The following is a 72,089-nucleotide window of genomic DNA, read 5'->3' on the forward strand; positions in this document are numbered from 1 at the left end:
ACGTATCCTGCATCGCCCACCCAACCATTGGCAGGTGGGTCTTCAGCCACTCTGCCCCCACCCTCTGGAACTTCATCCAGCAGTCCCTCTGCCTTGCCCCCCTCCCGTGGCTACATCAAGCCCCATCTTGAAACCCTACTCTTCGACCGTGCCTTTGATCACCCTCCTTCCCCCACTGTCCTCCACCCTCCCCAATCCCGACACCTAGCACGGGTCTGAAATACTGATTGTCCAGTACCTTGAGATGTCCTTCCAATGTGAAAGGGGCTCTACAAATGTAATTTTGTTGTATTTTGTTGTTATTCACATTGTTATTCACATTCATTCTTCCACACAGCCCCTTCAGTCTTGGTGGCCGTTCATAGAAAGGTCAGGAAAACTTAACAATACATCATAGTCACAGTAAGAAAAAAACTTACAAGTAATAAAAATAATTCTTACATTTGACATGTGTATTTTGTTGGCAGACAATATAGTAGTCTGCATGTGGACAAGAAGGCATGGTAAACAATAAACCTTTTGTTATCAGATAAACTACCAGAGCAGTTCCAATGTTGTGTGTGGGAGTGCCTGAAAGTTATATGGTAACTTATTTATTTTAAAAAAAGGAAAGAAATTTGGCTTTTCTTTATCTTTGAATCCAGAACCAACACATCGCCTCATAGAATCTTCCAATTAAATATTTTGTTTTCCAACTTTGGGAGAGGGAAAGATAACTGAGATGAGAGAATATGAAGTTTCTGGCAGTGGACTTATAATGTTGTTTGCAATAAGAACAAGTCTTGCATTAAGCAGAGCATCAATAAATGTCAAACTGACAAGGTATTTCACAGGTACGTGGTATCAAGTGGTATTTGTAGGCAAATACAGTAGGCAACTTGCATTCGGCCTGGTAACACAAACAACCATGAAAGTGAGTGACTCATTTATCAGCAAGATGGTTGGCCAGGACACCAGGGAAACTCCTTTCTTGTTTTGAATTGTGCAACGAGAGCTTTAAAGTTCCACAGGACAGGCAGACGACACCTAGGTTAACATCTCCTCTGTACGATGGCACTTCTGACAATGTAGTGCTCCCCACCACTGTATCTGTCTGTGCTTTTTGAGGACAGGAGCGAGTTTGGCTCCATCTGCTAATACGTTTACATCGCTAACACATACTGATGTATTCGGCACAATGAGTTATCTATGCTGCAAGTGAACTTACATAAAATACTCCACGTTGACCTCTCCCCACATCTTGCAATGCATAGTTGATGTGGACTGAGAGATTTCCAGCGTCATGTGGTTTAATTTGATCCAGAGCTACTGATCTGATAAATCTTAGTCCACGTTGCAAGTTTGCTTGCTTTCCCTTTCCCTGTACATCTACTAAAGAAAAGGACACAGACAGAAGTGCTCCTGAAGCACATTTTAAAATATTTTGCCTTTCAGAGAGAGAAAGAGATCCTTGACTAAGCTTTCATTTCTACAGTGATGTATTTTTCTCTACAGCAATGCAAATTTCCCCTCGCTGCATCGTGGCTGTCCAGATCTACATCGCTTTATTGCTGGGAATCAAGACAACAAGATTACATTTGTGTAGCGCCTTTCAAGGCGCTGGACAGAGTACAGCATTTCAGACCCGAGCTGAGGTTGGGGGAGGGAGGGGAGAGGAAGGGGGGAGGCCGATGGCATGGTCGAAGAGGAGGGTCTTGAGGAGGGACTTGAAGGAGGCTAAGGAGGGGGCGAGGCGGAGTGACTGGAGGATGGAATTCCAGAGGTTGGGGCAGAGTGGCTGAAGGCTCTCCCACCAATGGTGGGGCAGGTGGGTCGGGACGTGGAGCAGGCCAGAGCCGGCTGAGCGGAGGAAATGGGTGGGTTGGTAGGGGTTAGGAGGTCACAGAGGTAGGGTGGGGCGAGGCCATGGAGGGCTTTGTTTGTGAGGACCAGGATCTTGGACTGGATCCTCTGAAGGATAGGGAGCCAATGGAGTCGGGCGAGACTGGGGGAGATGGAATCAAGTCAATTGGTCCTTATTGTCTTAATGAGTATCCAACAATTTACACAGAGGTTAGTGAACAGCTGAAATGGCTTACCAGGCAGGGTGACAAGACCCATTTACTGCCTGAATTACGTTGAATGGGCCAACTACTGTACAATCCACTTAATACTCACAGCATCTTTTCTAAATAGTTGCTGTGCATATTAAGTGGGAAGTAGTTGGCCCACTGTTTGGTCATTGTAATACTTCCCAAGTCTGAATTTCCATTTAGTCTTAGCCTATAAAATCATTATGTCTTAAATCTAAGATTATGGAAAATTCTTAAATGGAAAACTGGTTTCAAATTTAAGGCTGAATTTTCCACAATTCGGTCTAATTTTTTAATTTAAGACAGGTTGTTTTACTGGCTACGATGAGGTGGAAGTTTGGGCCACAGACATCAATATGTGCAAGTGTAGTACTTCATCTATTATAAAATCTATTCCACTGGATTTCAATACACTTGTAGATGAAGGCAGAAGTCCAAGTCCATTGGAATGATGATCATGGAGAGTTCATGAGATCAGGTAAAGAAAGCTCTTTGGCCCATATGATCTCAACCTTTTAGACAACCATCTTCCCTTAGCAGCCTCAGGAAATTTCTTAAATGAGTTCAATATCTTGGCCTCTCTCACCCTGTCTGGTAACATGTTTCAGCTGTTCGCTAACCTCTGTGTAAACTGTTGGATACTCATTAAGCCAATAAGGAACAGTTGACTAGGACCAATGGAAGGGGATCAGGATGTAGAAAAGCAGCAAGCAGGGCGAACTGAGTAGAGATTTTCTTTTGGTTGGATTGTTTGGGATTTGTAAGTTAATGATTTATCTTATTTTCAGGTGGTCTGCCAGTCTGCTCCTGATAGGCTGCAGCCAAGTAATTAAAATTGAAACAAAACCAGTTACAAGTGATTCCTTCATGTAGAGATAGTGGTGAAAACACTCTGCCCTAGAAAGGCAGAATCAATTGGGAAGTTTAAAAGAAAGGTAGAGATACTTGTGATGTAAGGGAATATAATAATAATATATTGGTTCTTCAATCCATGACTGTTAGATGTCTCAAAGATGTGATAAGGTGCTATATCAAAAGCAAGGGTTATTATTAAGTTCTGAGCTGAAATAAGAGTGTTTGTTAATAACATAAACAAATACTTAATTGTTCACCACACACCGAAAACCTGGGCTCTCTTGTCTTGGCCCTGAACTTATCTGAAAGTATTCAGTTCTGGGTTTACTGTGTTGAACCACTGAGTATCTTGTATGCCTCACTTTGGAATTAAGCGATGGAAACAGTGTACTTTATATGATCTGAAAACTTGATATTACAAAAGCTGGCAGTGGGCACCCCCCCAGCTTGATGTTCTGAATGAGTTGGTCTGAGCTTACAAGAAACCTCTTGCTGACAACACCAAAGAGATTTAAGTACTAAATTAATGGGGAGCATTTACGTGTGCACTGATTCATGGGTGCATCACTTAATGGTTCCCCATAAGCAGAGCCCATTTCTGCTGGTGAGATGATTGTGAAATTCTTCGTTCCCAGACAGAGCGTGAGTCACACTTGAGCCCAATAAAGCTGTATAGCCTTGTTAATGTGAACAAGTTGTAACAGAGCACAGTGAATTTGTTTTTCAGCAGACCGCTCTGTCAACAGTCCACTGCAGGAACAGTCATATGAAGATCAGTTGCTGTTCTTGTCCATTCCTTGATTTTAGGTTTCAATACATTGCAAGCTGATGGAATGAGATTTGTTTCTTTCTGTTGTGTTGAATGGTCCTTTTAGAATAGGTTTATTCCTGAAGTATGAACGTGCCTACAACTCTGTAGAAATTGTTAATCTAAATATAACACATAATCCTCGCATTTGATATAGCCAGTTAGTAAGATCACTCCGAGGACTCTGTTCTCCCCTCTCTGAAAGAAATACAGCCAAAATAGTGACCCACCTTTGTTGTTTCTGTGGTCACCATTGCTGTTGTTTTGGTCATCATTGTTGTTGCTGTGGTCACCATTGCTGTTGCTTTGGTCATCATTGTTGTTGCTGTGGTGCCATTGCTTTTGACATGACCACCGTGGAGTCCTGTAGCTCAGTGGTTAGAGCACTCGCTTTGCAAGTGAGAGACCCGAGTTCAATTCCAGGCAGGGCGAAACCTTGGGCAAGTTTCCTTACTCCACACGCCTAATAATAATCCCTCCAAAAAAAAATAATAAATTGGTCATTTTCAATCTACGACGGTTTGTGGGACACTGCTGGTGTGCAATTGGCTGCTGCGTTCGCCCACAAATATGCAGTCAATTCACTTTACAGTATATTCTGTGAAGCGCTTTGGGACGTCTAGAAGACGTGAAAGGTGCTTATATCAAATGCAAGGATTATTATTATTATTGATGGCCGTGAGGCATGGCATATGATTGTGCAGAAGGTACAAGGAACGCATGGGCAGAATTCTCCTCTGCTGTCTTAGAGTGAGTGGATGAGTGAGTGGGAGGTGTTGCAGTGAGTTTGCTCACTGGTCACGGTATTTACAGGTAATGTACTTTCCACTCCAATACCACCACTTTAAACAATGGCATGCGGTCGACAAAAAATATTGTGTCAAACTGCTTCAGAGTAACAGAGGCATCTCAATGTCAACATCTCAAGGGAGAAGACAAAGTAATTTAATGCCATGGCCCAAACAGTATTCCCAAATCTCAGCTCAGTTATGCCATCCGTCATATGCTGTTAACTTTCCTAACTAAAGATAAAACATGAGCTTCTCCAAAGACTCAGTGGATCAATGCACCATGTGGTGTGGTATTGAACCATAAAGGCTAGGAAGGTCCTAAGTTCAATCCTGGTCTGTTTTGAGTTAGCTGCAATGCCTGGGGCACTACAGTTCACTGCAGCATTCCCAGCTATAGAGGGGAAAAATCAGCCAGGCTCTGAGCATCTGCTGTTTGCTGGATACTTCTAACATCTTTGGCAATCTGTAAAAAAAAACTGCTCTGGAAGCATGATTCCACTCCCACCCCCACCAACTCCATGACAGTGGTTGGGCCTGAAGCCACTTGAGATGGTCATTGCACTTTCGACCTGCAGAGCATGACAATTGGATTGCTGGTTCCCAGGATATATTCTGGCGCCGATCAAGAACAAAAGAAATTAAAGTTTTTTTCAAGAATCCCATGAACAGGCTGAAAATACAAATGGCTGCCAAGGTTTGGACCCAACTACTGTCATCAAGTTGGGGTGGGGGTGTCAGTGTCTCAGCTCACGCATAGATCAGATTGGTTACAGATTGGCTTGATCACATTTATCAACCGGTGATAGTTAAAACATTACACATTGCAATTTTTACATCTAATAATAATAATCCTTATATTTTACACAGCGCCTTTCATGTTAGGAGGATATCTCAATGCACTTCACAAGAATAGATGCAAAGCGTCCTGATTGTGTGTTTTGTGGGCAAAAGGGGCAGCTGATTTGTGCACAACAAAGCCCCACAAATAGCCATAAAATGGATGACCAATTTTATATGGGGAATGTTGGCCAGGACACAAGGAGAAACTCCCTACTTTTTTTGAATAGTGCCATGTGATCTTCAACATTCACCTGAATGGGTGGATAGAGCCTTAACGTCTCATCCGAAGGATGGTACGTCCGACAATGCAGCAGAACCCCCAGCACTGCATTGGAGTATCAGCCTAGACCATTGAACTCAAAGTCCCCATATGGGGTTTGAACCCATAACCTTCTGACTGAGGTGAGAGTACTACCAAGGTAGTGATGCTGAGCCCTGTTCCTTTTTATTTAATTGTGACTATTCTCCTTGGGGGCAGTTAAGCAGGGTCTCTTTGGAGCTGAACTGGTTCCAAGGTGGCATGCCTGGCAATGGAATGTCAGAACAGAGCTAGCCCTCTGTGGGAGCCTCAGTAGTCCTATTCCTGAGCCAGACGGATCCACAGCATTCCAGGGCACTGCTGTTGACAGCACAACCAACCTGGCTCATTGGCAGGACCTGGAAGGGCGGACCAGTCACTAGGGGCAGGGAACCCTCCCACTCAGCGCCAATTAACCCTGCCAGCTAAAGCCTTAACAGGTAGGGTGGTCCTAGCTGGACAAGCACTGGTAAGCTTCCTTTCTGGAATGAATTGGATATAGCTAAGCATATTGGAATTCTTTGCTTGGCTCAGGTTATGTGTTTACCTGGGGCTATACAATACAACTTACATTTATATTGTTGGGAGGATATTTCAAACAGCATGACACTGGTTACTGTGTACCCGAGCTGGAGGTAGGAGCCGAAAAGAGAGGTGGGGGGATAGGTGAGTGAAAACTGGTCAAAAAGGTACTTCTTGAGCCGAGCTGACTGCAGTGAGGATTATGCTACACACGTATTACACTGCACACTATTTTGCATTGGATTGACACAGAAAGTTGAACGCAACATCTGTTCAACATAAAAGTTTATGAAGTAAAATAAAATCCACTCTCTATTCGTGAGATGAACTAGTAAAGTTTAGCTCTTTTTTAAGACCTTGGTTTTTTAAAAGCTTAATAAAAATAATAAAACACACTTGTCTATCCTTCTTCCAAGTGAAATAAATGTCTCGGGATCATTTCCCAAAAATATAATTAATTAGAAATCAAAGTGAATGTTGTTATGCAGGCAAATGTTGCAGCTTCCAATCTGCATGAGAAAGATCCCAGAAACGACAACGAGATGTGTAGCCAAAGAAAACTAATAGTGCCATGGGATCTTTAATTTCCATCTGAAAAAGGAGGCAGGACTTAACTTAACATCTCATCTGAAGGATGGCACCTCTAACAATACAGTGCACCCCCAGAACTGCACTGCAATGTCATCTTAGATCGTGTGTTTGAAGTTGTAAATTGAACCTGCAAGCTTGTGGCGAGGGGTACTACCAAATGAATCATGCTGACACCCATTTATATTTTTATAATAAATTTCACATCAGGTGAAGATCTCAAAGCATTTCACACAATTGACAGGGAGCCCGAGCCATGGGTGGGGTATATCTGAAACAGGTGAAAGGTGGCCGAAAGCACAGTCACAGAGACAGCAGTTTCTATACTCAATGGGGCTGAAGTGTATTAGAGAATCTTTCCCTGACTCACTCTCTTTGATTACATTTCAAGCATAGGAGTATTCTGTGGCCAGGAGGTGACACTATTATTAGTAGCTGCCCTCTGTTGACCTGTAAGTATGGCATGTTTTCCATTCGATTGCAACATTTTGTTCAGGCCATTAAACCAGCCACAGTAGAGGGATGCTTATCTGTATGTCCAACATCCACGTACCTTTTATTCACATGGAAGCAGGGTGAGTTTAGATTCACTGTTTGTTATAATATGTATGATAACCTATATCCACAATTCTTTTGTATCTACAAATTGGGGACAAGTTCTACTGATTTACTCTAGTTATATTGCATTTTATAGCGTCCAGAATTTGTCAAATTGTTAATAATAATAATAATATCCTAGCATTTGATATAGCACTTCTGGACATCTCAAAGCGCTTCACAGAATAGACTGTAAAGTGAATTGACCGTATATTTGTGGGCGAAACACGGCAGCCAATTGCGCACAGCAGTGTCCCACAAACAATCGTGGATTGAAAATGACCAATTTATTATTGTTTTTTGTTTTGGAGGGATTATCATTAGGCGTTTAAATTCAGTCTTAACTTTGAAATTGTTTTATTTTAGTTCTTAGGAGAATCTAAGAAAGGCAACTTCAAAATTAAGGCTGTTTTGTGAATTTGCCAAATTCTGGATGTTCTAAGTAAATAGAGTAAATCCCAGGTGGATTTTCTCCCCAAATGGTCCCAAGTAGTGCACATATCACGCTCTTCACAAGATGTACTATAAAGTGTAGTGCCTGTACATTTTGTAGGTGAAGGCGGCATGCAATTTGCTTTCTGTTGAGCAGATTCTTTTGAAATTAATCTGATAGGTAAATAAAGAGGCCACATTCTGTTATGTAATTGTCATATTAGAGAGCATCAGCCAAGCCCTGAAATTACACCTAGTCTTCCGTCTGCTATTTTTGTGTCAAAGTTTAAGATGGGGCCAGAATTGGGCAATGTTTATAATAATGATAATAATTCTTGCATGTTTCACAACCAGAGGATGTCTCAAAGCTTTTCACAGGATACAGTGTAAAGTGGAGTGACCACAATTCTTAAATCCAGTCTACGTTTGCTACTCGGTTTTCTACAATTCTTAAAAAGAATCAGTGATACTGAATGTGCAACTTTTCCACAGTTCTGCTTCACCTTAAATCCATGCCTTCGGTCTCTCTCCTTCTCCCCCCTGCTCTCCACACTCCCTGATCCCGACCCCCAGCTCAGGTCCGAAACACTGATTCTTTAGGGCCTTGGGACATCCTCCCGACGTGAAAGGTGCTATACAAAAACAGTTTTGTTGTTGTTGTTAAATATCAGGAATTTGGGGCTGCTGGTCTGTTTTTCCGGTCCCAGTATGATCCACAGTCAGACTGATCTTCAGAAAATACTTTGACATTTTTCTGTTAATGCAATGGTTGAATTGAGTTATGGCTTCCCAACAAAGAGTAGAAGAAACTTTTACGTCTCCAGCTAAATGAATATATTCTCACCTCAAAGCTAATGTAGCTGACAGATGATGAACAATTGACCGAATATCATTTTAATCGGATATGTCAAAAAACAGTGATCTGATCAGTACTGTTTAACCTCAAGAATTGACAGGTTGGCCTCTGCAATTTTTTTTACCTTGTTTCATTCTATCATTAACAGAAATGGATGGAGAGGGATTTAATCCAGTGCAATGACCATAAAGTATAATGAGTGCTTTTATGTATTTGCTCCCTGTGTATTTTGCATCAGCATCACAGCACCAATACACGTGGGGCTTTATATTTAGTTTTACAATTTTAGAAGCCAAATGCATCTTTCAACTCATCCGCAACTGTGGTTATGGTGAGAGTTAAGAGTGCTGTTTATTACAGTCTAGACTGACTCTCCAGTGCAGTACTGGCACTGTAAAGCATTGTCAGAGCTGCTTTCTTTGAATGAGATGTTAAATTGAAGTCCCATCTGCCTGTTCAGGTGGACGTTAAAGATCCTGTAGCATTATTCAGAAAAAGAAGGGATCTTCTCCTGTTGTCCTGGTAATCCTCCAGATAAATTGGTCATTCACTTCATGACTGTTGGTGGGGCCGTGTTGTGTGCAAATTGACTGTTCTGTTTGCTAACATTACACAGCCACGATGCTTAGCAGCAGTTACCTGAATGTCAGCCTGGAACGTGTACTCAAAGCCTTGACATAGGTAGTGCACAGTTTGAGGTGCTTTATAATGTTAAGAATAATCCTTGCATTTGATATAACTCCTTATCATGTCTCGAGACGTCTCAAAGCAATTCCCAGAAAATACTGTAATATAATAATAAAATAATAATAATAATCCTTGCATTTGATATAACTCCTTATCATGTCTCGAGACGTCTCAAAGCAATTCCCAGAAAATACTGTAATATAATAATAAAATAATAATAATAATCCTTGCATTTGATATAGTGCTTTTCACATCTTCTAGATGTCTCAAAGCCATCTTCACAGAACATACTGTAAAGTGAATTGACTGTATATTGTGTGGGTGAAACATGGCAACCAAATTGCGCACAGCAGTGTTCCAAAAACAGTCATGGATTGAGTGACCGAATTATTATCATTTTTTTAAGGGATTATTACTTTATGTGTAAAGAGTATGGGGAATGAGGTATGAGGTCATCTTACTATTCTTGCAACTTCAAAGACCAATTTGAGGTTAGCCGAGTTTGTCGCTTTTTGCAACTAATAGGATTTCTCCTCATAACTGCCTTTCACCAACTTTCGACTTACTGGCACAGAGTGAATTCTCTCCCTTAGTATCCTATATCTGTCTGTAAAGTGTACTGAACTTACCAGCACAAGGAAAGAGAAAAAGTACTCTGTAGTATCAGATACACACCCGCAGGGTACTCTAGACGTATTGGTACGAGAGAATCTCTCCTTCGGTATCATATACACATCTGCAATCAATTCACATCTGCTCTGTAAAACATAGAGCTTTCCATCTTGAGTGAGGAACAGAGATGGAATAAGGTTAAAAAGCACCACTTTTGTCACTGATTTCTTTCTAACTTGCAATTTTTCTCACATTGTGTGTTTGAAAGTCCAGATTGCATTTGTCTTGAGGGCAAATTGCAGCCTGTCTTATCAAAGCTTCACTATGATAGTAATTTAAAAAATAAACAAATATCAGCAGCCCCTAGGAAGGAGGATTTGTTTTATTTTTACTTTTTACGATCAGATGCATCTGTTTTTCAGCGCTGTGATGTTGCAAGTAGCTTTTAACTGAGGTTATTTATGTTGTCAGGCATCTTAGCACCTCCGAATCCACACCCTCTGATACACAGAGCATGCGAGAAAGCAAGTAAAGCTCTGTATAAGCTAAACCTCAGTGGAATGTTTACGGCAACCAACCCAATGCAAAAGGGTTAAGAATGACCCAGGGTAAGTCTTTTAGCTGTAATTATCTCTGTAATATAAGATGGGTTGAATGCATAACAGTCATTAGTGCTATTCTAGATATTGCTGCTCAACCAAGCCCTGACATGCTCTCCTCCCGGGTCTGTCTCAGGTTTCACCAGGATCATGTTCCCTGGTACGAAATATCTGCAATGTGTCTACTGACAAACAGACCAAAGTGTCCATTATTCAGCACTACACAGGGGTGTTTGCAGGAACTGCTGTGAGGTGGCAAGCAAGAGGCAACAAAACATGAAGGCCCTTTTATCCAAATACTTGTTCTTGGTTACTGGGGGCATGGGTGGGGGTGGGGGAGGGGAAGAAGGCGAGGAAGTTCTTCCTTCATTTCTAACTGGACAGCTTGTTGAGTGAAAAGCGCCTTTTCTGTGTTAAAACCAGTATCTCCTCACTTTGACCCTCTCTGATATACTACGACCTCTGGTACAACACAAATCACTCGTGGTTCCCCCACGAAGACAGAAAGCACACAAAACAGCGGCTTTGTGAGCCGCTCCCTATAGTAAGCTGCTTTGTGTGCGGCTTTTAAAGGCAGTCTTTCAGAGGCCTGGTATAGATCTAAACTCAGAGGAAGGGCTTTGAAGAACTTTTAACAGTGCACCGAAGAATATTATTGTCTTGTTGTGGAGTTTTAGGCAGTCTTAACTACTGGAATAGTCAGAACAGCCCAAAACAAAGGCTAGTGCTGCACTACCGTGTTGATCATTAGAGAAGTAGCCACATAAAAATAAAGAGGCTCTACATCTGCTGTATGTACTGAGCACTTTGCAGTTCAGTTGCAATTCGCCTGCAGAAACAGCCACTATACTTTGCAGCAAACCCTCCTGAAGCACAGTGAGGTGAATCAATGATATGATAAGGTGCTGTATCAAATTTAAGGATTATTATTTAGATACACTACTTGAAATCAACATTTCAATGTCATCAGGGAAGTAACTTTGAGGATCGGGTTAACACCCTGAGACACTATCCTGCATGAGGGTGCTATATACATGCATGTTGTTGTTGTTGTAACGCCAATTTGTAATCTACTCGCCCGCCATCCCAGTAAACCATAAGTCATTGCTTTATGCATAGTAGGCCTTGGTGCAAGAATGTACTGAATAACAGCTTAACTATTGAGTTTTAGATCCTGGATCGGTGCCTTTCAATGCCGCTTTCCAGGCTAACCACTTAATTTAATCAACATCATGTAAAACGGCAGCTGAAATCCACCCACAAGACCGAAAATATTGGATCTTGCTGAGCGGAATTCACAACTGTGGCTCCAAACATTTTCAGCCCGGTATAGCTGCAATCATTCTTCAGAAATTGAGGGGAGTGGGGAAAGGAGGAAGAGGTTACTTTTTGGAAACAGATCAACCTCATTCCTTAAATGAAGATCAGAATTGGTTTCAGATTGCAGTGCTTCAATTTTGGCCCTTATATTTTTTATGAAATCTTGCTCTCAATCAACTGATACAGTTCTTGCTGTTTCGTTCGGGTTTTAAAGGCAGTGGAAGTGTGTGACGTTTTTGACCCCAAGTGACCCTGAGGTCACTGGATGTCACCCCAATTAGTTCTGGGTGGAAAATAATGACCGTCAAATAATCCCCTGCTTTATAGAGGGGACATATTGCTGCATAAAACGTTACAGTGGTAACAAATCGGTAGTTAGTCCATGGGGTGAAACAATTGAGATTGTAGGTGTGTCTGAGGCAATGTGCTGTAGAAGACTGACCGGAAAAAACATATTGAAGTCTACAGCATCCCTTCTGGTCTGTGCAAAATGTTATTTGTACCCATTTTACCAACAAAGGTTGTTTTTCCATTAGTCCCAGTTTTGTATTTCAAAACATTCTCCTCCTGTTTTCACTAGCCTCTTGACAAGCTTGTGGTTTTAGCTGGCTAAACTCCAGAAGTACCCCAACATCCATTCTGGGGTGAACTTCACTTTATTTCTTACCAATCTGCGCCTAATATTTTCTGGAATTAGGTAAGCAGGGTGCATCCTTACAGGAAGTACAGGAAAACTTCCATGTGTAAGTGGCATACATAATCACAGTCTTGTTTAGATCCTCATAAGCATAGTGATGGCTGTCTGTAGGTGGAAGACCAAAGGACCCCCACCCCCAAAAGTGATTTTCTTCCGTCTTCCGATGCTGCTTTCTGATGCTAGCAAACAGATCCTTGGGTGCCAGCCCCCTCTAGTATTTCACCCAAGTGTGTAGAAAGTTAGCCAAGTCTCATCCTATCCTCACTTTCCAGCTGGCCTAACAGCAGCCTATCCCAATTTTTTTCCTCTCCCTAGCTCAAGGCCACTGATGTTAATTACAATACACCCTTGCTGCTATCCTGGCTGAGATCAGCTAACAGCACTGATCAGGTATTGAACCAGACATCCCATTCGACTAACAACCAGGCACCTCCTTACTGCTTGGTAAACAGAGGCGTGCAAAGTAAGAAAAGGAACTTTCGCCCCTCCCGGGAATCGTACCCAGGTCCTCTCGCTTGCGAGGTGAGCGCTAATCACTACGCTACAGGAATATAAGGGTATAGGAGGGGCGGAGGCTTGTGTGAAGTGTAAACACAGGCATGGATTCGTTGAGCCTAAAAAGTAATATTATTTTATTTCTATGTAAATCTGTGCTCCTCCCTACATCCCCCACCAATTTCTTCTCTCGTCCTTTCCTCTGCCTCTTCCTTGACATTAGCAGCTTTCGTTGAACTAGCAAGGCTTGTTGACTAGGCGTTTGTGTTGTAGTGCTTTCTGAATGTGTATTGTTCCATAAACAATGCTTAACTTGTGGCTTTTCACCTGCTCAAAGCAACAGACCGGGTTTGACCAGGTGTCACTGCACCAGTCAACAAAAACCAGGTCAGGCACTTAACCCCCCCACCCGAGGACTGGAGCAACATTGCTTCGGCAAACTCAAAAGATACAACAAAGTTACCGTTTGCTTTCAGGCTGTTTTTTTAAAAAAACATTGCAGCTCTTTTATTCTTTACCCCGCTTCATGAGTTCTCTTTCTTGCCAAATACAGTATTGGAATTAATGTTTAATCGAAAGTTAGAATGAGCAAAGTCTGGAATAAAGGTTCTTTTATATTTAGTGTCTGCAGTAGCGCTTTAATGGTTCGGGTACATCAGAGGAACGATATTACAGCCAGTGCAGGGTGTGTTGGCACATCATGGTCCGAATTTGGTATTTTAATCTTTTTCTAATTTAGCACACTAGGAACTGTGTAACACAATGGGTGGTGTGGCCCTGGCATTATGCCATGGCTTAGTATTGTTTAAAGGAGAGCAATTTGAAAAATAGTCCCTGTAGAGATAAGGGCCCTATTATCATCCTAGATAGGATTAAAAGATAAGATTGCAGAGAAGGAAAGAGGGGAAACTGGACCCCTTCATTAATTATAAGGAGCGACTATTCCTCCCGAGTGCAGAATTTTAAAATGCACATTACTGAGTACATTTCTCCCCCAAAATGTACAGTCAATTCACTTTACAGTATTTTTGTGAAACACTTTGAGAGGTATTGAAGTTGTGACAAGGTGCAATATCAAATGGAAGGATTATTATTGTAAATCATGGTGCATTTAGAATTATCAAGCGCATTGGGGCATCCTCCCAAACTGAAAGGCACTGTATAAGTGTAAATTATATTGCATTTGGGGGCACAAAATTTGGGGGAATGCTAAAATAACAACAACAAATTACATTTATATAGTGCCTTTCACATCGGGAGGACATCCCAAAGAGTTGAAAAGTAGGGCCTTTGATACTGATCTGAGTCAAGACATTACTAAATTCAAAGAAGGTCTATCATTCCTGTATTTCTTAGCATTGCACTACTGGGCTTCCTTCCTGGTTAAAAAAAAGTACTATACGTCAGTCCCCTAGAGGTGAGCTGGGAGCTGAAGCATTTGCTTCAGGATATTTCTCTGAGATTAACTGATAGTTATTTTTTTCATGACAGATCTCAAAGTCTCATTTCTTAACTTCTTTAATAAAGTATCCAAGTCACGCAACAACAACTTGCCATTGTATAACACCATTCACATAGAATTACGTCTCGAAGCACATTGTCTCTATTGTCCCATGCATAGTCAATGTAAGAAAATTCCAGCCAATAATGTTTTAAGTCAATGATATATTTGTAAACTTGATTTTGTGATTAATTCAGAAATATTCCAATACTGTATCTACAGGGTGTTCACAAAGTCCTGCTACCTCCATTTTTTTTTGCACAGGACACTGACCAACAACTGAAACTTGTGGAAGAATGATAATAATTGTACTGAGAAGTACTGATTTGTATTCAGTACAAGTGTTTAACTGTATTCAGACGTCCAGAGGATGTCCATTTTCATGGCAGATAATGATCCATCACAATGTTCGGTGCAACATCTTCCGTACCGTGGATGGAGTGACGAGCAAGTCACTGGTATCAGATATTGTTACATTTGACTCATCTGTAACAGCAAATAAAAATTCATAGTAAGAAAAAACAGGATAACAGGACTTTGTGAACACCCTATAGTACACACATGAAACACTGGTTTAGTAGCCACTGATTCTGTTAAGAAGTTAAACTGTCACCGTTAAAAGCCTGTTGTGTGCCCCTGAATACACAGAAGATGCAAATAGCATAGTTTTTTGTCATTTAATTCAGTCACCCAGATGTGCTGCTACGTTGACCTCAACTAAAGTTTTAATGTGAGCAACTAGTTATCAGATAAGATTGCCTATGGCCATTGTGTCATACAATTCGGGCATTCAGAACCTTAAAAGTAGTAAACTAGTTGTCAAACTATTCAACAGATTAACCTCAAGATGACACCTTTGTGTAAATAGGACTGTTGATACGACTGACAGAAATGAAGGTACATGCATAGGACACAGATAAAGGCTGCAACAAAGCTAAGCCATGGTTCCTGAAACTCTGGGTTGGTGAGGAGGGGGTGGGCAGTTTTGTTTTTATAATGTTCAGAGCCACTTTTTGTTAAATTTGGTCACCTTTAACCAACAGCAGATAGATAATTACTCAGAGGCTAGTTAGTGATCCACATCGTTTTCAGGAATGTAGGGTTTTATTAGTGCGGAAGAATATACGAGTATGGACATGACTAAGTTAACATTTGGCATTGCCCTTTGGTTATTCAATCCAGTTCCATTTCTCTCTTTCTTCATCAGGCATCAGGGAAGTCTTTGACTTGAAGATGGTGTCTGACTCTGGCGGTTTTATCTTTCATAGCCGGATGAATGTAAACTCTAAAAATACAACTTGAGTTATGGAACCACAGTCACACAGCCATAAAATGTTATATCGTGAGATCTGAGTAAGAAAGAGAAGGGAACCAGAAAGGTTGCTATGCGTTGGGAATGGGCTTCCTATCTCCTGTCCTTGGGCTGCAACTTAAAAGTTAATTGGAAGGGGGAAGCATACAGTTCATATTTACTTCCCCAGCCAGCTGACCAGTGAAAGGGGGTGGTGAAAGATTGAGAGGAAATATCACTGTCTACTCCTTTTTTAAAAAAAATTCAAATGATGCATTCTAGCCCAATGTGGTATCCATTCGTCCAAATGCGTTTCGCCCACAAAATATGCAGTCAATCCACTTTACAGCATATTCTGTCAAGCGCTTTGAGACGTCTAGAAGACGTGATAAGGTGCTATATGAAATGCAAGGATTATTATTATTGGACTAGCACACAAGCACACACCATTCCTGTACTGTTGGGATATGGGTTAAAATTCAACCCGGATTGATTGATGAGGATGCAAATGTCCACACAGCCAGCTGTAAATGTATGAAGTGACGGTTGACATCGTTTTCAGCACAGGCAGTCCACAAATTGGCTCTTGACTTGTAATATTACTCATTGGAGGCCATGAGGATGGTGGCATGGAAAGTGGAAAATATCACACTGGTTCATCAGGGACTTTCTCCGAGGTTCAGGCTAAGGCATGTTATTGGAAACAGAGTGGAGAGAACTTTATTCTGCGACTCTCTCGTAATGCAGTTCACTGCTGCCTCTGTGCATTTCCCAGAATGAAACATGCACAGTACTTCATTTCTGAAACCTCACTTCCATTACTTTGGTGATCAATTGACCATCTTTTGGGAATTTCAATTTCGGGTCATTTTCTTGAATATTCTGGTGTAGATTGAAAGTGGCGACATGACTTTGATGATATCACAGGGCCTGCCCTCTTTGCAAACCTCCAGACACTGTTTCAAAAGTTACAATTCTTTGCCATTTATATTAATAATAATAATAATAATCCTTGCATTTGACATAGCGCTTTTCACGTCGGGAGGACGTCCCAAAGCGCTTCACAGAACACACTGTAAAGTGAATTGACTGTATATTTGTGGGCGAACGCGGCAGCCAATTACGCACAGCAGTGTCCCACAAACAGTCGTAGATTGAAAATGACCAATTTATTATTGTTTTTGGTTTCTGGAGGTATTATTATTAGGCTTTGTGTGGAGTAAGGAAACTTGCCCAAGGTTTCGCCCTCTGCCTGGAATTGAACTCAGGTCTCTCACTTACAAAGCGAGTGCTCTAACCACTGAGCTACAGGACTCCTCTGAAATTAACTCTGAAATGTTTGAAAGGATCACCAACCCTTTTTTATTTTTAAAACGATAATAGGCACAATCGAAGCTACTGTAAACACAGAAATGACGAGTGTGTTACTTCTTTGTATTTTTCGATATCATTTTCTAATGTTTTGAAATATGGTAGGTCAGACTTGTTTTTTTTAACCTTCTATTTTCTTTCGTGCTGTTTATACTGGAAACACTGTTGCCAAGTGCTCTTGACCCTGCAATAATGTCATCCCACTGGGCTGCGTTTGAAAAGACTTTGCTTGCACAGAAATGCATTTCGTAAGCATTTTAGAGTTTTTTTTGTTACCTTGATGTGATTGAGGCCGTCAGCATAAAAAAGTGTCATGCAGCCGGGTTATCGAATAATTACAAACATTGTATGTGATTTCTAACCAAACCGAAAGATAACATGAGAACTTTTAATGATACTTTGCATAATACACAGTGCACTATTGTCACAGTCCAGTACACAGCTCTATTAGGTTTCCAAGCTACTCAACCTACTCAGTGTTAACGAGCAGTGCCTCCTAAAAGGAGCATTTGTCAGTGCGTTGCAGGACTTGAAACAGATCTGAAAGCTGTGGTAAAATGATGCCATTGCTGTCCGTAAGTTGAAGCCCACGCCATGGCGAAATCGATCCCCTACACCATGAACATCTGCATTTCCTGTTAGATGCCTTTAATGGGCAAATGTATTCAGCAGCGTGATGTCTATCACCGTCCCCGACTACGTGCCTCAGCGCTGTGTAATAGGTGTCTCGTAGGACACTTTATCCGATGGCAGCGCCTCTTTAAGAAGTCTCTGTGACTGAACATGCCTGCAATCGATAACGTGATTAAATAAAGAAACTCCTGCGGCGACTGCAATAAGTCAAGGCAGGAAAAGTACTCATTGGACTGGAGGGGGTCGCAAACTGGGTTTTAAACTTGCATTGATGCAGATCCAAAAATGTATTATCATTACGTAACTAAATACACACACACATCCATGGAAGTAAATGGGATTATTGTTCTCGTTGCCTCAAAGTGAAGTCATGTTTGAAGGGCATAATATTTGACCGGGCAGAATGAAATGTGGAGCAGATGAAAGTACCACAGGAGTGGGTGAGTAATAATTACGGAGCATATTGCTGATAGATTTAGTTATCAGTACCATTCTCAGATTTCAGTTTGCTTTGAGAAAACCAGTGTTTATTTTGTAAACTTTTCACCTTTTATAAAAATACAATTTACTAAATACTGTCTGACATGTTACTGAGGAAAAAAAATGAGAGGCTCAGATTTGTTTCCTGGATCTCATGGTGACAGACCAACCCAACCATGCAGCTTGAAAGCAGGGCTAAGTGAAAGGACGGTCTTGTTTCAGAAACTCGGCTTGCCTCAATACCAAACTCAGAGACAGGTTTGCTGAGTAAATATCAGTGAGCCAGTGAAAATTCAGCTTCTGCTCTTTTATCAGGAGGGGCTCGCAATTCTCACCGTACTGTGTCAGTCTGGCTCAGTTGGTAGCATTCTCGCCTCTGAGTCAGAAGATTGTGAGTTCAAGCCCCACTTCAGATATTGGAACTGACATAGTCGATGCTGATACTCTAGTGCAGTGCGGAGGGTGTTCTGCATTGTTGGAAGAGCTGACCTTCAGAGGAGACGTTAAAGGCATCTGCCTTTTAAGGTGGACATTAAAAATCCCATGGCGCTATTTGATTTGGAAACAGAAGTGGGGTTTCTCCCAGTGTTCTGGGCAACAATCCCCCGAATAAAATTGATCATTCACTTCATAGCTGTTTGTGGGATGTTGCTGTGCGCAAATGGGTTGTTGGTTTCACCCACTTTACAGGAAGATCCTATGAAGCGCTTTGTGACATCCTCCTGATGTGATACAACAGCCATCTCCGCTCCCTAAAATCCCAAACCCACTGCTCGAGTGCAAGTGGCAGAAAACCAGCCTTACGATTCACCACCAGCTGTGGTGTAAGCATCTTCATATCTACCGCTGCTCCCTATCGCAAACAAAAACTGCGCACTACTCAAACATCATACTGGAGGGCAACAATAACTCCAAAATCCTATTCTCCACCGCTCAACACCTACTCCATGGGCCCCCTTAAGCACCCTCAATCATCACATTTAACACCAAGTGCAAAGAGGTCATGGACTTCCTTACCTTTAAAATTGACAACATCTGCCTGGCAGTTTCATCCTTCTGCTCCATGTCGTCTCCCTCACCCAGCCCGCCCTCAGCTCCTATCATGACCCCATCCTAAATTAATTTGCCCCCATCTATCCTTCCTCCCACTCATCCACTATCACCACAATGAAACCCATCACCTGCTGCCTCAACTCCCTCCCCACCCAACTGCTGATCACCCAGCTCCCCCTCCTCTGCCCACTGCTGGCAGACACTATTAACCAGACTCTCTCCTCAGGATCAGTCCCACTCCCCCTCAAAACTGCACCTCATTAAAAAACCTACCCTCGATCCCTCGGCCACTACCGCCCTATCTCAAACCTGCCCTTCCTGGCCAAAACTCTGGAATGCGTTGTTGCCGATCAACTTCATGCGCACCTCTCTCTCTACACCCTACTCAAACCCCTCCAGTCTGGTTTCTGCCTTGCACACAGTACAGAGACAGCGCTCGTGAAAGTCACAAATGATATCCTTTCTATCTGTGACCAGGGCTCACTCTGCCTCCTCATCCCCCTGTACCTTTCCGCCGCATTCGACACAGTCGATCACGCGATTCTCCTCCACCATCTGTCCTCCATCATCCACCTCATTGGGACCTCATTCGCTTGGTTCAAGTTTATCTTACAACCCGCCAGCACTACATTTCTGCAAATGGCTTTTCTTCTCGCTTCCAAACGGTCACCTGCAGGGTACCCCAAGAATCCATCCTTGGTCCCCTTCTCTTCCTCATCTATATGCTCCCTCTCGGTGATGTCATCCGCAGGCACGGGCTTAACTTCCACATGTATGTGGATGACTCTCAACTCTACTTTTCCACCTCTAGCTCCGACCACCAGTCCCCTGATGTTCTGTCAGCTTGTCTGTTGAATCTCAAGAGCTGGATGAATGCAAATTTCTTGCAGTTAAACGTCAACAAGACATAAGCAATAGTCTTTGGCTCCCGACGATGTCTTCTATCCCATGGTTCCGACCTCCTCAATCTACCGAACCTGTCTTTAAAACTCTCAGAACCCATACACAACTTAGACGTCAGGTTCGATTCCCAGTTATCCTTCTTCCCGCACATCCAGTCCCTGACCAGTACCGCTTTCTTTCAACTCCGCCACATTGCCCATCTCCGACAATACCTCACCCCAAAAGCTGCAGAAACCCTTGTCCATGCTTTTGTCACCTCTCGACTGGACTACTCTAAAGTTCTCCTCACTGGTCAGTATTCATGGTTGCACATTCCACCTCACCTAGCCAGTTAGGAACCTGGGCTTCTTGTTTGACCCTCAACTGTCCTTTCTCCACCATATCTGTACCATGACCCGCTCTATCTCCCCCATCTCCGCAACATTGCCCGACTCCACCAATGCCTCACCCCTCAGGCCACCGAAACCCTCATACATGCATTCGTCACCTCAAGGATCGACTACGGAAACTCCCTCCTTGTCGGCATCCCCAGCTCTTCCCTCCACAAGATGCAGATCATCCAGACTCCACAGTTCATGTCCTCTCCTCCACCAGGCTCTGTGACCCCATCCCCCCACCCTCGCCCAGCAACACTGCCTCCCCATCCCTCAGAGAATAGAATTCAAAATCCTCATCCTCACTTTCAAGGCCCTCCACAACCTTGCCCTCTCCTATATCTCTGACCTGTTAACCCTCTATCAACCTGTCCACTCCCTCCGATGAGCAGCCTCCGGTGTGCTCTAAGTCTCTCACCCTAGATCAGCGGCTGGGCTTTCAGCCTCTCTGCCCCCGGTCTTTGGAACTCCATCCCACAATCCCTTTGCCTTGCTCCCTCTCTTGCCTCCTTCAAAGCACAACTCAACGACTTTTGACTGTGCATTCAGGCGCCCTCCTACCCCCTCTGCCCTCCCTCATCCCAACCCTGCCCCCACGCTCGGGTCCTGATCCCTGACTGTTCAGCGCCTTAGGACATCCTCCCAATGTGAAAGGCAGTTTGCAAAGGTAATTTTGTTGTCCTTGTTCTTGAACATGATACCTCTTGCCTCTCAGGTATGTCACACATGAAGATGTTATTTGTTTTTTTTCTTGGGTTATGGATAGAGATAAAGAAGGATTCTGATTGACTCAGAACTGTTGGCAAGTTACTTGCCTACATTCCAATGGGAGTGAGCAAGAGCCAGTCAGCAGTGCAGAAGCCATGACTGCCATTGTTTGCTAAGCTCAGTGTAGCATTGCATCTGCATTCAGACCTCATGACATTGTAGAACTCTTTGGGCCAGATTGTCATCATGGAAGCCTCCATTTTTTCCCCCCATTTTGACCCACTGTCAACATGAACCACTCTCAAGCCAATGCACAACCCAGGCTAGGAATAGAATACAATTCTTGATCACACATGAACTAAATGCCTGTAATACATTTCTAAGTGCCACTGCTGCTATATTGATGCCAGTGTTTCGATCTCCCATCCGAATCCAACACTTTTGGCCTTTGCAATCAGATCCTGCTATTTATTTACCCTGATAAACTTTTTTTGTTCTGCTTATAATGGGATTTTTTGAATGGTTAGCGAGAAACTTTTCAGTCCCAGTAGGAATCCCAAGATTCCGTGTCTTTATCTTTTCATAGTTTGAAATCCCATTTATTCCAAGAAATAATTTTCTCTGAAGTGGTTTGACTAAACAGAAGTGTACTTTCATTACAAGCGCTGCAATGTTATCAGAAGGTGGAGAAGGTGGGTGGATGGGGGGGGAGTATGGGGCCTGGGTGGAGGCAAGGGGGAACACCCAGAGGGGAGGAGGAGGAAGCCACAGATTCATGGAAAGGTCAAGAAAAGATGGGTAGTATTTAAAGGGCACAGCAGTGACTTTCAAACATACATGTATCAGAAAGACAGCCCTTACATTGATTTATCTACTTTGTCATCACTTGTCTTTGCTTGCCTTTGATGCTATTAACAGCCCACAGAGCAGATTTTGCAATCCAAAAAGGGTTTTAGATAGGGCCTTCATCATCACCACTCACATAATAGCACCATACATCCAGCAAATCTCCTTAAAGGTACACGGTCATCACAATCGTGGCTTTTTGGCTGTTTGTGGGATATTGCTGGGTACAAATTAGCTGTTGCCTGCGGTCACTATATTTTACAGTATATCTGTGGAACAGGCTCCCTAGGGAGACCATTGAAGCAGGAAGTGTTGCTTCTTTCAAATACAGATTAGGTAGTTTTCTTTCAGGAAATAATCGGATATAGTACATAGGTAGTTTGGCATATGTGCCTGCCACCGCCAGGAAGGTGGAAGGCAAATGAGATGGACCTTTTTTTTTTGTCTAACATTTTTTATGTTCTTATGATCTTGGGTGAAGTGCTTTTGCATCACCATGCAAAATACTTTATATCAAATGAAAGAAATATTGTTAATAATTTCTATGTTGACCTAATTTGGCATAGTTCAACATATTAGCACTATTTAAAGGAACAGTGGAGTCCTGTAGCTCAGTGGTTAGAGTAGTAGCTTTGGAAGCAAGAGAGCTGGGTTCGATTCCCGGCAGGGTGAAACCTTGGGCAAGTTTCCTTACTCCACGCGCCTGATAATAATCCCTCAAGAAAAAAAAGCAATAACAATCTGATCATACAATGCACAACTGTTTGTGGGACACTGCTGTGTGCAATTGGCTGCCGCATTTCGCCCACAAATATACAGTCAATTCACTTTACAGTGTATTCTGTGAAGCGCTTTGACACATCTAGAAGATGTGAAAAGCGCTATATCAAATGCAAGGAATATTATTATTATTATTATTACTGCCACCTGTACTGTGCAATAATGACTAAATGTATCTATAGTCAAATATATTTAACTATTGGCTTGATATTCACCACTGGTCAGAAGGTTGATAGGACTTTGAGCTCAAAGTCTAGTCCGACAATCCAGACAAACACTCTGGGACGCTGACCTGAGTGAGGGGTGTTATATAAATGCAACTTGTTGTTGTTGACATTGAACAAGGTATCCTATCCGCCTGTTTTTCTGGTGGGAGTTAAACACCCCTGTGACAATATTAAAAATGAGAAGTGAATTTCTTCTGGTTTCCTGGCCAACAATCCTGCAGATAAATTGATCATTCACGTCATGTTTGTCTGTGGGGCCTTGTTGCACATCTATGTTTGTCTATTGGATACAGTCATTATATTCGACAGTAATTTCAGCACTTTGATGTGGAATGCTCTGGGGTGCTGCCCTGCATGAGGGGCTCTATATAAAAGTTGTTGTTGTTAAGTGGAGGGCAGCCCTACCGTGGCATTTTTTAGTTAGTCTGAAACATGCATCTGAAACACTCACCATACTTAAGAGTAACCAAGCCAGTATATGTCACCTACACATGGCTATTTCCCAGTGTCTCTGTTTGCCGTCTTTTAGATCAGATGTTAAACCGAGGTTCCAAATGGACGATAAAGTTTCCATGGAACTATTTGAAAAGAGAAGGGAGTTTCCCCCAGTGACCTGACGAACAATCCTCCAAATAAAATTTGTCACTCACTCCATGGCTATTGTGGAACATTGCTGTGCGCAAACTGGCTGCTACATTAGGCCCACAAAATGCACAGTCACTCCACTTTACAGTATATTCTTTGAAGCGCTTTGAGATGTCTTGACAATGTGAGAAAGCGCTCTATCAAATTCAAGGATTATTATTATTATTATCTGCGGTTAACAATCATCCTCCTATTCAGCAGCTAGGCTTGGAAGCTTGGAGAAGAAATAAAAGATATGAAAAATATCAGATTTTATCTAACAATTTGGTCAGCAAAGGAAGGAAATTCTTTTCTGAAATGTTAACATTTCTATACTTGGTAGTATTCTAACCACTTTTGGAGGAGAAAATGTGGCACGTGTTATTATCACAGGTAATAATTATCATTTTGACCAAAAATGTGGTGAACTGATAACATTCAGCATTTCTTTCATCTGATTCTTTACTTGTTTCTGCAGATTAAAACAAAGTTAAATCTGCGACAAATCCATTGGATTTCACAATGCATTTAGTTGTTTTTATCATGTGTTACAGGTGGTCTGACCAGTAAGGTCAACACTGGTAGTTTGTGTGCTTTTGATAGTCTAAATTGTTGATTCGGCAGAGCATATTTGCGCAACTGATATGCCAGAAAAAAAGATCCTACAGTTTGGAGGAGAACATGGTTTCCAAACTATCTTATCTCAGCTGTTTTTGTTTCTCTGCTCTGTGCAAATGTCCAGGGTTCCGACAACCAACAGAAGATGGAAATCATAACAGGATCAGGCATCAGAAAGAAAAATTCTCTCATAACAACAGATCGGCGCAGATCTTTTAATTCCATTGATTGATAATAACGATAATACTCATGGCATTTGATATAGCACCTTTTAAGGTTGGGAGAATGTCTCAAAATGTTTCACAGGATTTAATTTGAAGTGCAGTAACTGTGTATTTTGAAGACGAGTGTGACAGCCAATCTGACCATAGTAATGTCCCACAAACAAAAAATGACCAATTTTATTTACAGGATTGTAGGCCAGATCACTGGGACAAAATCACTTTTTGCGTAGTTCCATGGGATCTTTAATGCCCCTATGAACAGGTAGTCAGGACCTTAATTAGTTTAACGTCTCATCTGACGGACAAACTGCAACAATGCAGCTCTCCCCAAGTACTGCACTTAAAAGTGGGCCTAGATGTATGTGAGTTCAAAGTTCTGACATATGGCTTGAATACACAACATTTTGACTCGTTGGCGGGAGTGCTCCCGACTGAGACTGACATCATTTCCTCTCCTATATTTCCTGAGCATGTATCTATCTATATATCCCTTTTAAACATCCAAATTGATTCAGGCTGTGCAGCTTTTTGAAGAAGTGCATTCCACATTTTCAGTGTAAAGAAATGTTTTCTTATCTCACCTCTAGGCCTCCCAGCTCTAATTTTAAGATGAGGTCTGACGTCCCCTTGTTTTAGATCCCTCTTTTCCTCTCTGTTCTTTCATAAGGTTTAATCACCAAACATATATTTTGTTCTGAAAGTTATGTGCTCGATGGTAAAATTTAATCAGGTGACTTAAATTTTCAAGTCAACAAGATCTGCGGTCAATTCACCATGAAATGCAGTCTGTAGTGAGGGGAGAAGGGGTGTGCGGGGAAAGGAGGTCACATGCTGGAGTGATTCCAGCCAGAATGCTGCTCCTGTCTTCTGCTTTCTTATTCAAACATTCTATATATCAACAAGATAGTTTCCCAGTTCTATTTCTTTAAGATACTTTTACTTTGCTCCCCTCCCCCCTTATTCCATCTAATAAGCCCTGGAGGGTCACTGCCACCACTTCATAATTTACAGTGAGGTATGCAGACACAAAGAAAGACGGAAAGAGTGAAATATGGTGTCGGCCTTGTCTCTTCTCACGTTTCACAGGGCTGGGAGACAAACCCAGTTGCCATGGAAAGGTTTCTTGTGAGACAAACACTTGATTTTGGAGAACCAACAAGTTCTTCTGCACCAGCCCACAGTTGGTATCCAGCACTATTCCTGTGAAGAAAGCCGCTGAGATTTTAAGCACTGAGACCGCGGGAGTCTAATTTGCGGTATTTCTCAACCGGGTTTTGAGGCACACAGAATCAAAGAGACGCAGTGTTTTACAGCACAGGAGGAATACATTCTGCCCATCGTGCCTGTGCCAGCTCTCCGAAAGAGCTATCCATTTAGTAGCACCCTCCTCCCTCGTCTTTCCATCATACCCTTTTTATGTTTTTTTTTCCTTTTCAAATATTTGTCTGAGTCCCTTCTAAAAAAATCTACCGTGACCTGCAGAAACTCTGCTCTGGAAGTTGATTGTGTTAAAGCCTCCTACCCACGCATAGTTTGACTTGATGGACCTCCACTTATTATGAGGAGACCCCATTTGGGTGACTCAGGATTTGTTACTAATGAATCCCTGTTAAGAAATACCGCAAATTCTCATTATAATCCCACAATCATTTGTGGCCCCACTGCTTGTTTTCGTTCCCTTGGCAGCTACAGAATTGTTCCCTTTTGGGGTGTTGTTTTTTTTTCCCTCTTTGCTCCCCTCCCAGAACAGGGCTTGTTGTTGCTTCTAACAAACATCTTTGATGAACGTCCTTCAAACCAATTTGTGTGTAATGGGACAAATATGCTCGCTCATTTGGGATAAAAGAAATTGATGAGTTCTGAGTGTGGAATGACCTCTTCACTTGGTAATCCAATTTTGTCTCTGAGTTACTTCAAGCCCTCCGAGAGTTGTAGCTTGTTCCTTCTCCCACTGAGTTGAGACTCCCTTCAGCACAGCTGGCAGCAGTTATTAGTTATAACAATATCTCCAGAGGAAGGGGTTGAGCCTTGAATGAGGTCTTTGTCTGGGCTTATATGAAGGCAGATTAATTATGCTTTGCAGAACACAGTTTAAAGCCCAGAATTAGGAGCCCTTCTTGTGTTTAAAGGACTGAAATACTTCTCATTTCAATCGGAGGAGAGAGGCCTCAGTGAAAGCTAAGTTGAAAAGAAGAGAGGAATGAAAAATAGCATTTAAACAGTTTTGAATAATTGTGTGTGCAAAGCTTTCACTATTATCATTCAGAAGGCGATTTCATATACACATACAATAATGACAGCAATGCACATTTATATAGTGGCTGTCAAGTAAAAATAAACTTCTTGAAGAACTTTACAAAATAAAATTGGTTAGAGATGAAAGGGAATGCTTGTATACAGGCAAATGCAGCAGTCCAACCTGTGCCTGGAAGGTCTCCTAAGGGACAATGAGATGAGCTGCCAACACATTTGAATTGATTTACAATATATAAAAATGGTTCCACACGGGTGGCTGAGTGAATCATTCCCAACGTGCCACTACTTTAAAATTTTAGCCATTCAAATAAAGACAGAAAGCTGTGAACTCACAGAGATGCACATGAAGCAATTCCTCGTGTGTTGTGCTTGAGATTTTGTTCAAGGCACACAGGAATCAAACTTTTCCCAAACTCTGTTCCTGTGGTTTCAAACATTTGACATTTCATCGACCGCACAGCCTTGGAAATAAAGTTTAATGATCATTGGTTCCTCAAGATATCGGAAATTTTTCTTCTCGACTGTTTATCCTTTTTCCTTTAAACTTTTTTGATCTCTTTATTTTCTCTCCCACCTCCCCATGCACTGTGCTAATTTCCTGACCGACAAGACAGGGAATCGACCTGGGATCGGAGCTCTGGCAGTGCCACTCTGCAGGGGGGGTGGATGTGAGTGTTCTGGGTCGTTTTCCCTGTCTATTTTCCCACAGCCTCAGAGAATCGCTCTGTCTCCACGTGGTAGCTCTCCTGGTAGCTGCTGGAAACACAGGGGGCTCTCACGTGCTAGTTACTAAACATAGTGAACCTTTCTAGGCTTATTTTTTCATTGGGACTTCCCATTATAATCAGGCAATACAACAAAAGCTATTTCCCATGATTGTTGAGTGATAGACCCCGGTGTACATTGAGAATTGAAGGGATGGAGCCCACATCCCAGGGTTGACATAATTAAATCATGTGCTGTACCTCAAGGAATGCTACAAGTCATAATTTTGAGCAATGAGGACATAAATGACATCTGATAATAGTGCCCATACTCATCAAAGACAAATATTCCCATTTCATTCCTGAAGGAATGGTTTGCATTTCCCCCCACTTCTCTGATAATTTCCTATCTTTGCACAATTTGCATTCCACATTGAAGTTTTAATTCATTGAGGAACAACCCACTATCTTGTCATGGAACTGAGAGCTGCAATAGTATTTACCTACTCCCTACAAAAGCATATGCAAACATTATTTGTATTAATTTTCCAACGGCTGAAGGTTTTTAGGAAACGTGGCTTAATAAAATGAGTGATGCCAGAATGGGAACATTTGAAAACCTTTATACATTTTATGTCAGCATTAAAGACTTCCAGATTACATACTTTAGCCAACTCAAGCTCCAAATTCCATTCTTAGTCTGTAAGACTATTTTAATTTAAGATTTGAGATAATGCAGAGACCAGTTCCCAAATTAAGGCTGAATTCAAGAATTTTTCACAATTTTGGGCGATCTTAAGACCAAATGGTGTTATAGGCTAAGACTAGGAGAATTTTTGGACCTTACAAAAGCTAGGAAAATATGAATGCCCCCTCACCCCACTTTCCCCCCCTCCCTACAGTACATCTCACAAACTGTTCGAGGTACAAAAGACAAGTAGGACATCAAAGTATCTTTCACAGAATTAGCTGGAAGAGCAGGAAGCTAGGGCGGAATATTCTCCCTGATGCATTACAATGATTTTAGGACCAGCAAGATGTCTCCTTCCTATGTTTCTTTGAATGAGGGAATAATTCCACAATTACATCTTAACACGAGTTTCAGAAGAGAAATCACCCTTTTGTTGCATTACTGCCAGTTGTCATTCAGATGCCTGGTCTAAAATAATATATATACAGTATCAAGTTGCATAACAATAAGTTACAGCCAGAGGTAATAGTGCACCTGGACATTGATTCCATGACACTCACTGCCACTCAATACCCCAACTTTGTGATGCTAACAGTTACCTGGTCTTTTGCCGAAGTGACCATTCTTGTGTTCATACAATGGCATGGTATCAATGTACAGGCATTGTGCTAATGGTCAGGAACACAGCCTGGCTCAGTTGATAACATTCTTGCTTGTGGATCAGAAAGGTATGGGTTCAAGTATGGCATTGAGTTTTGATCTCATGGTCCAGGCAGACACCCCAATGCAGTGTGGGCAGAACGCAACATTGTCTGAGGTGTTTTTTTGGATAAGATGTTAAACGTCTGCCTGTTCAAATGGACATTTAAGATCCCATTAATCCATTCAAGAAGAGAAGGAAGTTTCTCTCATTGTCCTAGCCAGTATAAATTGGTCATTCACCTCCAGATAATTTGTGGGATCAAACTGTGCACAAATGGCTGCCTCATTTGCCTTAAGAAAACAATCACAACACCAGACAGTAATTGCAGTGCTTATGAAGAGCTTTGAGACATTTTAATTTGATAAGAATCTATAAGTTGCAAATTCTTTCATTCTACTCCTATGATTCACACCAAAGACCCGCTCCGGTCACGTAGGGCAGTGTCCGTGGACTTTCTTCCAACTCGTATCTGTGTGTCATATAGCCAATCCCAGACTGATTCCTGAGCTGAGTTTTCCTACCCAGGACATGTTGCTGGCCAATTGCCTATGAATAATCAAAGTCCCCGACGACCCTGAGCTACTTGGAAAACAGATACAAATACATTCTCCAGTCTTGTGGCCTTATTATTTTGATGGGTTTATGGTATCACTGTGATTAAACCATTTATGTCGTTTTATAAGAAAACCTGTAATTACACAAGAAAATTATTTATTCCTGCATTTCCTTTGAAAGCAAACATGTGTTTCTGACTGAGAAAATTGCTTTTCTTTCAGAACAACTGCAATTTTCCAGGCTTTCATCTCTCGTGCTAATTTACGCATATCAACGGAAATGACAAGACAAATATTATTTGAAGGCTAATTTATGCTTTCTTTTTATTAAAAATTGATTCTCAATGCCGTGCTGTGGTTTCCATTCTATTATCTTTCTCACTTGCACCGGCTCCACCTGTCTGCACCACTTGTGAAAAGGAAACCAGTGTTCTGAGGCTTGCTAAGTTCTAGACTACAGGGTGTATGGATACACCTGGTGTTTTCTTCCTAGACCGTGGCTCAGTGTTCGGAGTCGCTCAAGCTAGAATGGACCCTCTGTCTTTACATAAACTAATCCCCTATGGATTAGATGTATTTATTTTCCTGGTACATATATATACTTATCAGCATGGGTGTAAATTTCAAGCCCTGAGGGGAACCTCATAACCATTGTGATTCAATCTCTGTTCTTTGTTTCTCTTTGTTTCTGTGAGAAGTGATTTGCCACCTATGTAAAGCATACAGTAAGATCTCATCCCCAGGATCAACTGAAGGAACCAAGGAACCCAGGTTTGTGCTCAGATCCACCAACTGTTATGGTTTCTGCTGGTTAATATTATTAACACTTAGGTATTGGCGACCGCACAGCCCCACCTCCTCCACTTCCGAGCACATTACTTTCTCATTATTTTTCTTAGAGGGTTTTGGTGCAGAAATCTACAGCCGTCAGATGATACTTGATAACTTTGGCTTTCATTTTTGACCTTTCTCCCATTTTTGTTCCCTGTTTAAAGGAAATGAATTATCCTAGCCTATCCTATGTACATACACCTGGGCAGTCTTCAGTACCTCAGCCAAATGACTATTCTTACAGCATACTGCAAGTTATACCATTTTAGCTAATTAAACTTCAGCAGTACCCCCAGCACACATTCAAGAGCTCTTGCCAACCTGCGCCTAATACTTTCCAGAATTAGTTAAGCAGGATGAATCCTTTCAAGGAGAGAGTGTGCATTCCATTCCAGCAATCTATCTCTCGGATTTCTGTGTGTAGGTGGGTTACATGGCACTCTCAGTTTGGTTTACGCATTCGCTAGACACCTGGCTGACCCCAAAAGATAATACACAGAGTTTTGTTGAGTTACTTGAGGCATCAGAGGCTGAGCTTGATTCTGTCCTCATCTGACATCTAAGCGCATGTTCTCTTTCCAACAGAAGTTATAATAAAATAATCCTTGCATTTGAGATAGCGCCTTATCATGTCTTCGACATGTCTCAAAATGCTTCGCAGAATGTACTGTAAAGTGAATTGACTGTATATTTTCTGGGTGAAAATATAGAGAAGCTCACTCAGTAGCGATCAGAAGCCCGAAACCCCTAAAAATAATCAGCCTTGCATTTGATATGGTGTTGATAAGTACTTTAGAGTTTTTTTTGTAAAGTTAAGTGACTGCGTATTTGTAGGGGAACACAGCGGCCAATTTGCACACAGCAATGTTCCACAAATTCTCAGCATCTTACTACTTGAAAACATTAGTTTAAAAGTTTCAGAAGTTTGCAAGATCTTTCACAATCCTAAATTTTAAGAGATTGTCTTAAGGCTTAGGCTAAGACCGTGGTAAATTTTGGCGCCATAAGAAGCAACCCTGGCTGATCTTTTCCATCCCTAGCTCAGAGACATTTGTAAGCCATAGTTTTGAGGTTGGCTAACACAGTGCAGTCTGGGGATCACACCAGGGACTTTCTCAATCTGTGTGGCTCAGTTCCACACGAACCAGTAATTTACCAAATGGAGCAGACGGACATGACTTTAGCACATGAAATCACAAGAAACAAATTATAACAATTACCCTCATTTGATATTGGGCTTCTAACATCAAAACATCTGAAAGAGCTTCACAGGTAATTGCTGTCAAGTGTTCTTACAATGTATTTTGTCGGTAATGTTAGTGCCAGTTTCTGTGATACGTTGTCCTACAAAGCAACATGAAGTGAATGAATGATCAATATATTTGGGACAGTGGGAGAAAAGATCACAAGATCTTTATCATCCACCTGAACAGTCAGACGGGACCTCAGTTTATCATCACATGTAAATATTTTAGCACAACTTGTTTTTTGAAAAGGTCATAGACCGAGAATTAAATCTGAGTACTTGGTATATTTAGACTTGTAAAACTGGAAGATCAGACGTACCGTGTTGATGTCTTATTGTTTACACCATATCTTGTTAATCATTTACTAAAAAATCCATTGGTTTGCGTTAATCTGACAAATTAGTCACCAGACTTTCTGCGTACAGGATAGGAGGCTTCAACAGTAACTACCGTCAAAAATGGAAACAGAAGTAAATGAAATTGTGATACAAGATGACATTTGATCCAGTTAGTAAGCAAATGGCAATGACCCTGCTTTCTATTGCATACTAGTTACAGTATCACAAGCATGGTTGTATAAATAGAAACCGGTCGGTTGTGTACGAAACTGTAACACACTAAAGGAGGTCAGGGAATGTCATAAACTGAAAGCAATCTCTCGTGATTTATCACTGTCTGAATACTGTGTGCCTATCCTTTATTATACTCCTAATAGATACTGCTTGGCCTTCTCATTAGCATTCTTGTCAGTGGAGCAGAAAGTTGTGGTCTTTAGCCTCATGTTCAGACTTGGATATACAGACTAGATGCACACTCTAGAACAGTACCGTGTGGAACTTTGCATTGTGGTGGGGGGTTGTGGGGTGGGGGTGTTCTCCTTTGAATGAGATGTTAAATTGAAGTCCAGTTTATCTGATCTTCAGGAGAATGTTAAAGATCCCATGACACTATTGGGAAAGAGAAGGGAAATTTATTCTGGTGTCCTGATCAACAATCCTCCAAATCAATAGGTTGTTTACCTCATGGCTGTTGAGCATGACATTGCTGTGCACAAAATTGGCTGCATTTGCTGTATTTCATGGTAATTAAATAGGAGACCTGTAGCTCAGTGGTTAGAGCACTCGCCTCACAAGCGAGAGACCTGGGTTTGATTCCCGGCAGGGCGAAACCTTGGGCAAGTTTCCTTACTCCACATGCATGTTAATAATCCTTCAAAAAAAACAATAATAAAAATTGGTCACTTCCATCTATGACTGTTTGTGGGACACTGCTGTGCACAATTGGCTGCCACGTTTCGCCCACAAATATACAGTCAGTTCACTTTACAGTCTATTCTGTGAAGTGCTTTGAGATGTCTCGAAGACGTGAAAAGCGCTATATCAAATGCAAGGATTATTATTATTATAATTACTATAAAGTGCGTTGAGGTGTTTCAGTGTGATCAGGTTTTATAAAAACTTTTTTTCTTTCAACCTCTGAAGAAGATGTGGGAGCAGAGAGATTGCAGAGACTAAAGGCAGACCCTCCACTATCTCTCAGGATAACCAAGGATGGGCAATAAATACTGGCAAAAACTGTCAGCATTGCCCACATCCCAAAAGAGAGAGAGTAAAATAAAACTGTCTTCACTTTGGATGTTTTCTAGTTCAAGATTTGTTAGTGGTGATTGTATCGTATATTCTAACAAAGGCAATCTTAACCTTCCCAATGCTCAATACCGATTTATCAGCATTACAATGCAGGATTATTAAATCTAAGATTATAATATTGGAGTCCGGTAACTCAGTGGTTAGAGAACTTGCCTCGCAAACGAGAGACCTGGGTTTGAATCCTGGCAGGGTGAAATATTGGGCGAGTTTCATTACTCCACATGCCTTTGTTTACCTAGCAATAAGTAGTAACCTGGTTGTTAGTCGATTGGCAGATCGCTTTCCGGGGATAATAATTCCTTAAAAAAAAATTGGTCACCCAATCCATGACTGTTTGTGGGACACTGCTGTCTGCAATTGGCCTCTGCGTTTTACGCACAAAGTATACAGACAATTCACTTTACAGTGTATTCTGCGAAGTGCTTTGAGACATCACGAGGATGTGATAAGGCATTATATTAAATGCAAGAATTATTATTATTATTATTCAATCAAGTAGCAATACAGTAGTGTCAAGTGATAGAAAGAATATTTTTATTGACAAGTTACACACAAAATATACAGCCAATTCACTTTACAGTATATTCTGTAAGCGCTTTGAGACATCTTGAAGACGTAATAAGGCACTATATCAAATACAAGAATTATTATTATTACACCAGCTGTTAATCTATTTCTATATAATTGGGTGTCACAATGTTGTGTGTCAGTTTAGTTCAGTGACTGCTACTCTTGTTTCTTGAGCCAGTAGGTAGTGTTCAAACCCCACTTTGGGACTTTGGTGCAGGGCTGAAGGAGCAATGCATTGTAAACATTACTATCCTTTGGGTGAGATATTAACTGAGCTCTCATCTGCCTGTTCAGGTAGATAAATGTTAAAGATCCTATAATACTATTCAAAAAGAGAGGGGAGTTTCTCCTGGTGTCTTGGCCTAGATAAAATTGTTCATTCACATCATGACTGTTTGTGGGTACATTGCTGTGCGTAAATTGGCTACTCCATTTGCCTACAATAAATAAATAATGTTTTGTTAATGTGATAATACACGATATCAATTACAATTTTTATACGTTAATTTTACTGCATTGATCAGTATCCTGACCCAACAATCCTTCAGATCAATTAGCTGTTTGCGGGACCTTGCTGTGTGCAAGTTGGCTGCCTTGTTTGCCTAAGCAGCAATTCCCTGTGAAGCTCTTTGAGATGTTTCTATGTTATAGGCACTTCATTAAATGCAAGGATCATTATAACAATCAACCGCTTATGTCACAATAAATACATTTCCAACTTAAATAATAATAACAATAATAATAGTAATAATAATAATAGTAGTAATAATACTAGCTCCAGTTCTGATATAAAAGTCCTGTCTAATGTGTACCAATTCTCTGTCAAGTGCTGATTAACTTGCTGTTGATTATCAACGTTATCCAGTTTTATTTCAGATTCCATTCTAAGTGGACTTAAAGAAAGGCGCAGTAATAGCCACTGACCTCATAATAACCTCTTCAGCCCAGGACTCTGTTCAGCTGAACAATCCATGTGAAATGAAGGGAGCTACACCATTCCAGTGGGAAAAGTGAAGGTGTCGATTTAGGAATTTGAACTTTACCACATGTTTGTTGATAATGGACTTATTTTAAACTATCACATAAATCCAGTTTTATTCCCTCATAAAGTGCACCAGTTAAAATAATCGGAATGCCATCACTGCTTTCGATAAGAGGCTGAGCTGACTGAACCACCGAATAATAAAACAAAACTAAAAATAATCCTGACATTTGAAAAAATGCCTTTCCCATCAAGAGGTCACTTCAAAGGGATTCACTGTAAAGTATAGTGACTGTGTCTTTGTAGGTCAAGGTGTTAGCTAATTTGCACAAAACAGTCATGAAGTAAATGACCATTTTTTTTAAACTGGGGGTTTATTGGCCGGGACACTGGGACAAACTCCCTTCTCTCTTAAAATAGTACCGTGGGATCTTTAATGTCTACTTGAACAGGTTTAAGCTGAATTGGTTTAATGTCTCATCTGAAGGATGGCACCTCCCATCTGCTCCACCATTGCAATGGAACGTCAGCCTCATCTGTTAGTTAGTTCAAAGTCCTAACATGGAGCCTGAATCCTAAAACTTGTGACTCAGAGATGAGAGTGCTCCAAACTGAGCCCGGCTGACACCTGTTTATCTTCAAATCTCAATGATGGATCAAACAGGCTGCTTGGCAGTGCTTTCATTTGCCGAAAAACTGTATGTCTTCATTCTATTCCATGGAAACCCCGATACAGTTACTACACTTCACAGTACAAGTTTAGAAGCACTTCCCGATGTTGATAATGACATGATAAGGTGCTATATCAAATGTGAGGAATATTGTTATATGTTAAAAATCCCATGAAACTGTTATAGTGATGAGCATTATGTGTCCTACATTATATTACGTGTACCTCCCTTATCCAACCTCAACAGAGAAACAAGTTGATTGTCCATTCATCCCATTGCTCTTTGTGGGATATTGCTGGCAGAGATTATCTGTTTTCTCTGTCTATGTAACAAGTCACTACACTTCAAATTAACTCATTGCTTGAAGTCCTTTGTGATGTTTCAGCATGAAAAGTAGATACATCAAATGCAAGCATTATTAGACTAATACACAATATCACTTGCTAAATTTCCCTATCATTGATAGCTCGTCACTGCCTTTTTGCAGCTGAATAGACAAAGGCATTTTATTATTTAGTGCCCAAAGAAAAGCAACACTACAGAGGAGATTTTCTGTAAAACCTTATCTCTGATTTTTACTTACACAGCTTGGAAGGAAGTGGATTTAACTTTTATGGAGGGGGAGGGATAATGATACCATTTGCTGTGTAACTCTGCAAATGTTGGTTTTAGTGCTCCACACGGCAACGTTTATTATGTGTTTTAACGAGTTGAAATGGTTTGTGTGGAAAGAAAACCTTGTCTGACTGGTGAAGGAGCCAGAACGCAACCTTTCGCCCAGGCAGAGAGGCCAGTGTGGTTGGGAAAGCAAATACACTGGAGTTTCTGTGCAAACAAATGAAGGGATTGACAAATTTATTTGCTGATTCATACTTGGAAGTTAAAAAGGCTTAAAATAAAACTTTGCGGAGAGGAAAGGCAGGGGAGGGGGAAGGAAAACCTTTTGGTTCCTATGGGATGAAACTGTTAATTTCTTTCTTCCAGCTAAATGTTTTTGATAGTCAGTTGTTACATAACACCTTTTGTGACCGGCGGTGACCATAAAGGCACAAAGACACAGCGAGGAACACTATTCACTCAGACACTTTTTTTTATCCAGGCCAACTGAAGCGGCATGAAACAGACGGGCCTATCTTTAAATTGCACCAACAGGGCCTGTTTTTTTTCCATCACTGATTAATAATTGAGGCTCCCCATCACCCTCCTGTGCAGAGAGCAGCTTCCCACAGGCCTTTCTGCATTGGAATTAAGGATCGCTCCAATTCAATATCGCCGCAGTGTTGAAAATGCTTTGAATGCCTTTTCACTCGCTGAGTGCAGGAGGAACTACAAGTAACCTCTTGAACCCTAAGATGTAGGCAGCTTCAGCCTAGGCTTTTGAGGAGCCTTTTCAGAACTGATGTGAGAATGTGGCTCCTCTTTGCACAAAAAAACAACAGACTTTTATTTTCCTTTCCAATATTTCATAGTCTCTTCTCTGCCCTCCAATCTTCCCCCCTCCCCCCCCCCCCACCCCCGCCTGAGAGCAATTAACAGACCAATTTGCTGTTGAAGAAATGTACCTTAGGACACAGGAATTTTAGTTGAAAACAGCCCCAGCTGTTATTTTGCCTCCTGTGTTTTGGGAAAAATTCTCAACTTTTCTTTTTTCGTCACCTGCGCTGTAATTTAAATGCTTAAATGTGAGGCAAAAAATAATAGTTTCAGTTGGAGTTTTTGCTGAGTTATACAGCGCAAAAAAAACATATCACAGGTCTGCCAGCTCTCAAATCAATTCAGCCTGGCAAAAGCAAATCACATCTTGCAAAAATCAGTGAGCAAATCCCCAAATCAACAGCAGCTGCCACAACTCCCTTTCTATATATGATTCATCATGTTTTCTTTAAACAAAAATGGCACCTTTCAGGTATAGTTTTTNCCAAACCATATCATTTCAAACACTATCATTAAAAATAGGAAAATAAAGCAAGGGGATAAAGTTTGCACCGCATTAATGAATACAAAGAACACATTGTGAAACGCCATAAAGTTTACCTCAACTCATTGTAAATGAGAAAAGCAGTGCACTTGGGAGAATCGTTCAGGCCAGCTTTGGGGTAAACTTGGTTTAACTCAATCAATGGCAGTAAGTAGAAGTTTTTTAATGCAGCTTCTAGTTAGAAGCACTCTCCCTAATGATAATGATGGACTAAAACTGAAGGCAGATAGGCAATAGATACCATATGTACATAGATAAAGAGATGTTGTGGTCTAACTTCAAATAGGAATCCATACAATACAGCACCTTTCACATCGGGAGAACATGTCAAAGAGCATTTTACGCAGCTGACTGAGCATTTGAACCAGGTGGGGAAAGGTGACCGAAAGCTTGGTCAAAGAGCAAAAGAGGTCATTCTGAGGTGGGCTTTCAAATTGGAGAGGAGGCAGAAAGTCAGGATGGAGTTCCTGAGAGCCAGGGCAGAATGGCTGCCCCATACAGAAAGTTGGATTGCCTAAAAGTCAATTTGTGATATTTCTTAATGGTGGAATTCCTCAATTACGGAATATTGTATAAACATACTAAGCATTGCATGTGGCTGTCATGCTGCCCCATGGAATGATTTGACACTGGTTCACGGGGTGTGATACTCATCTTAGTAATGGCAAACTAAGTAAGACATTTCCCGGAGTAGAGACATGGAAAATTCTGCACTTCGTTTATGTTCTGTTTGCAGTCTCTTCTTTCACAACCCAGTTTTAAATCATGTGTTATTTCTTCTCTCAAATATTACTTTCCGACCTGAGAAGGTCACAGGCCAGCAATATGCAGGCTTGGCAGATTCCAATTTTAATCAGTAAAAATGAGTATTTATTGGGTTTTCCGATTGTCACCAAATTGAGCCAAAAGTTAATCAATTTTTTAAAACGTTTTTATTGTTTTAGAATCACGAAAATGACTGATTTTCAGGGGAGTCATGTCATCATGGGTGTTACTTCCTACACACTGTTTATTCTGCTCTGTGCAGGGAACACCTCTAATATCACGTCCACAACAACAACAATTTGCCTTTATATAATGCCCTCCATGCCGGATAGCGACCCGGAGCACTTAACAGTGGTGGAGTCTGACTTTGTGCAATTTGAATAGAGAGATGGGATAGGAAAGGTGAGGTGGGGAGTGGGAGGGAAATGGTATTACAAAGGGCAGGAAAGTAAGATTTGAGATAGCAAACAACCTGCGATTTAGAATTGGTTTGTGAAAGAGACTCTGGAGAAGGAATATAAAGTACGTGTGGAATATTTAAGGCAAGAGTTACTGTGAGGCTTTCTGGAATCTTCCCTCCGATCTCTTGTCCAGAGTTATTCATAGTTCTCAGAAAGTCCAGGCTCTTGTTTTCCTTGTTTCAAATAGAGCAAAGCTATTTTGAGGGGCTGAAGGAAGACTTGGCTTACATAAGAGCTGCAGTTAGAAGATTTACGTTGTTCTTATTTATTGCGCATGCCAATCAGGGAAGATATAAAAAAATGCAGCTGCCATGACAACGCCAAGTTTCATCTGTTCCTTTCATTTCAGATTGTAGACCGTGAAAGAAAGTATTTGTGCTGTTGGTCTGGCTGTCTTTCACTGGATTCCCTGTGCATTGTGTTCAAAACACAGCAGAAAGCTCCTTCCCAGTGGGGTGATGAAGATGGGGAGAACATAAGAGGGGGGAAGGGGAGGGGAGAGGAGCAAAGTACATTTAAGCTGTGAACAAAAGTGAATAATGAGGAAACATGCCATTAATGCTGAAAAAACACTATATATTACTTTTATCACTAATTTATTAAGTATTTTGGGCAATAAGATACTTTTAGATATGGTAATGTTGGGATTCTAAATGGTATAAAAATGACTTTACTCCAAGGCTTTCTTCACATCCACAACACAATGACGCCAGCATAGATTAGAATTTTAAGGTTAAAATTAAAGGAATACAAGGGCTGAGAATTGTGTCGAACTTGCAGTATTTCTTAATTTTTTCTCTGTCCTGAGATCTGATTGGAGCCGGCACCTTCTGAGTGCATGTAACATATAGGATTACAGACCTATTGTACACGCACTTTACATCCCAAGGTGCTTTTTTGACTCCATTGCAATTGTACCGATGCATTTTCTTTTCCTTTCCTAATTCAATTAAAGTACAGGCAGGATTCCAGCAGACACTGGCAGTGCATGTAAAGGTATAATTCCTTATCTGGAGTGGAGGAGAACTCTGATTCCATTAATGGGAGTCAGGAGTCTGGAAATGTGTCATACCAGCACAGAGAACTGTACAAACGTGGCAACTGCACCAGAACAAGTCATTTTGCTCAACTCCACTCAGTGTTAGAGGAATGAGCTGTGAGCAACGATTAGACTAGCTAGGGTTCTTCAGCCTGGAAAGGAGACTTCTGAGATGGGATCTTCTAGAGGTATATAAGATATTAAATAGGATTGAAAAAGCAAACACAGAATAATATTTTCAGACATGCCAAGGCAGCTGAAAAAGACCAAGTTCATGCTTTGCAAATGGCAATTTCAGGACAGACATCAGAAAGTATTTCTTTACATAGAGGTTAATTAATGACTAGAAAAGGTTACCAGGAAGGGTGGCTGAGGTCAAGCCATTCAATGATGGTAGAATGTCATGTGCTGTTGTTGGTCTCCAGATGTCCAGGGGCTTCTCTCTTATATTGGATTCTCCTGGGATTCCAGAGACACAACATTAAAGGGTACTGGAGTTCATCATCTGGGTTTTGTTAGGTAAGGGTATCAAGGGATATGGAGCAAAGGCAGTAAATGGAATTGAGGTATAGATCAGCCATGATCTAATAGCAAGGCGGAACAGACTAGAGGGGCTGACTGGCTTACTCCTATTCTTATGTTCCTATCTTACAACTTGGTAATGTTAGTGCAGAATCAGTCACTGCTGAGAATTTCGGACACATGAAAAGGCTCCAAGTGTCTTGTGGAAAATATTGTTGCCTTTGGGCAGCTGGGCAGTACAATGTGCCAATGCCTTGCTTTCTTACGGGTAGCACAGTGAGTAACACCATTTCCAGAAGAATTTTGATGATATCTGTCAGCAGTCAACAGTTCATCATAGTGGACCTCGTAGATGGTCCAGGAGGAAGTAGATTTATATTATTTGTTTAGCATTTTTGAGTGTCCATGGTTTGACACATTTGTAAATACAGCTTTCATTCTGTTTTTTTTAAGTTTCTTTTACGAGAAGGGAGTTTTTACTGGTACCCTGATTAAATAATCTACCCTCCCCCCTCCCCCGCACTCAATTCATGGCTGTTTAGGGATATTGCTGTGTGCACATTGGCTGTTTCATTCACCTATACACAATCATTATATTTCACAATAAAATCCTATGAAGCATATTGAGACGTCTCAACAACATGATAAGGAGCTATTTCAAATGCAAGGATTATTATTTTTATTTCAGAAAACCGACTTGAAAGTTAACACTGAATTCAATGAGTTGCAAAATTCTGCACACTATGAAATGCTAAAAGAGTAAAGTTGGACCCAGGTGGAACTTCTGCCCTCTAGATGCTCAGATATGTCAACATTAAAGCCAAACCTCTGTGCACCTTACATAACATTTGAGGAAATGGCAAGGATTCCAGATAAATGTCTGTAAAGATGACTTGCAATGTTTTTATTGCAGCTTCTTTTACAGCATTGTCTCTGCAATTTGTGTCCTCTCCCGCACCAGGCTCTGTGACCCCATCACTCCCACCCTCGCCCGGCTCCACTGGTTCCCCATCCCTCAGAGGATCGAGTTCAAAGTCCTCATCCTCACCTTCAAGGCCTTCCATGGCTTTGCCCCTCCTCCTTTCTGACCTGCTAACCCCTTATCAACATGTCCACTCCCTCCGCTCAGCAGGCCCCGGCCTGCTCCATGTCCCTCGCCTGGCCCACCCTACCATCGGTGGTCAGTCCTTCAGCCTCTCTGCCCCCACCCTCTGGAAATCCGTCCCAAATTCCCTTTGCCTCGCTCACTCCCTTGCCTCCTTCAAGGCACACCTCAAGACCCTCCTCTTTGACCGTGCCTTCGACCACCCTCCTACCCTCTCTGCCCTCCACCCTCCCTGATCCCAACCCATTTCGCTCCTGCACGGTCCTAATCCTTGGCTGTTCAGTGCCTTGGGATGTCTTCCTGATGTGAAAAGCCCTTTACAAATATAATTTTGTATTGTATTGTATTTTGTAATTGAAACATATTACATATCACATACAGTATTATTCCAGCACTTCATTTGTTTTCCTTTTTTTGTTTTTTATACAATACAATACATTTGTGTGGCACCTTTCACATCGGGAGGATGTCCAAACAGTGCCTGCCATTCAACCACCGAGAGCCCAGGCACCTGACTGGCTTCCAGGGATTCTGGGTCTATTCCTCTGCTCTCATCTACCAGGAAGAGGATGGTACTGTAGTGACCTGGAGCATCAGCTATGAGATACAGTTCTAACTTCAAAATAGACAAAACAAAGATTTTGAAAATTGATTTTCGTTTCCTAAAGACAACACCCCTTTAATTCACTGAAGCATTTCTGGATTTATTTATCATATCCATTTCATAATGTTGGTAATTGGTAATAAATACTGTGTCTAAGTTTAGCAGCAGCTGTTTTTCTTTGATATTGCAAGTTTCTGATCTCTTTGTAGTCCGCAAGATGAATAGCTTTAAAGAATAGGATCTTTATGATGTAGGACCCCTTACTGCTGGATTAACCACTCATAATGCTATGCACATTTATTGCTGACAGTGACAGTAGTACTGGTGGTTAAGACACACACACAGGCCATTTACTGGTATGCTGCTGTCAGTGAATTTACAAGAAATGCTGGTCATTGACAAAAACACCCACTACCATAATTACTAGGGAGAGGATCTGACTAAAATAATTAAGCGAAGGATTGAAATATGCTACAAGTTAATTTCTAGTGTTTAGTCAGCGTATGAAATCTCCAAGTGTAACTCAATTTTACCAGGTCCTGTGGGCTGTGACATTTCTGACCTCCCTGAGTCTTCTCTTCCACCTGCAACTCGTAGCCTTTGAAAACTTAAGCTTGTCATCACCTCATCGTTATTTCAGTTAAATGTAAGAGGGTGAAAAATATGGTGTGAGATGTGATAGTTTTCATTGGGGATAAGATGTGTCCTGAGAACCAATCCTTAGCGACAAATTTGGAATAACATCTGAATCTACCCACCCCCCACACCATCACCCACTCACTCACACACACACACACACACACGTACGTGCTTTGGAAGATGATTTGGAGTCCTGTAGCTCAGTGGTTAGAGCACTCGCTTTGCAAGTGAGAGACCTGAGTTCAATTCCAGGCAGAGGGCGAAACCTTGGGCAAGTTTCCTTACTCCACACGCCTAATAATAATCCCTCCAAAACCAAAAACAATAATAAATTGGTCATTTTCAATCTAAGACTGTTTGTGGGACATTGCTGTGCGCAATTGGCTGCCGCGTTCGCCCACAAATATACAGTCAATTCACTTTACAGTGTGTTCTGTGAAGCGCTTTGGGACGTCCTCCCGACGTGAAAAGCGCTATATCAAATGCAAGGATTATTATTATTATTATATTCACACCAGCACAGCAATAACAAAGACTTGCAGTTTTATAGTTGGACCCTGTAATACTGCAGCTGTTTAAATCCATAAAATCAGATCCCACATTATAATGGGGCACAATGAGAAATAGCCATTGATAATGTCACTGCTCTGTGCAGGAAGTGCTGCTGGTGTCCCTTCCTGTGCGCTATATGCAGGAAGTTGGCCAGTCAGTGCTGTAAGTAATAATAATAAACCCTGCATCTGATATAGTGCCTTTTAAATCAGGAGGACGGCTCAAACAGCGAGGCATGTGGAGTAAGGAAACTTACCTAAGGTTTCACCCTGCTGGGAATCAAACCCAGGTCCTCATTCTTGTGAGCTGAATGGTCCAACCACTGAGTAACAATTTTCTGAGTGAAAACAATCCCTTTTAAATTCATTCTATCCGAATTTGCAAATGTATTCACACCACGAACATTGAAACCATGAGAAACAGAATGCTCATCCACATAACACAATGAAGATGTCATCCAGACAACAATCTGAAAACCCTTAACTAGCTCCACGTACAGGAATGTAATGCAACCAGTATGGTGGCTTTGGACTGAATCCCTTCAAAATTGCTCAATTCGCATAACCACAAAAAAAAGCTGGTATGTAATAAATGTTTTTTCAAATTGTTTGGATATAAATAGATTCAGATGCCTATCTATGCAACTACATACATAATACTCTGTGCAACTTGACTGATTTAGCCATGTGTGCTGAACACATGTACGTGTTTTTTGCAATAACAACTCCAATTAATGCCGTGACTGGACTTTCAATGGTTGTTTTTTCTCCTGCTGGTATTATTACCATATTTGGCGGCCAGATTCCCTGCCCTTCATTACACACAGTGCAATGTTTCTGATTCCACCACCTGCTCTACATCACCATCACTGGCCAAACTTGCAGTCACTGTGCGAAGCTGGCAGGGTGGGTATTCAGGAAGGATCACAAGATCGACCTTTCCATTACATTATCAAGCCATTTTTAAATGAGTCCAATATCCTGGCCTAGTTATCAAACATCGCAAACATGATTCGAATAGTCAATACTTGTGGCTAAGCAGATAACATTCAAGGTTAATTCTCGAATATGGTCTGCATTATTGTGTCGGACACATGTTGGGAGAGAAAACAGAAGTGCAAAGCAATTTTATTTGGACTGCGCCAATTTCAGAATTATTTCATGTCTTGTCACGCGAAATCCTGAGTGCAGTTTATAAAATAAATTCCCCGCTGATTTTTCTTTCTTGTTTTCCTGAAGATGCTGCCTAATGTTGGATATTGTTCCCAGGTAACAGTGGGAGATCTCCAGAACCAAAGTGACTTCTTGTGAGAGCCTGGTCTGGGAGTGCCAGCTGACTACTTAGCCATGGAACAAATCACAGACAAGACCTCACTTGGCATCCCCTCAAGCACAGATCACACCAGTGATCCTCTGGATGTCAATTAGGAGCGGGGATCCTGACTGATATTATTCCCTCCTGAGTCCAAGTGCTTTTATGCCCACTGTAGCTCTCAACTTCTGCCCTGACTGAGGTCGGCTAATTCAGCACAGACCAGGAATCGAATCTGCAACCTCTGGTCCGTGCGGCTCAGTAAAACTCATTTCGTTTGTCACACTTCACTGCGTTTCATGATTTAGGGTTGTTGCACAACACTGCTGCTGGCACAGTTAAAAACAGATGCTAAAGCAGTGCCTCCGCAAAGGGTCCTGTCAAGGATCACTATAATGCCACATAGAAGCTCAATCAGTCAAACTGTAGAACACAATGCTTTGTGCAAACCATTTGCCACCAACAGTGATTTTTGCCAACAATTGTAGGTTTGAACATGGAGCAAGACTATAGAACTAAACTTTGCTGAACGGGCGAGTAATAAAGTTTATTCAGCTTAGATCAAGAGTGTTATGAGCTGAGCCATTTGTCAGCTAGCCTCATTCTTGCTTCTTGGTGGGAAGTTTGTGGTTTCAAGCACCACATTGGGACTTGAGCTCATAGTCCTGGTTGAACTAGTGCAGTACTGGTGGGGGATGCATTATCAGGGATGCCATCCGTTGAATGAGACATTAAACTGAGGTACTGAGGTATTGTTTCAGTTGGACGTTAATAATACTGTGACACTATTGGAGAAAAGAAGGAAGCTTCTCCCCCCCGGCTATCAGTGAACAATCCACCAAATAAATCGGTCATTCATTTTGTGGCTGTATGAGACCTTGCTGTGACAACTTGGTTGTCACATTTGTCTACAGATGCAGCCACAACAATTCAGAGCAATTATTTGTGAAACCTTTTTCGATGTTACAGGCACAATACCAAGTGCAAATATTATTATGTAAGATGGTGGCAGCAACGGTGTAGTCAGGTTTTGCTGGGTCCATGGACATAAAAGCGTCCGTGCATTTGCTGAAAGGTGATAACGGTGGTTGTTTATGTGCTCCAAGATGCCACTCGTGAAGGGAACTATATAAATGCATGTTGTTGCTATCTGCATTTGTTTTAAACTAGGAACTGTGATAGTCAAATCCAACATCAAGAAATGTGTGAGCCAGAACAGCCTGTAAAACATAAGTACTACAGGAGATCGACTGTACAGTGTCACACTGTGTAAATCCTCCAGTTTCAGCAAATCCCACAAGCGCCAGTATCCTCTCAAACACCTACCTGGATTCCTGACTTCTCTTTCCCATATCTTACTGTAAAATTTCCCTTTTGCACAATTGGAACTTATTCACATCCGCCCTGGGAGTAACTCAGTAAACACTTCACATGGACTGCGGAGGCTGAGGTGGTGAGTAAGTGTTGCACCTCAGCCCATTGGCAAAGCAAACGTTTCTCCAAGGAGCAGGAGGTATGGAAAATCTTTCAAAGTGTACGGCGCTGACATTTCTGTTTCTAAATCTGCCAAGACCAGTTGGTCACTTGACTGTTGTACATTTTTAAAAAAAACAATTTGTTCTCAACCCTACCCAATGTATGTACTATTCAGTTTTGCCAGTCCTATATTGAAAATAATATCACAGTATTATACAGTTGCTGCAACTATTAGCAATGGTTTTATAATGGGAAATCGCATTCACACAATAAACTTTCACCAAGGATTGAATCCAATGATGGTGTGTCGAATCCAAATGTTCATGCAGTTCATTCCATTGCAATTATACAGAAGAAAGAAATAACTTGACTTTTATAGTGTTTTGTCATGTCAAAACATCTCAAAGTGTTGTCAAATGTAGTGACTGTTTTCATAGTAAATGCAGTAGCCAGTTTGAATAAATCAGGAGCCCCCAAAGAGCCAAAAAGTAAATAAACATTTAATCTAGAGGATTATTAGTCTATACACCAGAAGAAACCTAAAAACGGTTTCTCTTTAGTATCTATCCATCTGAACAGGCAGACAGGAAACCTCTGTTTACAATCTCATCTGAATGGCAGCACCGCCATCAAGGTAATGTTCCCGCATTAGAGCGATAGTCTGATTGTGAGCTCAGGTACCAACTAGGGACTTGAACTCACAACCTTCAGACTTAGAGGTGAGAGTTCTACCAACTGGACCAAGCCGATAAAAACCTATGCACATCAAAGGTGGAAATTATCTCAGCAATTTATGTTGGAGGTACAGCCACACTCGCCCCTCCCTCTTCCTCCCTGATACCAATCTGATATTCACCAAAGATTAGTTCAGATTATTTCATCAACACTTGTTTTGCTTTTCTCTGTGAATTCCCCTTTTTTTGCATTGAGCACTATTGCTGTTGGCGAATACATTGAAATGGCAGGAAGCGGAAGGAAGATTTACTGATGCACAGCATTGCCAGATACTGCTAAGTATATCTTCCAGATGTTCAGGACGCTCTTCAGAGATTTCATGTCATCTGGAAGATGTGAGAAGGAAACTCCCACTGTAGCGCATGGTTTATGCGACTCGCTTTTGTCCATGTGTGCTGCCCATCAGATATTAATTGGATTTCAAGAGATAAAATGAGAGTCATCCGTTTTCATTTAATTTAATACTTTGAAGGAGATAGTAACCTATGGGGGGGGGGGGGGGCGTGGATGAAGGGGACGTCGGGGCAAGAGCACAGTGAAAATCAAATATTTATTCTATAGAACTATAGAGCAATAAAAAGAGCAATTTTGGCGATTCGCTATAGCAAGAAGTGTAATAAGTGAGAATCATTAACGCCAGCTTTAATTAACATGAAAATTTAACCACAAATTCATACTCTGCACCAGCACCCATTAAGAGGCACCAGGGCTTTTACTCTATCCTCTCTTTATTTTCCCATTGAAAGATTTTTTCCAAAATGAACAATAATCATTGCATTTGATAGAGTGCTTTTCACGTCAGGAGGACACCTCAAAGCACTTTACAGGATTTACTGTAATGTGGAGTGACTATGATTGGAATTTCCAATGCCATTACATCAGTGGTCACATTTCCAAATATCAAAGCATCATAGAATCATCCAATCTAGGGAAACCTACAGAACAGGGAAATTCAATTACAACTTTTATTTTAAGTGCTGTATAATTATAATAACAATAATCAACCTTGTATTTGTTATAATTCCTCCACAAGATCACAAGTAAAGCTTGGATGAAGAAGATCCTTTGGCCCATTTGATCTCATCCTTCCGAACAGCCCCCTTGCTGTCTTCCAATCACAAAAGGACCTCGGAGGTAATTGCTGTCAAGTGGAGTGACTGTATATTTGTAGACAGAAGTGCTGTAGCTGAGGGCTTTTCAGCCTCAAATCAACCCAGATTTTTATGTCACAGTCAATGTAACAGTCAATGTATACGATCTAGTTTAGCAGCCTTGAATGCATTGAGATCCGACCTTTATGGCTATTTACAAGTCAACATGTTGTCAGTGTTAGACCTCACCTAACAGTGAGATGAAAATTAAAGTGTCAGGAAAAAGATTAAACCAATCTAAGCAACATACCTGCAACTATGGTCCAGGCCGTGATGATGCCCTTAATTCCAGCTAAAACAATATTGATGTGTGTGCACAGCAGATTATACACTTACCGGATCAGCCAAGGACATGTGCATTATTTTATCATGTTAAGTATTTGTTCTATCTGAATGCTGAAGGAGAGTTATGGAGGTTCAAATGTTTGTGGAATACAGGAATAAGACCCTTTTAAAGGAGCAGCTGTGCTATCTTGGTACAACCAGCTTGTTACAAGCTGCTCTCAACAGGTCGCTGTGCAAAAAGTTGATTAAATTGATCTTTTACTTCATGGCTGTTTAGGGTAAATTCACCTGCAAAATATATGGTCACTACATTATAAAGTGAAATCCTGTAAAATGCTTTGAGATGTCCTCCTGACGTGAAAGGCACAGATTATTTATTTCTTATTGAAAGTGTGTCTATCAGAAACAGATGTTATTTCTGATGCAATGCAAAGTTTTCCTCCTCCAAATTTTCTCTTTGTGAAAAGTGAAATGACTTACCAAACACACATGGATTTTAAAAATAAAATTGAGCTGTAGGCAGCGATAGACATTCATCTCACACATTAATTGAGACTTGCCCTTCAGTTGGGCATTTGAAAATTATGGCTTCTTCACATCAATACATCTACCCAGCAGAATATTAGATTAATTTTTCCACATGGACTAGATTATAGTTTGAACTGAAACAAATATGGTTGTTACCATTCTGCTACCAGAATTCACTCTGCACATCTAGTTTACAAAACTTCAGAATGTTAAGTCTCAATGCACAAAGCCTTTTAAGTAGAGGTTATATATAAGCACGTGTATGAACAAGACTCACACAAGCAATTATTTGCTTTTTTTTGGTCAGCCAGGTGTCTGACATGTGCGGAAACCCATCGCCGTGCTTAAAGAGTATCCAAACCAAGCTGAGATTTCCATGCATCCCACCCACACATGGAAATCCCAGAGATAGATTGTTGGAATGGAATGCGCACTCTATCCCTGGAGGGACACATCCTGAGGGACATCCTCCCGACGTGTAAGGCGCTATACAAATGTAATCTTGTTGTTGTTGTTGTTGCTTACCTAATTCCAGAAAGTATTACAACAACAAGAACAACAAGATTACATTTGTATAGCGCCTTTCATGTCGGGAGGACATCCCAAGGCGCTGGACAGTGTACAGCATTTCAGTCCCGAGCTGGGGTAAAGGGGGGAGAAGGGAAGGGAAGGGGGGAGGCCGATGGCATGGTCAAAGAGGAGGGTTTTGAGATGGGATTTGAAGGAGGCTAAGGAGGGTGCGAGGCGGAGTGATTGGGGGATGAAATTCCAGAGGTTGGGGGCAGAGTGGGTGAAGGCTCTCCCACCAATGGTGGGGCGGGTGGGTTGGGAAACGTGGAGCAGGCCGGAGCTGGCTGAGCGGAGGAAGTGGGCGGGTTGGTAGGGGGTTAGGAGGTCGCAGAGGTAGGATGGGGTGAGGTCTTGGAGGGCTTTGTATATGAGGACCAGGATCTTGAACTGGATCCTCTGAAGGATAGGGAGCCAATGGAGTCGGGCGAGAATTGGGGAGATGGGGTCACGGAGTTTGGTGCGGGAGAGGACACGGGCTGCAGAGTTCTGGATTATTTGCAGCTTGTGGAGGGAGGAGTTGGGAAGGCTGACAAGTAGGGTGTTTGCATAGTTGAACCTGGAGGTGATGAAGGCATGAACAAGAGTTCCAGCGGCCTGAGGGGTGAGGTTGTGGCGGAGTCAGCCGATGTTACAGAGGTGAGGGAAGGCAGAGCGGGTCATGGCTTATTAGATGCAGATTGGCAAGAGCCAAGGCTTGGGTACCTTAGAGTGTGTGTTGGGGTACTGCTAGAGTCTAACCTGCTAAAACTGCATGGCTTGCCATTGATATTGCTGTCCGGCAAGCTTTCCCGCTGCTTGTCCAGCTAGGACTACTCTAGCACTCTGAGACGCCGTCTGGCGTGGAGGGCAGTATATAAATCCAAGTTGTTGTTGTTGTTGTTACCCTACCCATTAAGGCTTTGGCTTGCAGGGTTAACAGGAGCTGAGTGGGATGACTCTGCTCCCAGTGCTGTTTTATTTTGCAGAGGTTATAAGGGACAGGGAATTTGGCCAAAGGATTTAACACTGAATAGGAACCAGACACTTTTGCAACTGATTTTGCCTCGGTTGGTGAATATCGCAACAAGCTGAGAATCAGGCACACTTAGCCACCAAAATCAATACATTTACCATTGATCAGACAAGCACCAAAACAGGTTGCATATATATTCTGTACATTCCATAACATTGCTCGAAAACAATTTCTCTGGCATTCAATTTGAATTTGGTTATTTTCTCATTCCACAGCTTGCGTTCACTCATATACGATATACATAAGATTTTTAGTGAAATTTACATTGTATTCAATATTCAATAATCATCACATTGAATGCATTAGAAATGCCAAAGATTTCTCCCCATAAATTACTGTACAGTTTCTCTCTATCTGAACAGAAAATATCCCCAGAAAAAAGGGAAAAGTCATCAGGACTCCTTTTGACCTCCAGCTTTATATAATGTTTTTATTCCCAAACCTCCTGGTTTGAATTGTAGCAACAGATTTAATCCTATCCCCAATAAAACCAAATCTTTATTACCTGCCTTTTTTCTAAAGAGTGAGACATTAAATAGCACATGCTTTCCACTTGTGTGGAAAATCTTTTATGGATTTGTTCTGCTGAACAGAATCTGAACCCCACAGAATTCTATCCAGTGAATGCATTATAATGTGGCAAAGAAATTTATGAGGCAAAAAGCACAGTTCTCTTGATAAACCAGTAACTCATCAAAAAAAGCAAATACAAGTATTCTATCAAAGGGATTGATCGGAAAGTCATGGTTGTCATCCAGGCATTGCTTGAATAAGATATTTACAAAGAGTTATCTTTGCTTTCAAAATCTTTAGATATCTCAGGTGGACGTCAAAGATCCCATAGCACAACTTGGAAAGTCAAGGGAGTCCTGGCTAACAATACCTTAGACACGATCATTCATTCACTTCATGGGTGTTTGTGGGATATTGCTATGAGCAGATTGACTGCTGCGTTAACCTACAAAATATACAGTCACTACACTTACAGTATGTGAAAAACGCTATATCAAATGCAAGGATTATTATTATTTTATTATTATTATCATCTCTCTGCAGTTTTTTTTAAAATAGTAGTCAAGTATTTATTTAACTATTTATTTAAGTGCTGAGTTTAAAACTGAATGACTACCTGGTTGTTTGTGGGACATTGTTATGAACAAAGTGTTCACCTAGCAATACACAGTCACTACAGTTCACAATTGTATCTTGTGAAGCACTTTAAGGCATCCTCCCTATATGAAAGGCACTATATCAAATGCAAGGATTATTATTCTCTGAGAAGATGCTGCGGTGGCTACGCTTTCAACCTTGGAAATCCTGTGGCTCCAATGGGTTAAAGGGTCAATTGCAAATTGTATGAAACTTTGAGGTTGGGAGGGGGGAGGGGAGGAGAGATTATCTGAGAAGAATATTATCTGACTATGATCTTTTAAATGATAATAGGTTCGGGCAATCCAACAAAACAGAACGCTTAAAAAAAAGACAATGCAGTGATAGAGAATAAAAAAAATCTTCCTTTTCACTTTCATACTAAATCTCAGGGCTTGCTTTCCAGACAGCTGACAGTGGGTGAGGGGGAGGGTGTTTACAATACTTTCACATGATCAGCATGGCACAGTTCTGGAAGCTGTGAAAGGCCTTCTGTTCCACGAAAGGCCTCGAAAGTTTATCATCTCACCAGACAAAAGGAAGAGAGCCCCATGCCAGTGGATGAGTAATGGGCATGGGCTTTACACAATGCCTTCTATCCAGTCCTTAATCTGTACGCTCTTCTAAGGCTTTCACTCTTTATCCAAAGCAACCATTGTCTCCTCTCTGGGAGACCGAAGCAACTCTTCGGGGCAAGCAAGCAGGACAGACACAGGAAAAGAGGAGCAAAAAGCACAGCGACTGATGCTAAATTCCAAACTACCCCTTGTCTCTGTCTTTTCGCTTTACACAGTGCTAGCCCATGAATCTTTCTGTGTGTGTGCGAGTGTGTGAGTGTTCGTCTGTGTGCGTCAGTCTGTGACTGTGACTGTTTTGTTTCCTTATTGTCGGGCGTTTGAATGCAAGTAGCTACCGGACAGGTTTCTTACTCCCAGTTTTTAATCCACCCAATAAAATTCAGTGACGCAGACCCCATTCCTCGCCCACCGTTTTCCCACAACTTGGTGAATAAAGAGCCTCAGAAAAAAAGTTTCAAAAACAGTCTCAGGCAGCCACAGCTATCAGAATGTGAGGAACAGAGAATGCAATTCATTCTATTTACGGCCATGAAGCCCTGAAACTTTCATGGATTAATGTACTTATGAGTACCTCGCGCTCTCCTTACAAAGCACTGATAAACAGGGTCTTGTTTCAACCTTTTTTGAGAGACAGCAGCACACATTTTAAGCGCAGCAGCTGAATTTATTTTGAACAGTTTATTTTCCCCCAGTTTTTACACCATCAGGAATATCAGCACAACCACGCAAACCTTTTAAACTCTACTATTTTCAGAAAATGAACGCAGTTTTCAGTCCAAATGCTGCTGACCATTTTTATTGCCCAAATTCCTCATAAATTGGAAGCCTATGCACAAGATGGCTACCATATATAACAGTCTAAAATCAGTCACGTCATGGCTACTATGGGATTGGAGTTTAAAATACTTTAAATGATAATAATAATAATCCTTGCATTGATATAGAACCTTATAACGTCTTCGAGACATCTCAAAGCGCTTCAAAAAATATACTATAAAGTGAATTGATTGTATATTTAGTGGGCATATGTGAGGTTAGAGGCCCCCTCCACACATGCATGTACCATGCCCTGTAACTCTGGAACTCTCTGCTTTGACCCCTCCTTGTCTGTCTTGACATCGTATCTGAAGACCTCCCTCTTTGACCATGCCTAAAGTCACGTCCCTTTTCTCCTTGGCTTGGCATCAAGTTCTGTCACTGTTAAGTGCTCCGAGACACTATGTGTGAAGGGTGTAGGTTGTTGTTGTTTTTATGAATGGGTAACAGGATATGATAGCTGAGGCAAGACTTGGACATCAGGTGTGGCCAAAAGGAAAGGAACGCAACTGCTAGGAATCTGAAATAAAAACAGAAAAAGCTGGAGATGCATATCAGTCAGTCAGTCAGTGCCTGAAAAACACAGCCTTATCCAGCTCCTGTTACATTAGCTGAATGACTGAAAGGGCTTCTTCCCAAATGGTATGAGTGAGCAGGGTTGAAAGGAGAAAATTGAGCAAAAGCATGATGAAAGAGAGATATTTTTTAAGAGGCTTTTGAAGGCTGGGGGAGAAGGCACACGGTGAAGGGATTTGGGGAGAGATGTTCTAGAGAGTGGGGAGCAAGGTGGCTGAAGGCTCAGCCATTGGTAGTGGGATGGAAGGAATGAGGAACAAGCAGTGGGGCAAATGGCAGGAGAATAAAGCCTTTGTTCCGAGCCTATGTCGAAACTTCTGTTCTGATATATGGTCACACCCGAGACATTAACCTCCTTTTTCCTGTGCATATCCAGCATTTTTTGTCTTCCTTCCTTCACAGCCGTAGTTTCAGTTTGGGAAGCTTGGCTTCAGCATGGATGGAATGCATGAGAACAGTACCACAATTACAATACGCTACAATACAAATTTACATTTATATAGCACCTTTTACTTCGGGAGGACGTCCCAAAGTGCTTGACATTGTTGACTGGGCACCCGAGCCTGGGAGTGGGTGGGAGGGGAAAGATGACTAAAAGCATGGTCAAAGAGATGTCTTGAATGGCTTCTCTGTGGAAAGAAATTGAAAATTGGCATAGCTTCACTATGATTACAAACCTACTGACCTGGCCAGTTCCTTCAATCAGTTCAATCACTGGCTTTGATGGGTGGACTTTCAGCCATTTCCCCCCCACTCTTTGGAACTCCATTCTGAGTCTCTCGGACGTGCCTCCTCCCTCCCCACGTTCAAAGTCTCCCTCAAGACTTATCTCTTTGACCATGTTTTCGGTCACCTTTCCCCTCCCCACTCTCTTCAGCTCTTACCCCCAGCTCGGGTGAAACGCTTCTCAACGTGAAAGGCACTATATAAATGTAAATTGTATTGTATTGCACTGTGACACTTACACTATGTGAAATACGGGAAAGTCAGGGATGAAATTCTGCGGCTTACCCAGGGGCACACAATAAGATATGTTTGTCCACCAAGGTCATCAAACAATGAGGGATAGAGAATTCCCCCCACCACCCCACCCAAACCCACACACACACACACACACGGTCTTTTCCCAATTAACACGCCTTAAGTATCTTTCCCAGCATCAAAAATGCTTTATTATTCATTGGGAAAATATCTATGATCTAACCAAACATTTGAAAAACACCACGTAGAGCAGTAATGTTACAGTTGCAAAGTAAATTGGGAGATATAAACCATTATAAATGACAGTGCAAGGCATAACGGATGGCCAAAACAGCATTGCACTTGGCTCAGGATTTCCATACGATTGGAATGAGTGAAAATGGTAAATTGAAGTTCTGTGCTTGGACAAGGATTATATTTGATCACTTAGACATCTGTCAAGACACCTCCTTTTTTAATTTTTTTATTTTAATAGGTTTTTGGACATGATGCAGGTGTTTTGCATTAGTGGTATCTGATACTTGAATTAATAACTTTATGCTTCCTGTGACATTATGACCCTTTGTTGAATTAAGTTATTGTGGGGCAATATTTAAAAGGTAGGGTGCATTCCACTCCTCTCCCCAAAAAAACACACACAAGAACACTGCATGCCATTTGACGTTATAAAATAAAATGGCAAAGTCTACATTGTAAATCAGCTTCTGGTCAATGCCCACGTTTCTCATCCAGACTTTTATGGAAGAATATCTGAAATTATTGTTTATCAAGGGAGCCATTTCATTCATATTAGCTCATAAAATATGTCAGCCTATTAACCTTTCATTTTTCGGAGGGGGAGCAGAGAGAAAGCAAAGCATTTTGTTCAAAACTTCAAAACTTTTGGTGTTCATGCAATAATTTCGACATTCCAGAAAGATTCTCTGAAGGAAACTTCCTGACTATGCTTTCTGCAATGTTACGTTGATATAAATGGACTCTTTTTTCTCTCTTGAACTCTCTCCCGCTCTCTCTCTCTCTCTTTCTCCACACTTTTTTCAGGCACCACAACATCTGACACAAATTAATCTGCAGCTCCTCTGAGTTGGTTCCCATCCGCTGCTGCCATGCATTAGAATTGCTGATGATGTTTTGGCCCTACCCCTCCTGCAGCATGAAAGGAATAGCCGAGTGGAACACTGGGGGCTGCTAACTTTTTCTTACTTCTATTATGCAGACCATTCACCAAAGGGTTCAATTGGTCTGAAAGACACAGGGGAGATTGAAAACTCTCCACATCGCCATAAAGGCCCGAAATTAGTTAATTAATGTGAAGACCATTATGCACATTTAACATATGAATGGGTGAGTGGGTTGACTTAGCTACAGAGCAGGAAAGAAGTAAGGATATCAGAGGTCTGCTCTGTAAGAGGAAAGGAATCTGGAACAATGAGGGCATTTGTATGGGATTTGGGAAGAATTTTAACAGAGCCCAGAGACTGAAATTAAATGAGGCGTTGGAGAGTGAAAGTGGACCTGTGCGTAGATTGGCACCGACTGCAAAGCAGCCCTGCTCAGTTTGCCAAATTTCCTTTAGTATTTTTAGATTTAAATTGCTCTAGAAAAACATGTTAAGTAAGGATAACCATCTCTCTCGAATCAAAATGAGAGAGACTATTAATGCCTGAAAAAGCAATTTAGGAAAAGCAAAAAAGCCTCATTGTCTTAACTTATTGTGGCGTAGCTGGTGATAGCGATCATCCCAAATATTCTGCACTTTCTTTTGATATAGAGAGAAAAGTTTCACAGATAAATTGAAACAATGTTGACTGTTCTCCAGATAGTCTGGGTCAGGCATTAACCATGCATAGTTTTGTCATCTGGTTCTCATGGTCAGTTAAAGATACCATCTCTCTATTTCCTTTCTGACACTGGCTAAATTACAAGTCATGCTGTCTATCTGCACCGAAAAGCAACAGGTAAATAGTTCGGTTTGTATTTTTATTGCTGTACTTAAGCCGATGGCATTTAGTGGGGGTGGGGGGGAGTGAGAGGGTGGGTGAATGGGGAAAGAGAGGAGGAGAGAGGAGGGGAGGGAGGGGAAATTGTCGCAGCGGGTCCTAAACTGGGCTACAATCCAATGCTCAATGTGAAATGCATTTCATATGAATGCTGGGTACTGGTGTCCAGTAAACCATCCTTCCCATATCCTGGCTTCATGCCGGTTCCCATTTGAGCTGCTGCTAGTGTCCTTTGTAGTTGGTTTCTCCGTCTAAATAATATTCCCAAGAGTCTGACGTTAAACCAAGGTCCCGTCTGCCTGGACAAGTAGGAGTGCAAGATCCTATGGCACTATTCAAAAGGAGAAGGGAGTCTCTTCTGATGTTCTGGCCAACAGTGCCCTAGTACAATTGTTCACTCACTTCACAGCTGTTCGTGGGACATTGCATTCCTCAAGTTGTTGTTCTCATTGTAGTCTAATTTGGATATTGCTTATTAAGTTATTGTGCAAATAATAGTAATAATAATCCTTGCATTTGATATAATGCCTTATCACGTTGTTGAGACCCCCAAAGTGCTTCACGGAATATGCTGTAAAGTGGATTGACTGTATTTTGTGGGTGAAGCGCGGCAGCCTATTGTGCACAGCAGTGTCCCACAAACAGTTGTGGATTTTTTGGAGGGATTCTTAACCCCAGAAAGCAATCCAACAATTGACTAACAACCGAGTTCTACTTACTGCTTGGTAAACAGAGGCGTGTGGAATAATGAAACTTGCCTAAGGTTTTGCAACCACCAATTGAATGCAGGTCCTCTAGCTTGCGAGGTGAGCGCACTAACCACTACACTGCTGGGAGTCCTTCCAGTAACCAGATGTGGTGCGGTTCAGATGTATGTGTCCGCTGGGCTCAGGTGTCAACCTGGCTCAGTTTGTAGCACTCTTCTCTGCTTCAAAAACTTTGAGGATTCAAGCCCCACTTCAGGACTTGAGCTCCAGATCTAGCCTGACACACCAGTGTAGGACTGGGGGGAGGGAGTGCTGCATTGTCCAAGGTGCAGTGTTCTGGATAGCATGCATAACCAAAGAACTATCTGCCTGTCCTCGGATGATCTTTAAAGTTCTGGCAACACTATTTCAAAATAGCAGAGATTCTTCTGGAATTGTGGTCAATAATCCTCCAAATAAATAGCACTTTGGGATGTCCTCCTGACATGAAAGGCGGTATATAAATGCAAATTTGTATTGTTGTATTGTAAAAATAGACTATTCACCATAAAATGTCTATCATGTGTGCCCACTTTTAAAAAGAACACTGACTACATTTGTGGAGTCCTGTAGCTTAGTGGTTAGAGCACTCGCCTGGCAAACGAGAGGACCTGGGTTTGATTCCCGGGCAGGGCGAAACGTTGAACAAGTTTCCTTACTCCACACGCCTCTGTTTACCTAGCAGTAAGCAGGAACTCGATTGATAGTCGATTGGCAGATTGCTTTTCCGGGATTAATAATCCCTTCAAAAAAAAGAAAAAAAGAATAATTTAATCACTCAATCCGCGACTATTTGTGGGACACTGCTGTGCACAATTGGCTGTCGCATTTCTCCCACAAAATATACAGTCAATTTACTTTACAGTATGTTCTGTGAAGTGCTTTGAGATGTCTCAAAGACGTGATATACGCTATAACAAATGCGAGGAATATTATTATTACATTTAACCACAATAATTACTGAAAGTGCCTTTAAATATTGTATAAGTTCTTATTGATCTACAAAGTGGAGTGGGGAACAGACTGAGCCAACACTTGGCAAAAAGCTTGGAGGTAGAAAGACCAATCGCTCTGATTGAGAGATTACCAGCAATGCTAACTCCTTGTACGTGATGCGCTTGTAATCCACACAACATATTTATGGGTGTGAATCCAAAAGAATTTCAGTAAAACAATTGCTTTCTCTATTTTAATTCTTTTACTTGGTGGCACTGAGCTTTAAACATAAATAAGAAACAATTTGACTTGATGTGTGAAGTGTAATGATGCTTCTGTGTAGCAACACTGATTTCAGGTGTGCAAAACTGGATCTCACGCCCACAGAACAATGACAGCTCTCTTCAGGCCCAAACAAATCAGAATTCGTAAATGCAAATTGAATTACAGTCGACACCCTATCTCAAACCCTTTAAACAGGAGGATTAGACTTTATTGTCGAAAATGACAGCAGCTGTGAAGTAGACAATTGGAAATAGCAGTGGAGAGAGCAGCTTTATTTGTGTTGCGTCTATATGTGTGCGTTGTGCTTGTAAAACGGACCCTGGTCAGGAACGCACCGCAAACAGTGTGTCAATGGGCTGGTCTCTTGTAACGTATATACAGAGCACAGGTTTTTTTTTCTCTCTTAAGTTTCTTTCATGGTAGCCGTTAGGCCATCTGAAAGCAGTTAACTATTAAACTGCTACGATCAGCTGAGGCAGCAAGATGTGGCCTCAATATGAGGGACCTCTTGGGAATGAACTATTTTTCCAGTCATGCTTCCAGAACATTTGCGCTTCTTTTCAAGCTGATTTATCTTCAGTTCGGTCTTTGTGAAAGTCTACAAATTAGAATGTAGAGTCTGAGGTATTTGCACGTACTTGTCAAAAACTCAAACTTTTGCAAATTTCGAAAGAGCTTGACATTGTGGCACAAAATGCCTTTTGATTTAGTCTAAGAATAACAACAATCACTTGCATTTAATTGGCGTCCTTCCTGTCTCAGAGCGTCTCAGAGTAGTGTCTCAGAGTATTTAACTGTGGCGGAGCTTAACTCCGAGCTGGGGAGAGAAAGGAGGTAACCATAGACATGGTCAAAGAGGAAGGTCTTCAGATGTAATCAATATGTTAAGAATACCAAACTACAGTACTTCATTTTTTTTAAATGCTCCGATTGAGGGAGGGAGGGAGCGCGCCAGGCAGGCAGTAGGCCAAAGGTCATGCCATGCAGTGCTCACGTTCAGTCAGACAGTGTGATCCACCAGTCTTACCAGCCAGTCTGGAGTTCTGTGCGCAATCTCTAATGCAAATAAAAAAACTCTGCTGCTGCACAGAAAAATGCCATCCTGTGGGACTTGGCTGGGAGCTGGGATTCGCACGCAAGAGCTGCATACATTCAGTAAGACTGGTTAGGGAAAAATCTTGTAGCTTTACTGCCTCCACTTCCACTCCCCCTACCCCACCTCCTCCTACATATCCCCCACCTCCCCCTGCCCCCCCACCCAACACACACACACATCTTCACTTTCACTTTAGAAACTTTCTGTTTTTACAAACTTTTAGCGAGTGAAAAAAAGTAATTTAACTCCATTTGGAAAAACGAACGGTAAAGGCAACTGGTGCACATTTCACACACTGATGATTCTCAGATGGAATCGAGTGCACAGTGCAGCCATATGTCCTGAAATCCTGCAGCTTCAGCATTTTAAATCATTCAACCCCACAGTCTCTTTTATGTGATCGTTACTGTCAAAAGCTCTATAGATGTCAGTCTGATACAAGCTAATCCTTAAAATTACAAGAAAACATAGGAAATACAGGAACAGGAATCCACCGCACCTATTCCACCAGTTTAGTAGATCTTGACAGATCTTTTAAGCCTAATTCCCTGCCTGTTCAAGATATTCTTTTACATCTCCACTACCCACAAATTGTGAGGGTTCACAATTATTGCCACTTTTGCTGTACTAGTCTCTAGATTATGTGCTACATGGGCTCTGGGATGCTACCCTGTGTGAGGGGCGCTATATAACAACAACAACAAGATTACACTTGTATAGTGCCTTTCATGTTGGGAGGATGTCCCAAGGCGCTGCAAGTTGTTGTTGTTTATTTTTTTCATTCCATTTTCCTATTTGCCGCAAGATATTTTAACTAGAGTATTCCAATGGGAATACCCATCTTGTTTGTACTGGGGCTCAGATGGAAGTAGCCTCATTGAAAATGGTGGAATAGACCATGAAAATGAAAATCAGAGGTAAACTGCACAGAGTCTGTCATTAAAGAGTCGAAAGGTATAGGGAAAAGGCAGGGAAATGGGACAGCTCTGACAGAGAGTCAGCAGAGGTACAAATGGGCCGAATGTCTTTCTTTGTTGAAACTTTCTGTAATTCCCCTACAAAATACAACAACAATTTACATTGTTATATCACTTTTCATATAAGGAAGGGGTTTCAAAGTGCTTCACACAGCTCCCTAGGAACCAGAGAAGATACACTTTACTTTACAGAGGCTACGAAGCGCTTTCAGACGTTCTTGACATTATAGGCACTATATCAAAGGTAAAAAATGTTTTTATTATTCCCAGATGCAGACTTGGTGGGCTAAATGGTCTTTTCTCTTTTCTCAGAGCATACAGGGTTAGAATACAAAATTTCTGATTTAAAAATAGTGGTTAAAGCAGAATCCATAAAAGCTTTGTTTCAAAAAAGTGGAATGGCTAAACATTTGGAAAGGAAGTTATTATAAGGACGTGGATAGAGGGCCAAGGAGTGGGAGTAAATCAGTGACACAATCGGTCGAATGGCTCCCTCCCATGCTCTAAAAGTCCACGATTCCATGGTGATCTGGTGGCGTGCTGAATCACGCTGGTCCCATTGAAATCATGGGGAATCACCCAATAGGGTATGCATGCTTGGCAGAAGGACAATGCTGAGACAATAACATAGTCCTCCTTACAGACCACCTGTGACCAGCCCGTTGCATTTTTAACCAACAGGGGGTTCATTGCTAATGCGTTGCATTGCCCCGGAAAGAAAAAAAATCTCAGCAATTTATTAAAGAAAACTTTATTGCCATCTGCAACCAATTTATTTGAATACCACAAGACAACTGATTGCTGTTGAGATTATTTTTTAAATAGAAAAAGCTTTCGTACAGTTAGACAAACACATAAAACTGTTACAGAAGAAGAAGTGTTTAGTTAAACCAGCGTTTGGCCACACATCAAGGTCAAATGTTCAACCCAATAAAATCCAATATGGTTCTTTTAGAGGCAATGGGAAAGAATGCCATACGTGAGCTCCATGCCACAAGACCTGCTCCAACTATATGTGCATTGCACGTGAACATGCATGAGAAGGGTTTTGTTGCACAGCTGGCTCCAGTTCAACACATACCTTGTTGCAAACATAACTCGTCCGAGCAAGCATAGAAGAGCAGTGTCCAAAGCCACTGTCTATTCACTTCCACAGCATGGAATTCCTGGTGAGATCACAACCTCCCAGATACAAAATATATATCCACGTATTGACGTTCTGCAGTTTTTCACTTTTGAGCTGTGAGTGGAGTGGGGTAGAGGAGACTTCAAAATGTAATGTGCTAACAGTAGAGGTAGAATCAATTAGGACGTTCAAGAGGGAGATACTGTACATAGGTGTTTGAAAAGTAAGTGTATTAAACCTATTCAGATTTAAATTTCTCATCAAGTAAAGTTTCTTGATGGCTGAGCGAGCCACACACACCAGGAAGGTACCAGGTTTGAACCTGGATTGATTTAAATGAGTGCGGGGAGTGGGGTAGAGTCATCTCCAGTTGGTCTCAGCATCCTAGATATGTGGTGGGTGTATAAGAGAAGAGAAATCTCTGATGTTTCCTGCTATGAGTCTCCTGATACCTCATTGCTCAGACATGAACAACAACAAGATTCCATTTATAGAGCGCCTTTCACGTCAGGAGGACGTCCCAAGGCGCTGCACAGTTGGGTCATGACCCGAGCAGGGGGGAAATGGTCAGGGTGAGGGGAGGGAAGGGAGGGAGAGAGGAGGGGGAAATGGTCAGGGTGAGGGAGGGAAGGGAGGGAGCGAGGAGGAGGAAGAGAGTCGAGAGGGGAGCTGAAGGCACGGTCAAAGAGAAAGGTTTTGAGACCGGCCTTGAAGGAGAAAAGGGAGGAAGCAAGGCGAAGGCACTGGGGGATGGAGTTCCAGAGCCGAAGAATAGCTACTTGAGCAAAATTAAGGTGAGGTGCTGATGCCTCTGAACGCTTTACCTCGCAGGAGCCTTGAGGGAAACTACTTTCAGAGATGCCCACACAGCAGAAAAAGAGGGCACATGCTCAGGATTGCAAAGGACAAATTCAGGACAGACACCAGGAAGTACATTTTTACCTAGAGAGTCACAGAATCATACAGCACAGAAGGAGGCCATTCGGCCCATAAGAGTAATTAACAACTGGAACAAGATTCCAGGCAGGGTGGTTGAGGCCAGGACTTATTTAAGAAATAGGTTGATGCTGCAATGGAAAACGGGTATTCTGGAAGGATGAGCACTGCAAATGTATTTTATTAACATGAACTTTATAGAACTCCAGATGTAAACAGAATCCCAGTTCAAATCTAACATTATTGACAGAGTGGCTTTGTGCAGTACAATAATAATAATAATAATTCTTGTATTTGATATAGAGTCTTATCACATCAATGAGATGTCCCAAAGGGTTTCACAGGATTACTGCAAAGTGATGTCACTATGTATTTTATAGGCAAAATTCAGGTTGGATGAAAGTTCTGCATGAAATACAGTACCCAAATATCTTTGTCTCATCTGTATCCTATTTATAATAATAGTAAAAAGTTGTATTTATATTGGTAACTGCGATCAGATTGGACACACAATCAACTTCTGATACAAACATAAGTGCACACACTTATACCATTTGATATCCGTGTATATTTGAACAAGAAATACTACCCAACTATGTTAAATGCTGTGTTTGCGTGATATCGAAATTAATTATTTGATACAACAAGCTTTTGGATTCTACAACCTCAACCACTGGAACTCTTTCCCTTGACCCCTCCGTCTTGCCCCTCTCTACCTGTCTTCAGGTTCTGCCTTAAAACCTACTTCTTCAACTACGACCATGGCCACCTCCATTTCTTTGCTCCCCATTCTGTTCGGAGTCCATCCCAGTCATTGTAAAGCACTCCCTGAGAAGTTATTCTATGTGAAGGATACGACATACAAGTTTTTATTATTTGAAACCCAGTGCCCACTGTAAAAATATGCCATAAGGAACAGACAAGTGTTGGGTTCAATCTCTGGTCTGCTCTGAGTTAACTGATCTCAACTAGGGCAACAGTTTGGGTATTACAATTGACCTCTGGACACTTTGGCTAGAGAATCGGGAATTCAGGCTGTTGGTATCTACTGATTGAGGCCTGCTGAAATGTTAGCGTGTGCACGATCAAGGAGAGACAGACTTGACCATGATGTTCTTCCTGTCTAGACTCGTGAATGGAAAATGGTTACTTGGACAAGGTATCAGCGGGTATCCATCACGCAGGGAACCATAGAACCAGGAGAAGGGAAAATGAGTCATGTAGAGGGAGCAATTTCAATAGCTTTACATCACTGTCATGGAGAGAGACAAAGGTCTGAACTAACGGGCAGGAAGGTCGTCAGCCTCACCCACTACCTGAAACATGGCTGTAACTCATGTCGGCTGCTATTGTCTGCATTTGGGTTTGCTTACTTATAGAATTTCCTCCAGCGTACCACTTCCTGTGTGAGGAAATGATGTCATCGTACAGATGAAGTTGGATATTTTTGAGTCTTTTTTAATAAAGTATATAAAAAAAGGTCCTGAATATAGAGAGCAAATCGCAAGCGGCTTGACATTTGTTTTTGAGAAGGAACAACAATCTCAAATAAGTTTTTTTTCAAATCTATCCTGTCACCAGGCAAAGATGAAACAGCCACAGCAGAAATTATCTCGGTCACTGGGAAGACTCTCTCAGATTAGAATTGTGATGTGCTTGTTTACACATCATTATAAAACATGGCCAATTGATAGCTTTGTTTATTGGCTGTTCTGTGAGAGTGAAATTCCTCCCCTCCTTTCCCCACAATTCTGTTATAATGCTTGGGCCTAAACCCATCTTTGCTGCCCACTCTCAGTATTGTCTAAACAGATGCCGGTAGTACTTTGAGACATCTCAACAATGTGATAAGGCGCTATATCAAATGCAAGGATTATTATTATTACTCTATAGGCCAGAGTAATATGGGCCACTGGCCAGCCTGATTTCAACCACAAACACAGTGGTGGATTTGGGGGGTATTCACCCCTGTATTTTTCAACAAAGGATCAATTAGCACATCTCAGGTCACCATTTTCAGCACTTTATTACCTGATGTTCTCAAAATGTGATCTGAAACGATTGACCTGATTCATACTCAATGCCCCTCCAGCCAAACTGTGTACTTTGTAACTACAAGAAAAAGGGCCATGAATGTTTTACTGGTATGTGAGGATCCTGGGCAAGAAGCTCCGAGATGCCATCATGTGTTAAGGGTGCTTTATAAATACAAGTCGTTAGCTCAAAGATTACACACAATGGACGAGGCAGTATAGTCACTGATTGACAGTAGAAGTAGTTCAATTGGAGTGTGAGCAAACTACAAGTAACCACACGAGATCTGTGCTCCAATCAGTGCGTTTGTGTCATTTCTTTTCTAGTAGCAATGTTTTACAATCAACAACAACAACAACTTGCACTTATGTAGTGCCCTTCACACAGGGTAGCGTCTCAGAGCGCTTAACTCAGAGCCCAATCACTTTTTAAATGGTGTCCTTTCCTGTACCATATTATTACTTAATTTGGTACAGCTTTAATCATTTTGAATTCAAGTTTATGTTATCATCTCACTTCTGAGTCAGAACTTTGTGGGTTCAAGCCCCATGTGGGGACTTTGAGTTCCAAGACTTTGAACTCCAATATGGAGCTGGTGAGGTGCTGTTCTTCACCAGAAGCATAAAACCAACATCCTGTCTGCCTGTTCAGGTGGGCATTAAAAATCCTGCAGCATCATTTGAGAAGGGAGTTTCTCCTGATGTCCTCCTAAACAATCTCCCAGATTAAAATTCAGTCATTTACTTCATGGCTTGTTTGTGCGACATTGCTCCACACAAATAGACTGCCATCTTTGCAAAACAAATACACAGTCACTATACCTCAGAGTAAAATCCAAGGTAATTGCTTTGAGATGTGTTGACAATATGATAAGGCGTAATATCAAATACAAGAATTATGATATTGAACTGAGGTCTGATTGGAAGTGTGAAACAAATCTTTTTCTAATCTCATCCCGGAATATGAGTCAATCTGGAATATACTACTCATCCCGGAATATGCCAGTCATCCCAGAATATGCCTCATGATCCCCTTTGAAGTAAACTCAGCTGTACCTGATTAGGTTTGCCTGTTCCAGTGTTCCCAAACCTGCTCCTCATTTAGAAAGTGTTCCGGAGCAGGAAATTACATAATGACGTTTGATGGGAACTGAGATATACCGAACTGGGTCCGCTTGCTCCAGTCTCCTCAAACCTGGCTTTCATTTAGAGAGTGTTCCGGGACAGGAAATCACACAGGGACCTTTGACACCAGCTGAGATGTACCTGATTGGATCTTGCTTCAGTCTTCCCCAAACATATTTAAAGCCATTCCAGGGAATAGAATCCATCCCATTCTGGATGCATTGTACATTAACCACATGGTAGTGTAAGCATTTGAGGTTAAACAGAGGTTTCTGCATAGTAGGTCATTGATCACAGTGCTTGTTCCATGAGTGAAGAAGACTACAGTGACAGGCCACAAAACTTTTGATATTTGCGAGTCCAACAAATAGTGTACTCAATAGCTTGTGTGCATATACATATCTATTATATATATATATCTGTTGCAGCTCTTTGTGCAGAATATATTTTGCTCTCCATCTCCACTAAGGTGATTTGGAAGAGGCAAATGAAAGACACTTGCAACAAACAACTTGCACTCATATAAGAACTTTCACATTGTAAGACATCTCAATGTGCTTTTGAGGATGGTATGGATCCCTTCTCTGCGAAGGGAGGGAGGAGAAAGGGAACTGAACAAAGGTACAGTGGGTTTTAAGAAAAGCTTAAACTCTTATTCAGTACAAGAATTGTAGAGGGAATGTGGGATGGGTTTAACTCTTTCAGAGCTGTTATTTTATGTAAGAAATGACGGTTGCCATACATCAAAACAGGATACAATCATGCTTTGAAGAGGTAGTTTTTTGGGAGATATATTAAGTGGAGAGAGAGGACATGATGGAGGGATGATGGAGGGAGTTCCAGAGATCAGGAGCACAACGAGTCCAGCAATGGATGGGCTGAGGCGGTGAAAGTCGTGCAGATCGAAACGTTGAGATTAAAAGAATACTGCTGTAGTGTCTGTTGCAGTCGTCTGAAGGTCAGTGTCTTCTCACTAGATCATTGCCGGATGTCGCCCAGCTTCGTTTTCCTGCACGCACGACCCCTTCTCTTTGAATTAAGTTGGGTGCGGGAAAGGCAGTGTGAATGAGCTAAAGATGAACAAAGCCCAAAAGCTGAAGCATGGTTGTATTTCCCCCTGCTTGGGTCCTGACCCAACTGTCCAGCACCTTGGGACGTCCTCCCAACGTGAAAGGCGCTCTATAAGTGGAATCTTGTTGTTGTTGTATCCTGTTTATTGTATAACAACTGTCCTTTCCTACATACAGTAAGTCACAAAAGGGTTAAATGTATCCTGCCCTTACCCTGCAATTCTTATACTGAACAAAAATTTAAGTTTTTCTTCAAATCTACTGGATGATAGATTCAGTTCCCACTGCCAATGACCCACCCCCAGCTACCATTGGCAAAGATCAATCTACTGCTTCACCATAATAAATGAGTGTGGAAATGTACATTGGTTTCCAGAGGATCGTGGACTTTGGACAACAGCAACATGAAGCTGACAAGTCAGCAACACTTCCACAGGCTCAAGTTCCTTCATACAGGAAGCTCTCGAAACTTCTGTCACAAACCACCAATTCAAAAGATAGCTTTCACTTGTTCAGTCTCACTGTCACGGTAAAAGGTTATGGTGGCTTCTGCAGAAATTTCCCTTTCTGCTGGGCTCCTCATACACACACACAAAACCAGATATACAATTCATTTCCTGTTATTTCTCTGGGCTTGAGCTCACAGTCCAGGCTGACATTCGAGTGCAGCATGCCTGCCATCCTACAGATGTGATGTTAAACCAAGGTTTAGATAGATGTTCAGATAGGCGTTAAAGATCTCATGGCATGAAATTTCAGAAGGAATCTTAATCAGGTATATAAGATTTTAATTGGGTTTGAGAAAGTAAATTCAGAACAATATTTTCAGAGGCACTGAGTCAGCAGAACAAATTAGGGTTCCAAAGGACAATTTCAGGACAGACACCAGGAAGTATATCCTTTACCTAGAAGATAAATAATAATAATAATAATAATAATAATCCTTGCATTTGATATAGCGCTTTTCACGTCGGGAGGACGTCCCAAAGCGCTTCACAGAACATACTGCAAAGTGAATTGACTGTATATTTGTGGGCGAACGCGGCAGCCAATTGCGCACAGCAATGTCCCACAAACAGTCGTAGATTGAAAATGACCAATTAATTATTGCTTTTGGTTTTTTGAAGGGATTATTATTAGGCTCTGTGTGGAGTAAGGAAACTTGCCCAAGGTTTCGCCCTCTGCCTGGAATTGAACTCAGGTCTCTCACTTGCAAAGCGAGTGCTCTAACCACTGAGCTACAGGACTCCACAAAGATAATTAACAATTGGAACAGGTTATTAGGAAGGTGGTATAGGCCAGGACAAGGATTTATTTAAGAAACAGCTTGATGCGGTGAATGGGAGGACAGTGTATGGTGAGTATTCTGGAAGGATGAGATCAAATGGACCAAGGGCCTTCTTCATCCAAACCAATCTTGTGATAGAAAGACAGAAGGAAGTATTTCCTGGTATCCTGGTTAACAATCCTCTGGATAAAGTCGAAACACTTCATGACTTCATGACTTTGTGATGTGCAAATTAGTTGTCATGTATGTCTACAAATACATTCACTACACTTTACAGCAATTCCCTGTGAATTACCTGAAATGTTTCAACATTATCAAATGCTAAGATTATTATTTTACATTTATTGTAAGGGTTTGAGCCTTTGAACAGTAAAATGGGTCTAATCAAGGGTCACCAGATATCCCTTACATAAATAATCACACGCGATAGAGATGGGTCCCCCATGACATGGTTTGCATATAATTGCAGAGAATAATGCTTAACATTAATCTTTGCCCACAAAATATACAGTCAATTAACTTTGCAGTATATTCTGTTTATTCTGAAGCGCTTTAGGATGTCTCAAAGACGTGATATGGCACTATATCAAATGCAATGATTATTATTATTAATCATTAATAAGACAAGTTTATGTCTTACTTCAGTATTGTTCAAACACATTTCTTTCCAGTTTCAGGTCTCAGAACCCGTCTGAAGTGAAACATGGTATAAAACCAATAACCCATCAGACTGCTGTTTCAGCACAATGCAGGGATGTGACTATTGTCATGTGCAACGTACTGGATGAGGCGTTGAGGTAGTGGAAGGCGAGTGGGTGGGGCGGGGGGGAGGAGGGGGGGAGAAGGTGATGGGGTGGGGGGGGGGGAGAATGGACAGGAAGCAGAGAAACAATTGTAAAGCTTTATCTCTTTTAAGATTTTATTGTCCTCTCGATCTGTTAGTTTGTTGAATATCAACAAAAGCAGTCACACAAAAGAGCACAGGAAAGCTTTGAATTGAAGCTAAGCTTTTTAAAATGTAGGAACTGGGAGGAGATGAACTCCCAGATATTAAAAGCTACCCAACAGAGCTGCAAAAGATGAAGGCTGGGGTTCCACAAAGTAAATTATTTTCTTTACACATCAACCACAAAGATTAAGGCAGCTAACAGATCCAGAGTGAGGGTCTTTGTGGTGACACATAGTGCTGCTTTGAACAAGATATTCCCGAGTCAGGATTTCTTTTTGGTCAGCCGGGAGTCTAATACATACGGAAATCCATCATCATGCTTAAGAGTATTCAAACCAAACTGAGATTTCCATGCATCCCACCTACAAATGGAAATCCCAGAGATAGATCATTAGACTGGAATGCGAACTCTCTCCTTGGAGGGACACATCCTACTCAGCTAATTTCGGAAAGTAATTACTAATAATAATAAGCCTTGCATTTGATATAGCGCTTTTCACGTCTTCTAGGTGTCTCAAAGCGCTTCACAGAATATACTGTAAAGTGAATTGACTGTATATTTGTGGGCGAAACGCGGCAGCCAATTGCGCACAGCAGTGTCCCACAAACAGTCGTGGATTGAAAATGATCAATTTATTATTGTTTTGTTTTGGAGGGATTATTATTAGGAGTAAGGAAACCTGCCCAAAATTTCATCCTGCCTGGAATTAAACCCAGGTGTCTTGCTTGCAAGGCGAGTGCTCTAACCACTGAGCTACAGGACTCCACGTAGGTGCAGGTTGGAAAGAACCAAGGCTTGGGGACCCCAGAGTTTGCAATGGGGTACTGCTGGAGTCTAACCAGCTAAACCCGCATAGCTTGCCATTGATATCGCTGTCTGGCAAGCTTTCCTGCTGTTTGTCCAGCTAGGACCACCCTACCCATTAGGGCTTTGGCTTGCAGGGTTAACAGGAGCTGAGTGGGATGACTCCCTGCCCTCGGTGACTGGTCTGCCCTTCATATACTGCCAATGAGCCAGGCTGAGCTGTGTCGTCATCAGCAGTGCCTGGAATACTATGGACCCGCCTGACTCTGGAAATGGACTACTGAGACCACCACAGAGAGCTGGCTCGATTTTGACATTCTGTTGCCAGGCATGTCACCTAGGAGCCAGTTCAGCTGCAAAGAGACCCCGCTTAAGGCAGGACTTGTTTCAGCCAGGCTCAATGTTGTGTCAATCAGGCTCAGAACTTTGTCTCTGGATCAGAAGGTTATGCATTCAAACCCCACGATGAGACTTGAGTTCACAGTCTAGGCTGACACTTCAGTACATTGCTGCAGGAAACACTGCACTGTCAGGGGTACTGTCCTACAGATGAATAAAACCAAGAGCCTATCTGTCTGTTCAGGTGGGCATTAGATACCCTAGAGACTATTCAATAAGAGCTGGGAATTTCTCCTGGTTTCTTGCCCAATAATGCTCCACATTAATTGATCATTCACTTTATGTTTATTAGCTTAATGGAGACTTGTACCTTAGTAGCTACAGCACTCGCCTTGCAAGCGAGAGGACCTGGGTTCGATTCCCGGGCAGGGTAAAATGTTGGGCAAGGTTGCTTACTCCACATGGTCATAGACAAATCTGAACAACAGCTGAACAGGGCAAACCTTTCCATCCAGAGGCGAGAGCGCCACCAACTGAGCCACATTCTGAGCGAGTCAATGTATGTTTATGTACACTCTATGATAAAGGACATCTTAACATCCTCTTCCGCCCCTGCACAGGTCAGACCCATCACCCGCCGTTACAGTTGGGGTCGATCATCGGTGGAACAGTGAGTGTGATGCCTGCCTGTCACCCGTTGTTACAGTTCAGTGAAGCAGGATATCCTTCTGCAACAGCAGCAGACCCACAGGCCAAGAAAAACACTTTCACTTCCCCCAGGTGCCTCAGCTATCAGTCAGTCGAAAGTTCCAGGAAAACCCAGAGCAATGAGGGAAAGCATTTACAAACTCAGAAAACAGAATAAACATTTGCATATCGTGATCACATTGTGCCAGTCATTTGTGTAACTCTCAGTTTGGTTCGGATACTCTTATGCATGGTGATGGGTTTCCACACAGGTCAGGACCTGGCTGACCACAGCAAATTGTGCTGGAACAATAGAGCGAAATTGGTGGAGTTTCATAGTCTATTTGATATGTATCACATCGACCTGTTGTGAAATGGGGTAAATTTATTGCAATTCGATAAATAATGCTGTCTTCAGTAAAGTTCCCCCTATACTCTCAATTTACCTACCTGGAGATCTTTTGATTATGCACCATTGTGCCTTTGTAGCAACACTATTTAGTAAATTTCAGCTGCCGTGCTTACTTCAATCTCTCATCCTAGGGGAAATCATGAAGAATGGCCATTTGGGCAAGGCACTTGAAGGTACCTGATGCTCTGAGGATTCGATTTACATCGCCTGGGCTGACCTGAACAATCTTGAATCCTCTAGATTTCAATGTGGATTTCTCCCACTATTACTGTTAGTGTATATCACATGCTGCAAATTTCCCTTCAAAATTTGAAAGCAAATATCCCAAAGCATGGCAGAAGTCCTGTCTGCTTGTTCAGGTCAACAATAATGATCCATGGCATTGTTCAACAATAACAACAACTTGCATTTATACAGTGCCCCTCATGCGGGGTAGAGTCTCAGAACATTTATTCGGAAAGAGAAGGGAGTTGCTCCTGGTGTCCTGCTAACAACCAAACCCACACCCCCCACCCCGCCAGATAAAATTGAACACTTGCTTCTTGGCTATTTGTGGGATATTGCCGTTCGCAAATTGGCTGCCAAATCCTCCTACAAAATACGCAGTCACTACAATTTGTGGTAACTCCTGTGAAGTGCTTTGAGTTGTCCTCTCAATGTGAAAGACAATATATCAAATGCAAGGATTATAATATTATATATTAGCCTGGCTCAGTTGGTCTCTAGGTCAGAAGCTATGGGTTCAGATCCCGTGCTGGAGACGGTGAACTCATGGTCTAGACAGACAGCGAGGTGTTGGGGTAGCACTGAATTTTTGGCTGAAGGCTGAAAAAGAGATGAAGGTTTCCATGTTAATTAACATAAGAAATATGTTATGAAACATCAA

The 72,089-nt window shown here is 41.6% G+C and overlaps 1 long non-coding RNA gene and 1 other non-coding gene across 2 annotated transcripts; both read left to right on the forward strand.

The window, feature by feature from the left end:
- The first annotated feature begins 17,926 nt into the window (after window positions 1-17,926).
- On the forward strand, window positions 17,927-46,309 carry LOC103177990. The gene is made up of 2 exons (XR_487788.2): window positions 17,927-18,305; window positions 44,464-46,309. It is a non-coding gene; the product is annotated as an uncharacterized LOC103177990 (long non-coding RNA).
- An 11,393-nt stretch (window positions 46,310-57,702) lies between these two features.
- Window positions 57,703-57,776, forward strand: trnaa-ggc. The gene has a single exon. It is a non-coding gene; the product is annotated as a tRNA-Ala (tRNA).
- Window positions 57,777-72,089: the final 14,313 nt, after the last annotated feature.

This window comes from Callorhinchus milii, unplaced genomic scaffold, assembly GCF_018977255.1.
Source record: "Callorhinchus milii isolate IMCB2004 unplaced genomic scaffold, IMCB_Cmil_1.0 Scaffold3, whole genome shotgun sequence".
In the NCBI taxonomy this organism is placed as follows: domain Eukaryota; kingdom Metazoa; phylum Chordata; class Chondrichthyes; order Chimaeriformes; family Callorhinchidae; genus Callorhinchus; species Callorhinchus milii.